Source organism: Bombus vancouverensis, unplaced genomic scaffold (genome assembly GCF_051014615.1).
Source record: "Bombus vancouverensis nearcticus unplaced genomic scaffold, iyBomVanc1_principal scaffold0066, whole genome shotgun sequence".
In the NCBI taxonomy this organism is placed as follows: domain Eukaryota; kingdom Metazoa; phylum Arthropoda; class Insecta; order Hymenoptera; family Apidae; genus Bombus; species Bombus vancouverensis.
In genome coordinates, this window is record NW_027468957.1 from 39,346 (window position 1) to 111,434 (window position 72,089).

The 72,089-nt window shown below is 38.4% G+C and overlaps 3 protein-coding genes across 3 annotated transcripts; 2 read left to right on the plus strand and 1 right to left on the minus strand.

Annotated features, from left to right (window-relative positions):
- Positions 1-2,737: 2,737 nt before the first annotated feature.
- On the minus strand, positions 2,738-6,266 carry LOC143304942 (uncharacterized). Its single transcript, XM_076627493.1, has 2 exons — positions 5,874-6,266; positions 2,738-5,227 (listed from the first exon to the last, which is right to left on the minus strand). Exons 1-2 carry the CDS (start codon positions 5,936-5,938, stop codon positions 4,378-4,380), a joined length of 915 nt encoding a protein of 304 aa, XP_076483608.1. The 5' UTR covers positions 5,939-6,266; the 3' UTR covers positions 2,738-4,377.
- Positions 6,267-40,648: 34,382 nt separating this feature from the next.
- On the plus strand, positions 40,649-48,664 carry LOC143304936 (uncharacterized). The gene is made up of 4 exons (XM_076627481.1): positions 40,649-41,319; positions 41,693-41,738; positions 41,814-41,902; positions 42,005-48,664. Exons 1-4 carry the CDS (start codon positions 41,211-41,213, stop codon positions 42,067-42,069), a joined length of 309 nt encoding a protein of 102 aa, XP_076483596.1. The 5' UTR covers positions 40,649-41,210; the 3' UTR covers positions 42,070-48,664.
- Positions 48,665-52,069: 3,405 nt separating this feature from the next.
- LOC143304943 (uncharacterized) lies at positions 52,070-54,495 on the plus strand. Its single transcript, XM_076627494.1, has 4 exons — positions 52,070-53,013; positions 53,114-53,159; positions 53,235-53,323; positions 53,426-54,495. Exons 1-4 carry the CDS (start codon positions 52,767-52,769, stop codon positions 53,488-53,490), a joined length of 447 nt encoding a protein of 148 aa, XP_076483609.1. The 5' UTR covers positions 52,070-52,766; the 3' UTR covers positions 53,491-54,495.
- Positions 54,496-72,089: the final 17,594 nt, after the last annotated feature.

The following is a 72,089-nucleotide window of genomic DNA, read 5'->3' on the forward strand; positions in this document are numbered from 1 at the left end:
TACAAGTACAGTCATGACAGGTTAAGGAAAATGCCGGATAGTTGCATTCCTGCGGAGTTGGATGTCTGTTGTGATGACGAGAACAGTGACCATGGCGATGTGAGTACCCCGATCCCAGAGGATCGTAGAATTATATGAGCCCAGGTGCGGCCATGGGACGGAGTTCAGTGCGGTCAGGCACTGGAAGTGACGATGTCACGAAGCTGGGAGCCGGTTTAGTACCGACAGCGACAATGTCTCGAGGTTGGAGCTGGTCTAGTACCGACAGCGACAATGTCACGGATTTGGAGCTGGTCTAGTACCGACAGCGACGATGTCACGAAGCTGGAGCTGGTCTAGTACCGACAGTGACAATGTCACGAGGCTGGAGGCGGTCTAGTGTTGACAGCGATCGTGTTACGAAGCTGGTTATGTAACGAACTTTGAGAGTATGTGCGATTCGAAGGATGAGACCCATTTGGGTGTGAAATCGAGAATGGTCCGTCATGTCATTACGACCCGACTGAAAGCACGCAGAATGCAACTGGCACTTTGAATGCTAATCACAATGACACTAATCTTGTTTCCTTTTTTTTTGTTGACGAAGGTACACCCGAGGACGTGTGATAGTCAGGATGGCCGTGTCGGAGATGAAAGGAAAGCCGAAGCCCTTCCTTGGAAATTTTGGGAACATCCTCTAGTACCTTAGCCTAGATTTTATTATAGTTGTAATTGCTTAAGATTTGTAATAAGCGAGATTGGGTTCGAGGTGACAATCGGTCGCTGAACGTAGCCACGGTCACGGGATGGATGTTTTATCTAACGGAGGTCTGGAGTGGTTGTATGTGTTTTCCGAGAAATGTGGTTGTGGCGGCATGCGGCCTCGAGAGCGGGCCGAACCACGTGTGATGTTGCCTCAGAGGTGCCGATGCAATGGGACATACATTGTATTTAGTAATCAAAACTCCAGGCGGAAACTGCCTAGCAACGGCGTTTGGAACTTTCTCGATGCTTCCAACGAGTGTGCCTAGCAACGGCGTTTGGAACCTTCTCGATGCTTCCAAACGGGTATAGAAAACAAAATGCAATCGTACAGGGAGAAAAATCTCCACGAGGCTGGCATTCTTGCGATTGCCTTGGAGAGTGATACATCGAGCATTTTCGACGATCGCATTTGCGTCTAAGTTAGTTTCGCTTAGTAAGGAGTTATCCCGGTGACCGTGGATTCGTTTGAACTCAAACATTGCTAATAGTATTATTTAATTTAATTATTCGTAGATCGTATTATTCATTAGGCTTAGTGTTCGTTAGACTTATTATTAGTTGTACTTATTATTTGTTAAGCTTAGTGATAGACCTGTATATACGTGTAAATAAAATCTCGGCTTTGTGAAACGATGGCTAGTCCACATGAAGAGTCGTCGCGCGCCCAAAATTCGAATCCTGATCCGACATATATATATATATATATATATATATATATATATATTTTGAATGTGATAGTGTTAGGTTATCTATTTTACGTTTGTTATTTTTTTCAATTTTATATTTCCCCCCTTTTAATTAATTATATATATATATTTTTTTTTACATTTGTAGTTGCGCATAGAATTTATTAAAGAAAAGTGTTAACAATGTGTTTTCATGATTTGTTTCTCGCGCCTGACTTCCATTAATCCCTAATATTCCTGTCGCCATGACGCGTGTAAATCCAACATGGCTGCTCATAAATGTCATCAGTAAAGTTTTTAGTGACGGGTCTTTAGTTTTGTTTGATATCGAAGTAATTTTTCGTCTGTCGCTCGTTTTTCCTTATTCTACCGCAATTAGAACATTTATTTATTAATATTGTTTTAAAGTGACAATAGTATAATATGTATATATATATATATATATATGTTTATGTTGTGTGTCACTTCAATATGGCTAATGTTTTGTAATTCTTCGATTGCGTTATTTGTTGTTTTGAGTAGTTTATTTTATAGAGTATTCGATAATATAAAACATATGCACTCACACATACATATATATATATATATATACGTATTTATATGTATATTTCTCTCGTTCATGTAGTGTTCGTACGAAATGAAATGTTAATTATTTATTTTATATTAATTTCTTTTAATAAGATAGAACACGCACACGCACACGTATATATGTATATATTTCTGGCAAAGTGATTTTCATTTAGATTCTTTTGTGATATAGTGTTGTGTATTTGAGGTTATGTGTCAATCATTTGATTTCATATATACATATATATTTTGTATTGTGACAACATAGTATTGAAGGTTTTATTTCTAGATTATTGTGCGTTTTATGTGTGTTTACATATTTGTGCTTGATGACAGAATTTCTGTAAGCAATTCCTCAAGTCGTTGCGGTGTTAATTATTTTGAGCGTTTGGCCTGTCGACAGGTTGTCGCTTGGTCCCAAGTGTTGCGTTGTGTGTTCTATTTCTTTTGTAGATTATTAATAGTGGTTTTAGTTTAGAAAATAGATTATTTATATGTTTATATAGAGACATGCATGTTTCATAATGTAGTTCTTATTTTATAATGCTTTACCGGCACGTAGGCTAGTTTTAAGTATGTATTTCAGATTGTAGAATGCACATAGATTAGTAGTAGTTTAGAATATAGATTTTTATATGTTTATATAGAGACATGCATGTTTCGTAGCGTAGTTCTTATTTTATAACTCTTTACCGGAACGTAGGCTAGTTTTAAGTATGTTTCTGTTTAATAGAATGCGCACACATATATATATGTTTCTGACAATGTAACTTTTATTTCTTTAATAATACAATATTGTATGTTTTATGTATTCGTTAGACTATTAGTTTTTAACTTCGTATATACTTATATTTCATAAATTGATAATATTGTATTTGTTGCATAGTATTATAAGCACTAACACTAATATTTACTAGTTTATTACATATCTAGCATATATGTTTATACTTATATGTAACTCTCCAAGTTGATTGATTAAAATATATTTATATATACATGTATTTCTGGCGCTTCAATTATTTCCCTTTTTGTAGTTATTCTTATTTCCTGGTTTATTTGTTTGGTTCGTAACTCGTTCAATCCGTTAGCTTGTTTTATTTATTTTATTTTATACTGGTTGGATTTATTAGTCGCCCTCGCTTTGTTAATCCTTCCTTTAGTTTCGTAGCGCCGTGTGTTCGTTTGTGCATTCAAATCTTTATTCGCGCGTTTTGTGTAGAATAGTTTTCTTGTTCTTGTTACGGCGCGTGCGGAGCGCGGGACGTGATACCCCCGCCCTTGGAGTTCAAATTTCCAAAGGAAATTTGACTGATGGTGTCTCTGAGTTCGCTCAAGGCGGACGTAGATGGCGTTGGTTGTTAAGTGACTACCGGTGTTATCGATATCCCTTGAGGTTGTGCTGTTTGATCATCGATATTTCGTTTTCTTTTGAGGTATAGTAGCAGGTGGGTAACTGAGCCGCATATTGCTCCTAATAGGGCGATTCCACATCCGTAAGTTTCACGTAACTGGTATCCGTGTATGGCTATATCTATTATCGTCTTGATTAGTTTAAATATTACAAGTATTCCAAATATTGCTGCACTGACAGTTCCAAATTCCATAAAACCAATCCATAAGCTTGATACGGTATTTTTTGCTATTGTCGTTAATGTGTTTTCGTCCATCATTCCCAGGATGTTTACTGTTCCAGGGACGATTGTTTTTCCTGTTGCTCCTCTGGCCAATGTGTTCAAAACTGCAGATTTTTCTGCCGGGAACATGACGTGGTCCCGTAGTGCATCGAGGTCTTTTTGGGTATATATTCCGCTCGTGGCCAACGACGATGGTGCTGAATATTGCCACGTTTGGCGTACGCCCGGGCGGAGTTCCTGTGGTGCAATTGTTTCCATGGGTTTTGGTACGAATTTGTGCCAGAGTCCGTCGATATTGTATAGCGTAGGTAGTACCGCGCTACATTCTCCGTGGTTTCCGTGTTGCGTTAGGATGTGTGTTTTTGGCGTTAAAAATGCGGTGCGATTCCCTTGCCAAACGGGTAGCTCCGAGTAGCATTTTGTTGTATGTCGTACTTTTACTTGTACCGGAATGCATTTGACTATGTGGACTGCTTCTCCTGCGATCAGGGCCATGTGTCCTGGGGTTTTGGATATGGTATATGCGAATTCATCGGGCAGTAAGATTGCTAAGCTTAAAGCATTTTCTATTAGTTTCTTCTGTGTGGTACATCTTTGTGTCAGTATATCATGGTACAATGTTGTCATTTGTCGTTTAATATGTTTCTCTACGTAAATGAATTTTGAGTTGACGTATGCGAATATGTCCAAGTTTTCGACTGCTGTCTTGCTTTTGGAGATAAACGTATTTCCTCTTGTTGTTTCAACTATTTGGGGTGTTCGGTGGATAGTAGGGTATATCCACACAGTGGCTGTTCTCCGGTTTTAGTCAGTGCAAATGTTACTTCTTGCGTTGTTAGTGCGTAAACTGGTTGTGCTGATTCTCTATTGGTTTTTATTTCCTGGATCTTTGTAGCAATTCCTTCATATAGCACATCGTACTGATCAAATTTGCATGGTGAGGGTGGTTGTGGTTGCCAATAAGTGTATCCGTCTTCAGCGTCTAGACAGTTTCCTTCGCTAAAGGTACATACTGTTCCTGATTTCAGTAGAATTTTGTTCGCCTCGATCCGTACTGGCACAACTGCTGATTTTAAACTTATCCTTACTGTTGCTTGTACGACGACCTTTTCCCAGCTCCCGTATGGGTCTACATACTGTGTTCCCTGGCAGCTGCCGTCGTCTGTTAGCTTGCCGGCTAGGACAAGCGACCTTGTTTCTGTTGCATTATCTTTTAGGCCAACTATAAGGTTTTGTGGTCCGAGTGAAAACGTGCCGTCTTGGTGCATCCTTGCACATTGTTGGTCGGTTGTTTCATGGAGGTATTCGGCGAATCCGTTATGCACTGCCGACGTGTGAGAGTGCATGCCACAGTAATATACAATTCGAGTTATTTGCACCTTGCATTGCCTTACGTTGGTAAATTCAAATTCTGAGAGTTGAAGTAGTTGTATATAAATATCTTGGGTTTCAGTCATTGTAGGCTGTATGCTGCAGTCCCCGATGGAGTTTAGAGAGATAGTGGTAACGTTGAGGTGGTTGCCATTGCAGTCATATCCTACCAGGCCGTATGCTATTTTGATGAGGGTAAGTACGATGACCAGGCGATTCATCTTCCTATTAACAATTTATTAAATTGTTTCTTACTCTCGAGTTTATTAGAAATAAGAATAATCTTTTATTATTATTAATATATATAAAAAAAAATTTATATTTATATGTTTTTTTTTTTGTTAAAACTTATTATCGGTGAAAATAAATACCATGAATGCTACCTGGGTTATAATTATATACGTATATGCATACGTATTGCTAAGTAATATAGATGAGATTTGTTTTATCGTTATAAATATATAAGTATATATTATCTATAGGAATAGATATTACAATTATAGCTTGTCTTTGAATATATATATATGTGCGTGTAATGGTAAATATGACGACTTATTTTACGAGTCACTCGGATTATCAATGGAAGTGAGTGTCATAGATATCGCCTACTTTACAACATGCGTGCATATATATATTGGTAAACATAAGTGAAAATTATATGCATAATTATAAATGTCGTTTGTTTACAGGTGGATAGCATCAGTATTTGGTCTTGTGCGTAGCATACAAGTACTTTATAGTTCTACGGCGCGGATTGCTATTCCTTGAACTAAAAAGTTTCTTTCAAGGTGAGTTAGATTAGTGTAAACGATCATGCATTGGAGGCATGATATAGCGGGTTGTAGGTCCGCTAGGTTTATATCACACATACGACAGTATGATATTCGTGTTCTTGCAGATACTCCGCATATGAAATGAGTGGGTGGGTCGTCTCATAGGTCCTGGTGGTCTGGATCTAAGTTATCGAAACAGTCTTGACAAAGATGACCGTTATCTAAATGGTAGACAGAACGTATCAACCGAACACGAGGCAAGACTGAACATCATCCATCGCCCGTCTGAGTCCTCTATGTTAGGGTTGATGAACTCGCCACCTGTTCTGGACATACATACGAAAACAGTTAATATATATATTTTATAATTTTTATAAGTTTTGTTCGGACCTATCCCTTTGTACAAATACTGTATCCCTGTATGTGGTATAATATATAATATGTTATGGTTATGTTAGTTGTTGTTTATTATATATATTTTCCTTATCTCTCTCTTTTTTTTCTTTTTTTTTTATTATTTTTTTTTTGTGTTCAGTACCTAGCATTGCTATTATAATGCTGTATTACATTGTATTAGCTATTATTTGTGTTGGGGTGCGTGCGACGAATTTTCAACATGGTCGCTTGCGTGTATCGTTTGTTTAATGTCAACAGTAGCGTGTTGTTGAAATAGTTAATTTGTTAATCATTATAGTTTATTTTGTAGTGTTTCTGTAATATTGTTTGTGTTTCATGATATTGTGTGTGTCAATACCGTGTGCTACCTTAATGCGATAGCATAGATTGTGTTGTTTTCGAATTTCGATAGTCATTGTTTTGATTATACGTGACTCGCATTTATATAAATCTTGTTTAATTTAGTTAATGTTTTTTTTCTTTTTTTTTTGTGTATTGTGTTACCAGATATTTTGTGTAACGTAACTTTATTCCTTTGCACCGAGTTCAGTCATGTTGTTAATATTTAGTTAGTCTATCTTGATTAATTTCTAACCTATTCCTGTGTTTATTAACCTTTCTTATTTTCCCTATTAATTTATTATTGCATGTACTTGCTATTTGCTATTATTTTGTGTATGATATGAGTTAGTTCCCTTATTAGTGATTAAAACCTACTTGTTAGATTAACATTGTCTGTAATTCTTCAGATTCTACTCTTCCGATGCTGCATCACTTACCTAGATCATTCCCACAACATCACCTGATTCTTCGATATGCCTTGGATACTTACTACGGTTGTCTTCAATCGTCTTATATCTGTGGCCATAAAGGTACTGTTTAGTTTATTTAGTTTAATATGTGTATAATGCATTGTGTGTGCGACCGCTATTGTGTATTACAAAATCCACTTCTACATGTTAGATATAATAATATAACAATACTACGTAGATTAATACATAATAAGATATCCTTTTACTTTCAATTAATCTATCTTACTTATTTTCTAACCACTTTCTACACTTATCAGCTATTTTATTTCTTCTTGTTAATCTGCGACATTCATGCATGTACACTTCCTTGTATGGTGATTAATTGTTCACGAGGTAAGTTGCACTTCCACTGTTTTAGTTATTCGTTGAACTAACACGTTTTACATTCAAACAGTAATCGGAGCATTTGTAATAAACTTCTTTTTCTTTTCAGGTTTCCGCCATCTGTGTTGTTCGACGAACAGTGCCATGCTTCCATAGTATTGTTATAACATTTAGTACTGTTGTATTTTGCATTAAGGCAGTTGAAGTTAATTTGTTCATTTATTTTTCAGCTGGCTGTTGTACATGGTGTTTCGCAAACCGAGATCCATAACCTATTTTGCACGTAAACCTTCTCGTATGATGATTACTTGTTCACAAGGTAACTTTCACTTTCACTCTTTTAATTTTTATTGAATCAACACGTTGTATATTCAAACAATAATTGGAGTACACCTGATAATTTTCCTTTTTTTTCTTTTAGGTTTTCGCTATCTGTATTATTCGACAAACAGTGTCACACTTCCTTTTGATTTATCCACAATATAGTTATAACACTTAGTAACCTTGTATTTTGTACTGAGACAATTGAGACTAATTTATTCACTTATTTTAGGTAGCTGTCATACATTATGTTCCGCGAACAACGATCCATAACCTATACTTACACATACACTTTCTTGTTTGTTGATCACTTGTTCGCAAGGTAACTTTCACTTTCACTCTTTTAATTATTTATTGAATCAACACGTTTTATATTCAAACAATAATTAGAGTACATATAATAATTTTTCCTTTTCTCTTTTAGGTGTTCGATATCTGTATTATTCGACGAACAGCACTACAACATACACTACTGCACTACGTTGCCCACTGAAATCACTTTATTCATTGCTTATTTCGGTTATGCGCTAGTTTTAGCTTGTTTAAGTGCACTGTTCGCGGAATCCCTTTTACTTCAATCTTGACGTTCTGGTTCTGCAAGATTTCTAGTACCTTGTATGGTCCAGTATATTGATCGGAGAATTTTCCTTTACTGGGTTCTTTTAGTAGATATATCGAATCTCCTGTTTTAAAATCTTGAGGGTTAATTCGTCGATCGTTAGTCTTAGTTTGGATTTTATCAAATTTTCTCTTGCCATTCGTTGTACAGTGTTAATTTTATTGAACAGATCTTCGAGATATTCTGCGCATGTTGGTTCCGTGTTCTCTTCGATTGTTACTTCACCAATAGGTTCTCTGGCTAGATGTCCGAAACTAATTTGTGCGGGGAGAATTTCGTTCCTTTCCTTCATTTTAGTTTTTAGTTTGCGCCAAGACACAGGTTTACTGACATTGATCCAATTATCCAATTGCTTGCTAATAGCATTTAAGATACAAATTTTTGAGAGTGCCGCAGCCATATTAACCCAAAAATATTTTGTATATAGTATAGTGTGATACCATCCATATTTTCCTGGGGGAATCATAAGATCAGCACTACTTACTATGTTACCTACGTCAAATATTAGATGTAGTAACCAATAAAGTATTTTTAATCCAATTATAATCCAATGGCTAGCATATTTATTCAAGTTTTTATATATATCTTCGACTGGTGATTCCCTGTTTTCTCCCTTTTGATTTCTTTGAGCTCGTTGAACTTGCGTTTCTTCAGCTTGAAAATGTTTAGAATCCTTTTCCTTAGTTACCCTTTTTTCTTCTTCATTTATTTTATTCGCAGCACCTTTATTTTTCTCTACCTTTTCAGGATGAATAGTTTTACTGGAAGTGCTTATTATAATTAAATTATTATTTATTTGTATGGAACGTTTAGGAATATTTTTGGTAGATTTGGAATTATTCTTTGAATTTTTATTACAAACCTTTTTGCTTATAGATTCTGTTTTGGATTTAGGGATAGCTATATTTTTATTTTCTATAGTGTGATCTTCCTTGCAATTTAATGATTTGGCTTTGAGTTCGATAAAGTTTCCTTCTGATGGTTTTATAGAAGTTTTTGAGTGAGATGCACTCGCTATCTCTTTTCCTATTATGGTTGAAACATTCACGAAATTCGTGGAGTCTTGCTTTTGTATCTTTGCCAAGTCGAACGTGGAGAGGCGATTTGCACTTCCCAGCGGGTCCAATATCTCTGTGATGTTAGGCAGTGGATAAGCATTGCCTGTCGTCTCGTCGTTCAATCTCCTAGTTTCTGCTTTGTCTGAAAGTTCTTTGGCACTAACATTATTTATCTTGTTTGGTAACTCAGAAAATTTCTCACTCATGATCCTGTCTATGGCACCGTGCGTCCTTTTATTATTTAACGTGACATTATCCCTTATCACAGCAACGGAATGGTGTTTGCATTGAAAAGTTGATTGGTTGAAATGATCAGCATCTCTCTTTTGATTTAGATCTCTATCGAGGTATTTATTTATGCGTTTTTCTTCCCAAGTTATTGCTCTTGTTTCTTTCCTGACATTTTCTTCTATTCCCGGGTTGTTTAGATGTTTCTGCGACGGCGGTACAAATCTCCAGTCCTGGCGGTTGTTTACAGTATAGATACTATTGTATGGTGGATGAGCGTTGTTTTGGTTATAATTATCCGAAGGTGTCGGACGTTGGTATCGAATTCTATTGTTCACTTGTTTTAATTCTCGTGTTGCTTTCACGGCTTAGCGGTACGCATCGTCCAAGGATTGGTATCCTGCTATCTTTACTCGTAAATACACCTCGTTTGGGAGCCCCTTAACGAAAGCTTCCCTCGTGTCTCGATCTATCCTATCTTGAAATACGGTGCCGTACTCGTACCTTTCCCCGTTCATTATCGCCAGCCTGAGATCTTTGACGCGTTCTATGTAGTCCAAAATATCTTCTCCCGGTCGTTGAAATATTGTAGCTAATTCCCCTTTATATTCGTTAACCGTTTTTCCCGGACCGAACATATCTTTTAATTTATTCCCGAAATCGTTTAAACTTATTATTTCTGTGTCTTCTATGGCGAGAAACGCGTGTCCGCGAAGCTTATTCGTTAATAATTTTACTAACTGAGATTCTTGATGCTTAGAAACCATGTTTCGTGCGCGCTCGCATGCTTTTAAAAATCGAAATACCGAGGGTCGATGTCCGTCGAACACTGGTACTGTCTCTATGGCATCTTTTAACTTAATTGATTGGGGATTAACTTCTATCGGTATTGTCGCTTGGGAAATTATCGGCGATGATACGGGTGTCTTGATTTCCTTTTTTATTTTCAGTGAACGGATAAAATGCTCGAGAAGCTCTATGAGTATTATTGGTTCGAGGGAATGGCGAAGTATGTTCGCAAATTTGTCGAGAACTGCCATGCTTGTAGAGTTTCGAAGGCTAGTTCAGGTAAAATACAGGCTGAACTGCATCCTATACCTAAGACCGGCATACCGTGGCATACGGTGCACATGGACATAACGGGCAAGCTGAGTGGCAAGAATGACTCGAAAGAGTATGTCGTCGTCTTGATCGATGCCTTTACGAAATTCGTGCACTTACATCACACACGCAAATTGGATTCGCTTAGCGTTATCAAGGCACTTAAGTCCGCCGTGTTTTTGTTCGGTAGTCCCTGTCGGATAATAGCAGATCAGGGTAGATGTTTCACGGGCCGGGAATTTCAAGAATTCTGTGCAAGCAAACAAATCAAAGTTCATTTGATCGCGACCGGTGCAAGTAGGGCCAATGGGCAAGTAGAACGTGTTATGAGCACGTTAAAAAATATGTTCACAATGGTAGAAACGACCGGGCGTTCATGGCAAGACGCGATCGGGGAGATGCAATTGGCTTTGAATTGCACCATCAACCGCGTAACCAAATCGAGTCCTTTAGAGTTATTGATTGGTAGAGCAGCAAGACCGTATGACTTATTACTACCTGATAACATCGAGGAAAAAGAAATAGATATCTCCAGTGTAAGACAACAGGCAATAAAAGAGATGGAAACTAGTGCTAGGTATGACAAAGAGAGATTCGATAAAACCAAAGCTAAAGTAGTTAGGTTTAATCCCGGTGATTTGGTACTACGCCAAAATGAAGAAAGGAACCAGACAAAATTGGATCCAAAATTCAGGGGTCCGTTTGTGATATCGGAGGTCCTGGAAGGAGACCGATATACCTTGAAAACACTGGATGGGAAAAGGTCATACAAGTACAGTCATGACAGGTTAAGGAAAATGCCGGATAGTTGCATTCCTGCGGAGTTGGATGTCTGTTGTGATGACGAGAACAGTGACCATGGCGATGTGAGTACCCCGATCCCAGAGGATCGTAGAATTATATGAGCCCAGGTGCGGCCATGGGACGGAGTTCAGTGCGGTCAGGCACTGGAAGTGACGATGTCACGAAGCTGGGAGCCGGTTTAGTACCGACAGCGACAATGTCTCGAGGTTGGAGCTGGTCTAGTACCGACAGCGACAATGTCACGGATTTGGAGCTGGTCTAGTACCGACAGCGACGATGTCACGAAGCTGGAGCTGGTCTAGTACCGACAGTGACAATGTCACGAGGCTGGAGGCGGTCTAGTGTTGACAGCGATCGTGTTACGAAGCTGGTTATGTAACGAACTTTGAGAGTATGTGCGATTCGAAGGATGAGACCCATTTGGGTGTGAAATCGAGAATGGTCCGTCATGTCATTACGACCCGACTGAAAGCACGCAGAATGCAACTGGCACTTTGAATGCTAATCACAATGACACTAATCTTGTTTCCTTTTGTTTTGTTGACGAAGGTACACCCGAGGACGTGTGATAGTCAGGATGGCCGTGTCGGAGATGAAAGGAAAGCCGAAGCCCTTCCTTGGAAATTTTGGGAACATCCTCTAGTACCTTAGCCTAGATTTTATTATAGTTGTAATTGCTTAAGATTTGTAATAAGCGAGATTGGGTTCGAGGTGACAATCGGTCGCTGAACGTAGCCACGGTCACGGGATGGATGTTTTATCTAACGGAGGTCTGGAGTGGTTGTATGTGTTTTCCGAGAAATGTGGTTGTGGCGGCATGCGGCCTCGAGAGCGGGCCGAACCACGTGTGATGTTGCCTCGGAGGTGCCGATGCAATGGGACATACATTGTATTTAGTAATCAAAACTCCAGGCGGAAACTGCCTAGCAACGGCGTTTGGAACTTTCTCGATGCTTCCAACGAGTGTGCCTAGCAACGGCGTTTGGAACCTTCTCGATGCTTCCAAACGGGTATAGAAAACAAAATGCAATCGTACAGGGAGAAAAATCTCCACGAGGCTGGCATTCTTGCGATTGCCTTGGAGAGTGATACATCGAGCATTTTCGACGATCGCATTTGCGTCTAAGTTAGTTTCGCTTAGTAAGGAGTTATCCCGGTGACCGTGGATTCATTTGAACTCAAACATTGCTAATAGTATTATTTAATTTAATTATTCGTAGATCGTATTATTCATTAGGCTTAGTGTTCGTTAGACTTATTATTAGTTGTACTTATTATTTGTTAAGCTTAGTGATAGACCTGTATATACGTGTAAATAAAATCTCGGCTTTGTGAAACGATGGCTAGTCCACATGAAGAGTCGTCGCGCGCCCAAAATTCGAATCCTGAGCCGACATATATATATATATATATATATATATATATATATATATATATATATATATATATATATTTTGAATGTGATAGTGTTAGGTTATCTATTTTACGTTTGTTATTTTTTTCAATTTTATATTTCCCCCCTTTTAATTAATTATATATATATATTTTTTTTTACATTTGTAGTTGCGCATAGAATTTATTAAAGAAAAGTGTTAACAATGTGTTTTCATGATTTGTTTCTCGCGCCTGACTTCCATTAATCCCTAATATTCCTGTCGCCATGACGCGTGTAAATCCAACATGGCTGCTCATAAATGTCATCAGTAAAGTTTTTAGTGACGGGTCTTTAGTTTTGTTTGATATCGAAGTAATTTTTCGTCTGTCGCTCGTTTTTCCTTATTCTACCGCAATTAGAACATTTATTTATTAATATTGTTTTAAAGTGACAATAGTATAATATGTATATATATATATATATATATGTTTATGTTGTGTGTCACTTCAATATGGCTAATGTTTTGTAATTCTTCGATTGCGTTATTTGTTGTTTTGAGTAGTTTATTTTATAGAGTATTCGATAATATAAAACATATGCACTCACACATACATATATATATATATATACGTATTTATATGTATATTTCTCTCGTTCATGTAGTGTTCGTACGAAATGAAATGTTAATTATTTATTTTATATTAATTTCTTTTAATAAGATAGAACACGCACACGCACACGTATATATGTATATATTTCTGGCAAAGTGATTTTCATTTAGATTCTTTTGTGATATAGTGTTGTGTATTTGAGGTTATGTGTCAATCATTTGATTTCATATATACATATATATTTTGTATTGTGACAACATAGTATTGAAGGTTTTATTTCTAGATTATTGTGCGTTTTATGTGTGTTTACATATTTGTGCTTGATGACAGAATTTCTGTAAGCAATTCCTCAAGTCGTTGCGGTGTTAATTATTTTGAGCGTTTGGCCTGTCGACAGGTTGTCGCTTGGTCCCAAGTGTTGCGTTGTGTGTTCTATTTCTTTTGTAGATTATTAATAGTGGTTTTAGTTTAGAAAATAGATTATTTATATGTTTATATAGAGACATGCATGTTTCATAATGTAGTTCTTATTTTATAATGCTTTACCGGCACGTAGGCTAGTTTTAAGTATGTATTTCAGATTGTAGAATGCACATAGATTAGTAGTAGTTTAGAATATAGATTTTTATATGTTTATATAGAGACATGCATGTTTCGTAGCGTAGTTCTTATTTTATAACTCTTTACCGGAACGTAGGCTAGTTTTAAGTATGTTTCTGTTTAATAGAATGCGCACACATATATATATGTTTCTGACAATGTAACTTTTATTTCTTTAATAATGCAATATTGTATGTTTTATGTATTCGTTAGACTATTAGTTTTTAACTTCGTATATACTTATATTTCATAAATTGATAATATTGTATTTGTTGCATAGTATTATAAGCACTAACACTAATATTTACTAGTTTATTACATATCTAGCATATATGTTTATACTTATATGTAACTCTCCAAGTTGATTGATTAAAATATATTTATATATACATGTATTTCTGGCGCTTCAATTATTTCCCTTTTTGTAGTTATTCTTATTTCCTGGTTTATTTGTTTGGTTCGTAACTCGTTCAATCCGTTAGCTTGTTTTATTTATTTTATTTTATACTGGTTGGATTTATTAGTCGCCCTCGCTTTGTTAATCCTTCCTTTAGTTTCGTAGCGCCGTGTGTTCGTTTGTGCATTCAAATCTTTATTCGCGCGTTTTGTGTAGAATAGTTTTCTTGTTCTTGTTACGGCGCGTGCGGAGCGCGGGACGTGATACCCCCGCCCTTGGAGTTCAAATTTCCAAAGGAAATTTGACTGATGGTGTCTCTGAGTTCGCTCAAGGCGGACGTAGATGGCGTTGGTTGTTAAGTGACTACCGGTGTTATCGATATCCCTTGAGGTTGTGCTGTTTGATCATCGATATTTCGTTTTCTTTTGAGGTATAGTAGCAGGTGGGTAACTGAGCCGCATATTGCTCCTAATAGGGCGATTCCACATCCGTAAGTTTCACGTAACTGGTATCCGTGTATGGCTATATCTATTATCGTCTTGATTAGTTTAAATATTACAAGTATTCCAAATATTGCTGCACTGACAGTTCCAAATTCCATAAAACCAATCCATAAGCTTGATACGGTATTTTTTGCTATTGTCGTTAATGTGTTTTCGTCCATCATTCCCAGGATGTTTACTGTTCCAGGGACGATTGTTTTTCCTGTTGCTCCTCTGGCCAATGTGTTCAAAACTGCAGATTTTTCTGCCGGGAACATGACGTGGTCCCGTAGTGCATCGAGGTCTTTTTGGGTATATATTCCGCTCGTGGCCAACGACGATGGTGCTGAATATTGCCACGTTTGGCGTACGCCCGGGCGGAGTTCCTGTGGTGCAATTGTTTCCATGGGTTTTGGTACGAATTTGTGCCAGAGTCCGTCGATATTGTATAGCGTAGGTAGTACCGCGCTACATTCTCCGTGGTTTCCGTGTTGCGTTAGGATGTGTGTTTTTGGCGTTAAAAATGCGGTGCGATTCCCTTGCCAAACGGGTAGCTCCGAGTAGCATTTTGTTGTATGTCGTACTTTTACTTGTACCGGAATGCATTTGACTATGTGGACTGCTTCTCCTGCGATCAGGGCCATGTGTCCTGGGGTTTTGGATATGGTATATGCGAATTCATCGGGCAGTAAGATTGCTAAGCTTAAAGCATTTTCTATTAGTTTCTTCTGTGTGGTACATCTTTGTGTCAGTATATCATGGTACAATGTTGTCATTTGTCGTTTAATATGTTTCTCTACGTAAATGAATTTTGAGTTGACGTATGCGAATATGTCCAAGTTTTCGACTGCTGTCTTGCTTTTGGAGATAAACGTATTTCCTCTTGTTGTTTCAACTATTTGGGGTGTTCGGTGGATAGTAGGGTATATCCACACAGTGGCTGTTCTCCGGTTTTAGTCAGTGCAAATGTTACTTCTTGCGTTGTTAGTGCGTAAACTGGTTGTGCTGATTCTCTATTGGTTTTTATTTCCTGGATCTTTGTAGCAATTCCTTCATATAGCACATCGTACTGATCAAATTTGCATGGTGAGGGTGGTTGTGGTTGCCAATAAGTGTATCCGTCTTCAGCGTCTAGACAGTTTCCTTCGCTAAAGGTACATACTGTTCCTAATTTCAGTAGAATTTTGTTCGCCTCGATCCGTACTGGCACAACTGCTGATTTTAAACTTATCCTTACTGTTGCTTGTACGACGACCTTTTCCCAGCTCCCGTATGGGTCTACATACTGTGTTCCCTGGCAGCTGCCGTCGTCTGTTAGCTTGCCGGCTAGGACAAGCGACCTTGTTTCTGTTGCATTATCTTTTAGGCCAACTATAAGGTTTTGTGGTCCGAGTGAAAACGTGCCGTCTTGGTGCATCCTTGCACATTGTTGGTCGGTTGTTTCATGGAGGTATTCGGCGAATCCGTTATGCACTGCCGACGTGTGAGAGTGCATGCCACAGTAATATACAATTCGAGTTATTTGCACCTTGCATTGCCTTACGTTGGTGAATTCAAATTCTGAGAGTTGAAGTAGTTGTATATAAATATCTTGGGTTTCAGTCATTGTAGGCTGTATGCTGCAGTCCCCGATGGAGTTTAGAGAGATAGTGGTAACGTTGAGGTGGTTGCCATAGCAGTCATATCCTACCAGGCCGTATGCTATTTTGATGAGGGTAAGTACGATGACCAGGCGATTCATCTTCCTATTAACAATTTATTAAATTGTTTCTTACTCTCGAGTTTATTAGAAATAAGAATAATCTTTTATTATTATTAATATATATAAAAAAAAATTTATATTTATATGTTTTTTTTTTTGTTAAAACTTATTATCGGTGAAAATAAATACCATGAATGCTACCTGGGTTATAATTATATACGTATATGCATACGTATTGCTAAGTAATATAGATGAGATTTGTTTTATCGTTATAAATATATAAGTATATATTATCTATAGGAATAGATATTACAATTATAGCTTGTCTTTGAATATATATATATGTGCGTGTAATGGTAAATATGACGACTTATTTTACGAGTCACTCGGATTATCAATGGAAGTGAGTGTCATAGATATCGCCTACTTTACAACATGCGTGCATATATATATTGGTAAACATAAGTGAAAATTATATGCATAATTATAAATGTCGTTTGTTTACAGGTGGATAGCATCAGTATTTGGTCTTGTGCGTAGCATACAAGTACTTTATAGTTCTACGGCGCGGATTGCTATTCCTTGAACTAAAAAGTTTCTTTCAAGGTGAGTTAGATTAGTGTAAACGATCATGCATTGGAGGCATGATATAGCGGGTTGTAGGTCCGCTAGGTTTATATCACACATACGACAGTATGATATTCGTGTTCTTGCAGATACTCCGCATATGAAATGAGTGGGTGGGTCGTCTCATAGGTCCTGGTGGTCTGGATCTAAGTTATCGAAACAGTCTTGACAAAGATGACCGTTATCTAAATGGTAGACAGAACGTATCAACCGAACACGAGGCAAGACTGAACATCATCCATCGCCCGTCTGAGTCCTCTATGTTAGGGTTGATGAACTCGCCACCTGTTCTGGACATACATACGAAAACAGTTAATATATATATTTTATAATTTTTATAAGTTTTGTTCGGACCTATCCCTTTGTACAAATACTGTATCCCTGTATGTGGTATAATATATAATATGTTATGGTTATGTTAGTTGTTGTTTATTATATATATTTTCCTTATCTCTCTCTTTTTTTTCTTTTTTTTTTATTATTTTTTTTTTGTGTTCAGTACCTAGCATTGCTATTATAATGCTGTATTACATTGTATTAGCTATTATTTGTGTTGGGGTGCGTGCGACGAATTTTCAACATGGTCGCTTGCGTGTATCGTTTGTTTAATGTCAACAGTAGCGTGTTGTTGAAATAGTTAATTTGTTAATCATTATAGTTTATTTTGTAGTGTTTCTGTAATATTGTTTGTGTTTCATGATATTGTGTGTGTCAATACCGTGTGCTACCTTAATGCGATAGCATAGATTGTGTTGTTTTCGAATTTCGATAGTCATTGTTTTGATTATACGTGACTCGCATTTATATAAATCTTGTTTAATTTAGTTAATGTTTTTTTTCTTTTTTTTTTGTGTATTGTGTTACCAGATATTTTGTGTAACGTAACTTTATTCCTTTGCACCGAGTTCAGTCATGTTGTTAATATTTAGTTAGTCTATCTTGATTAATTTCTAACCTATTCCTGTGTTTATTAACCTTTCTTATTTTCCCTATTAATTTATTATTGCATGTACTTGCTATTTGCTATTATTTTGTGTATGATATGAGTTAGTTCCCTTATTAGTGATTAAAACCTACTTGTTAGATTAACATTGTCTGTAATTCTTCAGATTCTACTCTTCCGATGCTGCATCACTTACCTAGATCATTCCCACAACATCACCTGATTCTTCGATATGCCTTGGATACTTACTACGGTTGTCTTCAATCGTCTTATATCTGTGGCCATAAAGGTACTGTTTAGTTTATTTAGTTTAATATGTGTATAATGCATTGTGTGTGCGACCGCTATTGTGTATTACAAAATCCACTTCTACATGTTAGATATAATAATATAACAATACTACGTAGATTAATACATAATAAGATATCCTTTTACTTTCAATTAATCTATCTTAATTATTTTCTAACCACTTTCTACACTTATCAGCTATTTTATTTCTTCTTGTTAATCTGCGACATTCATGCATGTACACTTCCTTGTATGGTGATTAATTGTTCACGAGGTAAGTTGCACTTCCACTGTTTTAGTTATTCGTTGAACTAACACGTTTTACATTCAAACAGTAATCGGAGCATTTGTAATAAACTTCTTTTTCTTTTCAGGTTTCCGCCATCTGTGTTGTTCGACGAACAGTGCCATGCTTCCATAGTATTGTTATAACATTTAGTACTGTTGTATTTTGCATTAAGGCAGTTGAAGTTAATTTGTTCATTTATTTTTCAGCTGGCTGTTGTACATGGTGTTTCGCAAACCGAGATCCATAACCTATTTTGCATGTAAACCTTCTCGTATGATGATTACTTGTTCACAAGGTAACTTTCACTTTCACTCTTTTAATTTTTATTGAATCAACACGTTGTATATTCAAACAATAATTGGAGTACACCTGATAATTTTCCTTTTTTTTCTTTTAGGTTTTCGCTATCTGTATTATTCGACAAACAGTGTCACACTTCCTTTTGATTTATCCACAATATAGTTATAACACTTAGTAACCTTGTATTTTGTACTGAGACAATTGAGACTAATTTATTCACTTATTTTAGGTAGCTGTCATACATTATGTTCCGCGAACAACGATCCATAACCTATACTTACACATACACTTTCTTGTTTGTTGATCACTTGTTCGCAAGGTAACTTTCACTTTCACTCTTTTAATTATTTATTGAATCAACACGTTTTATATTCAAACAATAATTAGAGTACATATAATAATTTTTCCTTTTCTCTTTTAGGTGTTCGATATCTGTATTATTCGACGAACAGCACTACAACATACACTACTGCACTACGTTGCCCACTGAAATCACTTTATTCATTGCTTATTTCGGTTATGCGCTAGTTTTAGCTTGTTTAAGTGCACTGTTCGCGGAATCCCTTTTACTTCAATCTTGACGTTCTGGTTCTGCAAGATTTCTAGTACCTTGTATGGTCCAGTATATTGATCGGAGAATTTTCCTTTACTGGGTTCTTTTAGTAGATATATCGAATCTCCTGTTTTAAAATCTTGAGGGTTAATTCGTCGATCGTTAGTCTTAGTTTGGATTTTATCAAATTTTCTCTTGCCATTCGTTGTACAGTGTTAATTTTATTGAACAGATCTTCGAGATATTCTGCGCATGTTGGTTCCGTGTTCTCTTCGATTGTTACTTCACCAATAGGTTCTCTGGCTAGATGTCCGAAACTAATTTGTGCGGGGAGAATTTCGTTCCTTTCCTTCATTTTAGTTTTTAGTTTGCGCCAAGACACAGGTTTACTGACATTGATCCAATTATCCAATTGCTTGCTAATAGCATTTAAGATACAAATTTTTGAGAGTGCCGCAGCCATATTAACCCAAAAATATTTTGTATATAGTATAGTGTGATACCATCCATATTTTCCTGGGGGAATCATAAGATCAGCACTACTTACTATGTTACCTACGTCAAATATTAGATGTAGTAACCAATAAAGTATTTTTAATCCAATTATAATCCAATGGCTAGCATATTTATTCAAGTTTTTATATATATCTTCGACTGGTGATTCCCTGTTTTCTCCCTTTTGATTTCTTTGAGCTCGTTGAACTTGCGTTTCTTCAGCTTGAAAATGTTTAGAATCCTTTTCCTTAGTTACCCTTTTTTCTTCTTCATTTATTTTATTCGCAGCACCTTTATTTTTCTCTACCTTTTCAGGATGAATAGTTTTACTGGAAGTGCTTATTATAATTAAATTATTATTTATTTGTATGGAACGTTTAGGAATATTTTTGGTAGATTTGGAATTATTCTTTGAATTTTTATTACAAACCTTTTTGCTTATAGATTCTGTTTTGGATTTAGGGATAGCTATATTTTTATTTTCTATAGTGTGATCTTCCTTGCAATTTAATGATTTGGCTTTGAGTTCGATAAAGTTTCCTTCTGATGGTTTTATAGAAGTTTTTGAGTGAGATGCACTCGCTATCTCTTTTCCTATTATGGTTGAAACATTCACGAAATTCGTGGAGTCTTGCTTTTGTATCTTTGCCAAGTCGAACGTGGAGAGGCGATTTGCACTTCCCAGCGGGTCCAATATCTCTGTGATGTTAGGCAGTGGATAAGCATTGCCTGTCGTCTCGTCGTTCAATCTCCTAGTTTCTGCTTTGTCTGAAAGTTCTTTGGCACTAACATTATTTATCTTGTTTGGTAACTCAGAAAATTTCTCACTCATGATCCTGTCTATGGCACCGTGCGTCCTTTTATTATTTAACGTGACATTATCCCTTATCACAGCAACGGAATGGTGTTTGCATTGAAAAGTTGATTGGTTGAAATGATCAGCATCTCTCTTTTGATTTAGATCTCTATCGAGGTATTTATTTATGCGTTTTTCTTCCCAAGTTATTGCTCTTGTTTCTTTCCTGACATTTTCTTCTATTCCCGGGTTGTTTAGATGTTTCTGCGACGGCGGTACAAATCTCCAGTCCTGGCGGTTGTTTACAGTATAGATACTATTGTATGGTGGATGAGCGTTGTTTTGGTTATAATTATCCGAAGGTGTCGGACGTTGGTATCGAATTCTATTGTTCACTTGTTTTAATTCTCGTGTTGCTTTCACGGCTTAGCGGTACGCATCGTCCAAGGATTGGTATCCTGCTATCTTTACTCGTAAATACACCTCGTTTGGGAGCCCCTTAACGAAAGCTTCCCTCGTGTCTCGATCTATCCTATCTTGAAATACGGTGCCGTACTCGTACCTTTCCCCGTTCATTATCGCCAGCCTGAGATCTTTGACGCGTTCTATGTAGTCCAAAATATCTTCTCCCGGTCGTTGAAATATTGTAGCTAATTCCCCTTTATATTCGTTAACCGTTTTTCCCGGACCGAACATATCTTTTAATTTATTCCCGAAATCGTTTAAACTTATTATTTCTGTGTCTTCTATGGCGAGAAACGCGTGTCCGCGAAGCTTATTCGTTAATAATTTTACTAACTGAGATTCTTGATGCTTAGAAACCATGTTTCGTGCGCGCTCGCATGCTTTTAAAAATCGAAATACCGAGGGTCGATGTCCGTCGAACACTGGTACTGTCTCTATGGCATCTTTTAACTTAATTGATTGGGGATTAACTTCTATCGGTATTGTCGCTTGGGAAATTATCGGCGATGATACGGGTGTCTTGATTTCCTTTTTTATTTTCAGTGAACGGATAAAATGCTCGAGAAGCTCTATGAGTATTATTGGTTCGAGGGAATGGCGAAGTATGTTCGCAAATTTGTCGAGAACTGCCATGCTTGTAGAGTTTCGAAGGCTAGTTCAGGTAAAATACAGGCTGAACTGCATCCTATACCTAAGACCGGCATACCGTGGCATACGGTGCACATGGACATAACGGGCAAGCTGAGTGGCAAGAATGACTCGAAAGAGTATGTCGTCGTCTTGATCGATGCCTTTACGAAATTCGTGCACTTACATCACACACGCAAATTGGATTCGCTTAGCGTTATCAAGGCACTTAAGTCCGCCGTGTTTTTGTTCGGTAGTCCCTGTCGGATAATAGCAGATCAGGGTAGATGTTTCACGGGCCGGGAATTTCAAGAATTCTGTGCAAGCAAACAAATCAAAGTTCATTTGATCGCGACCGGTGCAAGTAGGGCCAATGGGCAAGTAGAACGTGTTATGAGCACGTTAAAAAATATGTTCACAATGGTAGAAACGACCGGGCGTTCATGGCAAGACGCGATCGGGGAGATGCAATTGGCTTTGAATTGCACCATCAACCGCGTAACCAAATCGAGTCCTTTAGAGTTATTGATTGGTAGAGCAGCAAGACCGTATGACTTATTACTACCTGATAACATCGAGGAAAAAGAAATAGATATCTCCAGTGTAAGACAACAGGCAATAAAAGAGATGGAAACTAGTGCTAGGTATGACAAAGAGAGATTCGATAAAACCAAAGCTAAAGTAGTTAGGTTTAATCCCGGTGATTTGGTACTACGCCAAAATGAAGAAAGGAACCAGACAAAATTGGATCCAAAATTCAGGGGTCCGTTTGTGATATCGGAGGTCCTGGAAGGAGACCGATATACCTTGAAAACACTGGATGGGAAAAGGTCATACAAGTACAGTCATGACAGGTTAAGGAAAATGCCGGATAGTTGCATTCCTGCGGAGTTGGATGTCTGTTGTGATGACGAGAACAGTGACCATGGCGATGTGAGTACCCCGATCCCAGAGGATCGTAGAATTATATGAGCCCAGGTGCGGCCATGGGACGGAGTTCAGTGCGGTCAGGCACTGGAAGTGACGATGTCACGAAGCTGGGAGCCGGTTTAGTACCGACAGCGACAATGTCTCGAGGTTGGAGCTGGTCTAGTACCGACAGCGACAATGTCACGGATTTGGAGCTGGTCTAGTACCGACAGCGACGATGTCACGAAGCTGGAGCTGGTCTAGTACCGACAGTGACAATGTCACGAGGCTGGAGGCGGTCTAGTGTTGACAGCGATCGTGTTACGAAGCTGGTTATGTAACGAACTTTGAGAGTATGTGCGATTCGAAGGATGAGACCCATTTGGGTGTGAAATCGAGAATGGTCCGTCATGTCATTACGACCCGACTGAAAGCACGCAGAATGCAACTGGCACTTTGAATGCTAATCACAATGACACTAATCTTGTTTCCTTTTTTTTTGTTGACGAAGGTACACCCGAGGACGTGTGATAGTCAGGATGGCCGTGTCGGAGATGAAAGGAAAGCCGAAGCCCTTCCTTGGAAATTTTGGGAACATCCTCTAGTACCTTAGCCTAGATTTTATTATAGTTGTAATTGCTTAAGATTTGTAATAAGCGAGATTGGGTTCGAGGTGACAATCGGTCGCTGAACGTAGCCACGGTCACGGGATGGATGTTTTATCTAACGGAGGTCTGGAGTGGTTGTATGTGTTTTCCGAGAAATGTGGTTGTGGCGGCATGCGGCCTCGAGAGCGGGCCGAACCACGTGTGATGTTGCCTCAGAGGTGCCGATGCAATGGGACATACATTGTATTTAGTAATCAAAACTCCAGGCGGAAACTGCCTAGCAACGGCGTTTGGAACTTTCTCGATGCTTCCAACGAGTGTGCCTAGCAACGGCGTTTGGAACCTTCTCGATGCTTCCAAACGGGTATAGAAAACAAAATGCAATCGTACAGGGAGAAAAATCTCCACGAGGCTGGCATTCTTGCGATTGCCTTGGAGAGTGATACATCGAGCATTTTCGACGATCGCATTTGCGTCTAAGTTAGTTTCGCTTAGTAAGGAGTTATCCCGGTGACCGTGGATTCGTTTGAACTCAAACATTGCTAATAGTATTATTTAATTTAATTATTCGTAGATCGTATTATTCATTAGGCTTAGTGTTCGTTAGACTTATTATTAGTTGTACTTATTATTTGTTAAGCTTAGTGATAGACCTGTATATACGTGTAAATAAAATCTCGGCTTTGTGAAACGATGGCTAGTCCACATGAAGAGTCGTCGCGCGCCCAAAATTCGAATCCTGAGCCGACATATATATATATATATATATATATATATATATATATATATATATATATTTTGAATGTGATAGTGTTAGGTTATCTATTTTACGTTTGTTATTTTTTTCAATTTTATATTTCCCCCCTTTTAATTAATTATATATATATATTTTTTTTTACATTTGTAGTTGCGCATAGAATTTATTAAAGAAAAGTGTTAACAATGTGTTTTCATGATTTGTTTCTCGCGCCTGACTTCCATTAATCCCTAATATTCCTGTCGCCATGACGCGTGTAAATCCAACATGGCTGCTCATAAATGTCATCAGTAAAGTTTTTAGTGACGGGTCTTTAGTTTTGTTTGATATCGAAGTAATTTTTCGTCTGTCGCTCGTTTTTCCTTATTCTACCGCAATTAGAACATTTATTTATTAATATTGTTTTAAAGTGACAATAGTATAATATGTATATATATATATATATATATGTTTATGTTGTGTGTCACTTCAATATGGCTAATGTTTTGTAATTCTTCGATTGCGTTATTTGTTGTTTTGAGTAGTTTATTTTATAGAGTATTCGATAATATAAAACATATGCACTCACACATACATATATATATATATATATACGTATTTATATGTATATTTCTCTCGTTCATGTAGTGTTCGTACGAAATGAAATGTTAATTATTTATTTTATATTAATTTCTTTTAATAAGATAGAACACGCACACGCACACGTATATATGTATATATTTCTGGCAAAGTGATTTTCATTTAGATTCTTTTGTGATATAGTGTTGTGTATTTGAGGTTATGTGTCAATCATTTGATTTCATATATACATATATATTTTGTATTGTGACAACATAGTATTGAAGGTTTTATTTCTAGATTATTGTGCGTTTTATGTGTGTTTACATATTTGTGCTTGATGACAGAATTTCTGTAAGCAATTCCTCAAGTCGTTGCGGTGTTAATTATTTTGAGCGTTTGGCCTGTCGACAGGTTGTCGCTTGGTCCCAAGTGTTGCGTTGTGTGTTCTATTTCTTTTGTAGATTATTAATAGTGGTTTTAGTTTAGAAAATAGATTATTTATATGTTTATATAGAGACATGCATGTTTCATAATGTAGTTCTTATTTTATAATGCTTTACCGGCATGTAGGCTAGTTTTAAGTATGTATTTCAGATTGTAGAATGCACATAGATTAGTAGTAGTTTAGAATATAGATTTTTATATGTTTATATAGAGACGTGCATGTTTCGTAGCGTAGTTCTTATTTTATAACTCTTTACCGGAACGTAGGCTAGTTTTAAGTATGTTTCTGTTTAATAGAATGCGCACACATATATATATGTTTCTGACAATGTAACTTTTATTTCTTTAATAATACAATATTGTATGTTTTATGTATTCGTTAGACTATTAGTTTTTAACTTCGTATATACTTATATTTCATAAATTGATAATATTGTATTTGTTGCATAGTATTATAAGCACTAACACTAATATTTACTAGTTTATTACATATCTAGCATATATGTTTATACTTATATGTAACTCTCCAAGTTGATTGATTAAAATATATTTATATATACATGTATTTCTGGCGCTTCAATTATTTCCCTTTTTGTAGTTATTCTTATTTCCTGGTTTATTTGTTTGGTTCGTAACTCGTTCAATCCGTTAGCTTGTTTTATTTATTTTATTTTATACTGGTTGGATTTATTAGTCGCCCTCGCTTTGTTAATCCTTCCTTTAGTTTCGTAGCGCCGTGTGTTCGTTTGTGCATTCAAATCTTTATTCGCGCGTTTTGTGTAGAATAGTTTTCTTGTTCTTGTTACGGCGCGTGCGGAGCGCGGGACGTGACACCCCCGCCCTTGGAGTTCAAATTTCCAAAGGAAATTTGACTGATGGTGTCTCTGAGTTCGCTCAAGGCGGACGTAGATGGCGTTGGTTGTTAAGTGACTACCGGTGTTATCGATATCCCTTGAGGTTGTGCTGTTTGATCATCGATATTTCGTTTTCTTTTGAGGTATAGTAGCAGGTGGGTAACTGAGCCGCATATTGCTCCTAATAGGGCGATTCCACATCCGTAAGTTTCACGTAACTGGTATCCGTGTATGGCTATATCTATTATCGTCTTGATTAGTTTAAATATTACAAGTATTCCAAATATTGCTGCACTGACAGTTCCAAATTCCATAAAACCAATCCATAAGCTTGATACGGTATTTTTTGCTATTGTCGTTAATGTGTTTTCGTCCATCATTCCCAGGATGTTTACTGTTCCAGGGACGATTGTTTTTCCTGTTGCTCCTCTGGCCAATGTGTTCAAAACTGCAGATTTTTCTGCCGGGAACATGACGTGGTCCCGTAGTGCATCGAGGTCTTTTTGGGTATATATTCCGCTCGTGGCCAACGACGATGGTGCTGAATATTGCCACGTTTGGCGTACGCCCGGGCGGAGTTCCTGTGGTGCAATTGTTTCCATGGGTTTTGGTACGAATTTGTGCCAGAGTCCGTCGATATTGTATAGCGTAGGTAGTACCGCGCTACATTCTCCGTGGTTTCCGTGTTGCGTTAGGATGTGTGTTTTTGGCGTTAAAAATGCGGTGCGATTCCCTTGCCAAACGGGTAGCTCCGAGTAGCATTTTGTTGTATGTCGTACTTTTACTTGTACCGGAATGCATTTGACTATGTGGACTGCTTCTCCTGCGATCAGGGCCATGTGTCCTGGGGTTTTGGATATGGTATATGCGAATTCATCGGGCAGTAAGATTGCTAAGCTTAAAGCATTTTCTATTAGTTTCTTCTGTGTGGTACATCTTTGTGTCAGTATATCATGGTACAATGTTGTCATTTGTCGTTTAATATGTTTCTCTACGTAAATGAATTTTGAGTTGACGTATGCGAATATGTCCAAGTTTTCGACTGCTGTCTTGCTTTTGGAGATAAACGTATTTCCTCTTGTTGTTTCAACTATTTGGGGTGTTCGGTGGATAGTAGGGTATATCCACACAGTGGCTGTTCTCCGGTTTTAGTCAGTGCAAATGTTACTTCTTGCGTTGTTAGTGCGTAAACTGGTTGTGCTGATTCTCTATTGGTTTTTATTTCCTGGATCTTTGTAGCAATTCCTTCATATAGCACATCGTACTGATCAAATTTGCATGGTGAGGGTGGTTGTGGTTGCCAATAAGTGTATCCGTCTTCAGCGTCTAGACAGTTTCCTTCGCTAAAGGTACATACTGTTCCTGATTTCAGTAGAATTTTGTTCGCCTCGATCCGTACTGGCACAACTGCTGATTTTAAACTTATCCTTACTGTTGCTTGTACGACGACCTTTTCCCAGCTCCCGTATGGGTCTACATACTGTGTTCCCTGGCAGCTGCCGTCGTCTGTTAGCTTGCCGGCTAGGACAAGCGACCTTGTTTCTGTTGCATTATCTTTTAGGCCAACTATAAGGTTTTGTGGTCCGAGTGAAAACGTGCCGTCTTGGTGCATCCTTGCACATTGTTGGTCGGTTGTTTCATGGAGGTATTCGGCGAATCCGTTATGCACTGCCGACGTGTGAGAGTGCATGCCACAGTAATATACAATTCGAGTTATTTGCACCTTGCATTGCCTTACGTTGGTGAATTCAAATTCTGAGAGTTGAAGTAGTTGTATATAAATATCTTGGGTTTCAGTCATTGTAGGCTGTATGCTGCAGTCCCCGATGGAGTTTAGAGAGATAGTGGTAACGTTGAGGTGGTTGCCATAGCAGTCATATCCTACCAGGCCGTATGCTATTTTGATGAGGGTAAGTACGATGACCAGGCGATTCATCTTCCTATTAACAATTTATTAAATTGTTTCTTACTCTCGAGTTTATTAGAAATAAGAATAATCTTTTATTATTATTAATATATATAAAAAAAAATTTATATTTATATGTTTTTTTTTTTGTTAAAACTTATTATCGGTGAAAATAAATACCATGAATGCTACCTGGGTTATAATTATATACGTATATGCATACGTATTGCTAAGTAATATAGATGAGATTTGTTTTATCGTTATAAATATATAAGTATATATTATCTATAGGAATAGATATTACAATTATAGCTTGTCTTTGAATATATATATATGTGCGTGTAATGGTAAATATGACGACTTATTTTACGAGTCACTCGGATTATCAATGGAAGTGAGTGTCATAGATATCGCCTACTTTACAACATGCGTGCATATATATATTGGTAAACATAAGTGAAAATTATATGCATAATTATAAATGTCGTTTGTTTACAGGTGGATAGCATCAGTATTTGGTCTTGTGCGTAGCATACAAGTACTTTATAGTTCTACGGCGCGGATTGCTATTCCTTGAACTAAAAAGTTTCTTTCAAGGTGAGTTAGATTAGTGTAAACGATCATGCATTGGAGGCATGATATAGCGGGTTGTAGGTCCGCTAGGTTTATATCACACATACGACAGTATGATATTCGTGTTCTTGCAGATACTCCGCATATGAAATGAGTGGGTGGGTCGTCTCATAGGTCCTGGTGGTCTGGATCTAAGTTATCGAAACAGTCTTGACAAAGATGACCGTTATCTAAATGGTAGACAGAACGTATCAACCGAACACGAGGCAAGACTGAACATCATCCATCGCCCGTCTGAGTCCTCTATGTTAGGGTTGATGAACTCGCCACCTGTTCTGGACATACATACGAAAACAGTTAATATATATATTTTATAATTTTTATAAGTTTTGTTCGGACCTATCCCTTTGTACAAATACTGTATCCCTGTATGTGGTATAATATATAATATGTTATGGTTATGTTAGTTGTTGTTTATTATATATATTTTCCTTATCTCTCTCTTTTTTTTCTTTTTTTTTTATTATTTTTTTTTTGTGTTCAGTACCTAGCATTGCTATTATAATGCTGTATTACATTGTATTAGCTATTATTTGTGTTGGGGTGCGTGCGACGAATTTTCAACATGGTCGCTTGCGTGTATCGTTTGTTTAATGTCAACAGTAGCGTGTTGTTGAAATAGTTAATTTGTTAATCATTATAGTTTATTTTGTAGTGTTTCTGTAATATTGTTTGTGTTTCATGATATTGTGTGTGTCAATACCGTGTGCTACCTTAATGCGATAGCATAGATTGTGTTGTTTTCGAATTTCGATAGTCATTGTTTTGATTATACGTGACTCGCATTTATATAAATCTTGTTTAATTTAGTTAATGTTTTTTTTCTTTTTTTTTTGTGTATTGTGTTACCAGATATTTTGTGTAACGTAACTTTATTCCTTTGCACCGAGTTCAGTCATGTTGTTAATATTTAGTTAGTCTATCTTGATTAATTTCTAACCTATTCCTGTGTTTATTAACCTTTCTTATTTTCCCTATTAATTTATTATTGCATGTACTTGCTATTTGCTATTATTTTGTGTATGATATGAGTTAGTTCCCTTATTAGTGATTAAAACCTACTTGTTAGATTAACATTGTCTGTAATTCTTCAGATTCTACTCTTCCGATGCTGCATCACTTACCTAGATCATTCCCACAACATCACCTGATTCTTCGATATGCCTTGGATACTTACTACGGTTGTCTTCAATCGTCTTATATCTGTGGCCATAAAGGTACTGTTTAGTTTATTTAGTTTAATATGTGTATAATGCATTGTGTGTGCGACCGCTATTGTGTATTACAAAATCCACTTCTACATGTTAGATATAATAATATAACAATACTACGTAGATTAATACATAATAAGATATCCTTTTACTTTCAATTAATCTATCTTAATTATTTTCTAACCACTTTCTACACTTATCAGCTATTTTATTTCTTCTTGTTAATCTGCGACATTCATGCATGTACACTTCCTTGTATGGTGATTAATTGTTCACGAGGTAAGTTGCACTTCCACTGTTTTAGTTATTCGTTGAACTAACACGTTTTACATTCAAACAGTAATCGGAGCATTTGTAATAAACTTCTTTTTCTTTTCAGGTTTCCGCCATCTGTGTTGTTCGACGAACAGTGCCATGCTTCCATAGTATTGTTATAACATTTAGTACTGTTGTATTTTGCATTAAGGCAGTTGAAGTTAATTTGTTCATTTATTTTTCAGCTGGCTGTTGTACATGGTGTTTCGCAAACCGAGATCCATAACCTATTTTGCACGTAAACCTTCTCGTATGATGATTACTTGTTCACAAGGTAACTTTCACTTTCACTCTTTTAATTTTTATTGAATCAACACGTTGTATATTCAAACAATAATTGGAGTACACCTGATAATTTTCCTTTTTTTTCTTTTAGGTTTTCGCTATCTGTATTATTCGACAAACAGTGTCACACTTCCTTTTGATTTATCCACAATATAGTTATAACACTTAGTAACCTTGTATTTTGTACTGAGACAATTGAGACTAATTTATTCACTTATTTTAGGTAGCTGTCATACATTATGTTCCGCGAACAACGATCCATAACCTATACTTACACATACACTTTCTTGTTTGTTGATCACTTGTTCGCAAGGTAACTTTCACTTTCACTCTTTTAATTATTTATTGAATCAACACGTTTTATATTCAAACAATAATTAGAGTACATATAATAATTTTTCCTTTTCTCTTTTAGGTGTTCGATATCTGTATTATTCGACGAACAGCACTACAACATACACTACTGCACTACGTTGCCCACTGAAATCACTTTATTCATTGCTTATTTCGGTTATGCGCTAGTTTTAGCTTGTTTAAGTGCACTGTTCGCGGAATCCCTTTTACTTCAATCTTGACGTTCTGGTTCTGCAAGATTTCTAGTACCTTGTATGGTCCAGTATATTGATCGGAGAATTTTCCTTTACTGGGTTCTTTTAGTAGATATATCGAATCTCCTGTTTTAAAATCTTGAGGGTTAATTCGTCGATCGTTAGTCTTAGTTTGGATTTTATCAAATTTTCTCTTGCCATTCGTTGTACAGTGTTAATTTTATTGAACAGATCTTCGAGATATTCTGCGCATGTTGGTTCCGTGTTCTCTTCGATTGTTACTTCACCAATAGGTTCTCTGGCTAGATGTCCGAAACTAATTTGTGCGGGGAGAATTTCGTTCCTTTCCTTCATTTTAGTTTTTAGTTTGCGCCAAGACACAGGTTTACTGACATTGATCCAATTATCCAATTGCTTGCTAATAGCATTTAAGATACAAATTTTTGAGAGTGCCGCAGCCATATTAACCCAAAAATATTTTGTATATAGTATAGTGTGATACCATCCATATTTTCCTGGGGGAATCATAAGATCAGCACTACTTACTATGTTACCTACGTCAAATATTAGATGTAGTAACCAATAAAGTATTTTTAATCCAATTATAATCCAATGGCTAGCATATTTATTCAAGTTTTTATATATATCTTCGACTGGTGATTCCCTGTTTTCTCCCTTTTGATTTCTTTGAGCTCGTTGAACTTGCGTTTCTTCAGCTTGAAAATGTTTAGAATCCTTTTCCTTAGTTACCCTTTTTTCTTCTTCATTTATTTTATTCGCAGCACCTTTATTTTTCTCTACCTTTTCAGGATGAATAGTTTTACTGGAAGTGCTTATTATAATTAAATTATTATTTATTTGTATGGAACGTTTAGGAATATTTTTGGTAGATTTGGAATTATTCTTTGAATTTTTATTACAAACCTTTTTGCTTATAGATTCTGTTTTGGATTTAGGGATAGCTATATTTTTATTTTCTATAGTGTGATCTTCCTTGCAATTTAATGATTTGGCTTTGAGTTCGATAAAGTTTCCTTCTGATGGTTTTATAGAAGTTTTTGAGTGAGATGCACTCGCTATCTCTTTTCCTATTATGGTTGAAACATTCACGAAATTCGTGGAGTCTTGCTTTTGTATCTTTGCCAAGTCGAACGTGGAGAGGCGATTTGCACTTCCCAGCGGGTCCAATATCTCTGTGATGTTAGGCAGTGGATAAGCATTGCCTGTCGTCTCGTCGTTCAATCTCCTAGTTTCTGCTTTGTCTGAAAGTTCTTTGGCACTAACATTATTTATCTTGTTTGGTAACTCAGAAAATTTCTCACTCATGATCCTGTCTATGGCACCGTGCGTCCTTTTATTATTTAACGTGACATTATCCCTTATCACAGCAACGGAATGGTGTTTGCATTGAAAAGTTGATTGGTTGAAATGATCAGCATCTCTCTTTTGATTTAGATCTCTATCGAGGTATTTATTTATGCGTTTTTCTTCCCAAGTTATTGCTCTTGTTTCTTTCCTGACATTTTCTTCTATTCCCGGGTTGTTTAGATGTTTCTGCGACGGCGGTACAAATCTCCAGTCCTGGCGGTTGTTTACAGTATAGATACTATTGTATGGTGGATGAGCGTTGTTTTGGTTATAATTATCCGAAGGTGTCGGACGTTGGTATCGAATTCTATTGTTCACTTGTTTTAATTCTCGTGTTGCTTTCACGGCTTAGCGGTACGCATCGTCCAAGGATTGGTATCCTGCTATCTTTACTCGTAAATACACCTCGTTTGGGAGCCCCTTAACGAAAGCTTCCCTCGTGTCTCGATCTATCCTATCTTGAAATACGGTGCCGTACTCGTACCTTTCCCCGTTCATTATCGCCAGCCTGAGATCTTTGACGCGTTCTATGTAGTCCAAAATATCTTCTCCCGGTCGTTGAAATATTGTAGCTAATTCCCCTTTATATTCGTTAACCGTTTTTCCCGGACCGAACATATCTTTTAATTTATTCCCGAAATCGTTTAAACTTATTATTTCTGTGTCTTCTATGGCGAGAAACGCGTGTCCGCGAAGCTTATTCGTTAATAATTTTACTAACTGAGATTCTTGATGCTTAGAAACCATGTTTCGTGCGCGCTCGCATGCTTTTAAAAATCGAAATACCGAGGGTCGATGTCCGTCGAACACTGGTACTGTCTCTATGGCATCTTTTAACTTAATTGATTGGGGATTAACTTCTATCGGTATTGTCGCTTGGGAAATTATCGGCGATGATACGGGTGTCTTGATTTCCTTTTTTATTTTCAGTGAACGGATAAAATGCTCGAGAAGCTCTATGAGTATTATTGGTTCGAGGGAATGGCGAAGTATGTTCGCAAATTTGTCGAGAACTGCCATGCTTGTAGAGTTTCGAAGGCTAGTTCAGGTAAAATACAGGCTGAACTGCATCCTATACCTAAGACCGGCATACCGTGGCATACGGTGCACATGGACATAACGGGCAAGCTGAGTGGCAAGAATGACTCGAAAGAGTATGTCGTCGTCTTGATCGATGCCTTTACGAAATTCGTGCACTTACATCACACACGCAAATTGGATTCGCTTAGCGTTATCAAGGCACTTAAGTCCGCCGTGTTTTTGTTCGGTAGTCCCTGTCGGATAATAGCAGATCAGGGTAGATGTTTCACGGGCCGGGAATTTCAAGAATTCTGTGCAAGCAAACAAATCAAAGTTCATTTGATCGCGACCGGTGCAAGTAGGGCCAATGGGCAAGTAGAACGTGTTATGAGCACGTTAAAAAATATGTTCACAATGGTAGAAACGACCGGGCGTTCATGGCAAGACGCGATCGGGGAGATGCAATTGGCTTTGAATTGCACCATCAACCGCGTAACCAAATCGAGTCCTTTAGAGTTATTGATTGGTAGAGCAGCAAGACCGTATGACTTATTACTACCTGATAACATCGAGGAAAAAGAAATAGATATCTCCAGTGTAAGACAACAGGCAATAAAAGAGATGGAAACTAGTGCTAGGTATGACAAAGAGAGATTCGATAAAACCAAAGCTAAAGTAGTTAGGTTTAATCCCGGTGATTTGGTACTACGCCAAAATGAAGAAAGGAACCAGACAAAATTGGATCCAAAATTCAGGGGTCCGTTTGTGATATCGGAGGTCCTGGAAGGAGACCGATATACCTTGAAAACACTGGATGGGAAAAGGTCATACAAGTACAGTCATGACAGGTTAAGGAAAATGCCGGATAGTTGCATTCCTGCGGAGTTGGATGTCTGTTGTGATGACGAGAACAGTGACCATGGCGATGTGAGTACCCCGATCCCAGAGGATCGTAGAATTATATGAGCCCAGGTGCGGCCATGGGACGGAGTTCAGTGCGGTCAGGCACTGGAAGTGACGATGTCACGAAGCTGGGAGCCGGTTTAGTACCGACAGCGACAATGTCTCGAGGTTGGAGCTGGTCTAGTACCGACAGCGACAATGTCACGGATTTGGAGCTGGTCTAGTACCGACAGCGACGATGTCACGAAGCTGGAGCTGGTCTAGTACCGACAGTGACAATGTCACGAGGCTGGAGGCGGTCTAGTGTTGACAGCGATCGTGTTACGAAGCTGGTTATGTAACGAACTTTGAGAGTATGTGCGATTCGAAGGATGAGACCCATTTGGGTGTGAAATCGAGAATGGTCCGTCATGTCATTACGACCCGACTGAAAGCACGCAGAATGCAACTGGCACTTTGAATGCTAATCACAATGACACTAATCTTGTTTCCTTTTTTTTTGTTGACGAAGGTACACCCGAGGACGTGTGATAGTCAGGATGGCCGTGTCGGAGATGAAAGGAAAGCCGAAGCCCTTCCTTGGAAATTTTGGGAACATCCTCTAGTACCTTAGCCTAGATTTTATTATAGTTGTAATTGCTTAAGATTTGTAATAAGCGAGATTGGGTTCGAGGTGACAATCGGTCGCTGAACGTAGCCACGGTCACGGGATGGATGTTTTATCTAACGGAGGTCTGGAGTGGTTGTATGTGTTTTCCGAGAAATGTGGTTGTGGCGGCATGCGGCCTCGAGAGCGGGCCGAACCACGTGTGATGTTGCCTCAGAGGTGCCGATGCAATGGGACATACATTGTATTTAGTAATCAAAACTCCAGGCGGAAACTGCCTAGCAACGGCGTTTGGAACTTTCTCGATGCTTCCAACGAGTGTGCCTAGCAACGGCGTTTGGAACCTTCTCGATGCTTCCAAACGGGTATAGAAAACAAAATGCAATCGTACAGGGAGAAAAATCTCCACGAGGCTGGCATTCTTGCGATTGCCTTGGAGAGTGATACATCGAGCATTTTCGACGATCGCATTTGCGTCTAAGTTAGTTTCGCTTAGTAAGGAGTTATCCCGGTGACCGTGGATTCGTTTGAACTCAAACATTGCTAATAGTATTATTTAATTTAATTATTCGTAGATCGTATTATTCATTAGGCTTAGTGTTCGTTAGACTTATTATTAGTTGTACTTATTATTTGTTAAGCTTAGTGATAGACCTGTATATACGTGTAAATAAAATCTCGGCTTTGTGAAACGATGGCTAGTCCACATGAAGAGTCGTCGCGCGCCCAAAATTCGAATCCTGAGCCGACATATATATATATATATATATATATATATATATATATATATATATATTTTGAATGTGATAGTGTTAGGTTATCTATTTTACGTTTGTTATTTTTTTCAATTTTATATTTCCCCCCTTTTAATTAATTATATATATATATTTTTTTTTACATTTGTAGTTGCGCATAGAATTTATTAAAGAAAAGTGTTAACAATGTGTTTTCATGATTTGTTTCTCGCGCCTGACTTTCATTAATCCCTAATATTCCTGTCGCCATGACGCGTGTAAATCCAACATGGCTGCTCATAAATGTCATCAGTAAAGTTTTTAGTGACGGGTCTTTAGTTTTGTTTGATATCGAAGTAATTTTTCGTCTGTCGCTCGTTTTTCCTTATTCTACCGCAATTAGAACATTTATTTATTAATATTGTTTTAAAGTGACAATAGTATAATATGTATATATATATATATATATATATATATGTTTATGTTGTGTGTCACTTCAATATGGCTAATGTTTTGTAATTCTTCGATTGCGTTATTTGTTGTTTTGAGTAGTTTATTTTATAGAGTATTCGATAATATAAAACATATGCACTCACACATACATATATATATATATATACGTATTTATATGTATATTTCTCTCGTTCATGTAGTGTTCGTACGAAATGAAATGTTAATTATTTATTTTATATTAATTTCTTTTAATAAGATAGAACACGCACACGCACACGTATATATGTATATATTTCTGGCAAAGTGATTTTCATTTAGATTCTTTTGTGATATAGTGTTGTGTATTTGAGGTTATGTGTCAATCATTTGATTTCATATATACATATATATTTTGTATTGTGACAACATAGTATTGAAGGTTTTATTTCTAGATTATTGTGCGTTTTATGTGTGTTTACATATTTGTGCTTGATGACAGAATTTCTGTAAGCAATTCCTCAAGTCGTTGCGGTGTTAATTATTTTGAGCGTTTGGCCTGTCGACAGGTTGTCGCTTGGTCCCAAGTGTTGCGTTGTGTGTTCTATTTCTTTTGTAGATTATTAATAGTGGTTTTAGTTTAGAAAATAGATTATTTATATGTTTATATAGAGACATGCATGTTTCATAATGTAGTTCTTATTTTATAATGCTTTACCGGCACGTAGGCTAGTTTTAAGTATGTATTTCAGATTGTAGAATGCACATAGATTAGTAGTAGTTTAGAATATAGATTTTTATATGTTTATATAGAGACATGCATGTTTCGTAGCGTAGTTCTTATTTTATAACTCTTTACCGGAACGTAGGCTAGTTTTAAGTATGTTTCTGTTTAATAGAATGCGCACACATATATATATGTTTCTGACAATGTAACTTTTATTTCTTTAATAATGCAATATTGTATGTTTTATGTATTCGTTAGACTATTAGTTTTTAACTTCGTATATACTTATATTTCATAAATTGATAATATTGTATTTGTTGCATAGTATTATAAGCACTAACACTAATATTTACTAGTTTATTACATATCTAGCATATATGTTTATACTTATATGTAACTCTCCAAGTTGATTGATTAAAATATATTTATATATACATGTATTTCTGGCGCTTCAATTATTTCCCTTTTTGTAGTTATTCTTATTTCCTGGTTTATTTGTTTGGTTCGTAACTCGTTCAATCCGTTAGCTTGTTTTATTTATTTTATTTTATACTGGTTGGATTTATTAGTCGCCCTCGCTTTGTTAATCCTTCCTTTAGTTTCGTAGCGCCGTGTGTTCGTTTGTGCATTCAAATCTTTATTCGCGCGTTTTGTGTAGAATAGTTTTCTTGTTCTTGTTACGGCGCGTGCGGAGCGCGGGACGTGATACCCCCGCCCTTGGAGTTCAAATTTCCAAAGGAAATTTGACTGATGGTGTCTCTGAGTTCGCTCAAGGCGGACGTAGATGGCGTTGGTTGTTAAGTGACTACCGGTGTTATCGATATCCCTTGAGGTTGTGCTGTTTGATCATCGATATTTCGTTTTCTTTTGAGGTATAGTAGCAGGTGGGTAACTGAGCCGCATATTGCTCCTAATAGGGCGATTCCACATCCGTAAGTTTCACGTAACTGGTATCCGTGTATGGCTATATCTATTATCGTCTTGATTAGTTTAAATATTACAAGTATTCCAAATATTGCTGCACTGACAGTTCCAAATTCCATAAAACCAATCCATAAGCTTGATACGGTATTTTTTGCTATTGTCGTTAATGTGTTTTCGTCCATCATTCCCAGGATGTTTACTGTTCCAGGGACGATTGTTTTTCCTGTTGCTCCTCTGGCCAATGTGTTCAAAACTGCAGATTTTTCTGCCGGGAACATGACGTGGTCCCGTAGTGCATCGAGGTCTTTTTGGGTATATATTCCGCTCGTGGCCAACGACGATGGTGCTGAATATTGCCACGTTTGGCGTACGCCCGGGCGGAGTTCCTGTGGTGCAATTGTTTCCATGGGTTTTGGTACGAATTTGTGCCAGAGTCCGTCGATATTGTATAGCGTAGGTAGTACCGCGCTACATTCTCCGTGGTTTCCGTGTTGCGTTAGGATGTGTGTTTTTGGCGTTAAAAATGCGGTGCGATTCCCTTGCCAAACGGGTAGCTCCGAGTAGCATTTTGTTGTATGTCGTACTTTTACTTGTACCGGAATGCATTTGACTATGTGGACTGCTTCTCCTGCGATCAGGGCCATGTGTCCTGGGGTTTTGGATATGGTATATGCGAATTCATCGGGCAGTAAGATTGCTAAGCTTAAAGCATTTTCTATTAGTTTCTTCTGTGTGGTACATCTTTGTGTCAGTATATCATGGTACAATGTTGTCATTTGTCGTTTAATATGTTTCTCTACGTAAATGAATTTTGAGTTGACGTATGCGAATATGTCCAAGTTTTCGACTGCTGTCTTGCTTTTGGAGATAAACGTATTTCCTCTTGTTGTTTCAACTATTTGGGGTGTTCGGTGGATAGTAGGGTATATCCACACAGTGGCTGTTCTCCGGTTTTAGTCAGTGCAAATGTTACTTCTTGCGTTGTTAGTGCGTAAACTGGTTGTGCTGATTCTCTATTGGTTTTTATTTCCTGGATCTTTGTAGCAATTCCTTCATATAGCACATCGTACTGATCAAATTTGCATGGTGAGGGTGGTTGTGGTTGCCAATAAGTGTATCCGTCTTCAGCGTCTAGACAGTTTCCTTCGCTAAAGGTACATACTGTTCCTGATTTCAGTAGAATTTTGTTCGCCTCGATCCGTACTGGCACAACTGCTGATTTTAAACTTATCCTTACTGTTGCTTGTACGACGACCTTTTCCCAGCTCCCGTATGGGTCTACATACTGTGTTCCCTGGCAGCTGCCGTCGTCTGTTAGCTTGCCGGCTAGGACAAGCGACCTTGTTTCTGTTGCATTATCTTTTAGGCCAACTATAAGGTTTTGTGGTCCGAGTGAAAACGTGCCGTCTTGGTGCATCCTTGCACATTGTTGGTCGGTTGTTTCATGGAGGTATTCGGCGAATCCGTTATGCACTGCCGACGTGTGAGAGTGCATGCCACAGTAATATACAATTCGAGTTATTTGCACCTTGCATTGCCTTACGTTGGTGAATTCAAATTCTGAGAGTTGAAGTAGTTGTATATAAATATCTTGGGTTTCAGTCATTGTAGGCTGTATGCTGCAGTCCCCGATGGAGTTTAGAGAGATAGTGGTAACGTTGAGGTGGTTGCCATTGCAGTCATATCCTACCAGGCCGTATGCTATTTTGATGAGGGTAAGTACGATGACCAGGCGATTCATCTTCCTATTAACAATTTATTAAATTGTTTCTTACTCTCGAGTTTATTAGAAATAAGAATAATCTTTTATTATTATTAATATATATAAAAAAAAATTTATATTTATATGTTTTTTTTTTTGTTAAAACTTATTATCGGTGAAAATAAATACCATGAATGCTACCTGGGTTATAATTATATACGTATATGCATACGTATTGCTAAGTAATATAGATGAGATTTGTTTTATCGTTATAAATATATAAGTATATATTATCTATAGGAATAGATATTACAATTATAGCTTGTCTTTGAATATATATATATGTGCGTGTAATGGTAAATATGACGACTTATTTTACGAGTCACTCGGATTATCAATGGAAGTGAGTGTCATAGATATCGCCTACTTTACAACATGCGTGCATATATATATTGGTAAACATAAGTGAAAATTATATGCATAATTATAAATGTCGTTTGTTTACAGGTGGATAGCATCAGTATTTGGTCTTGTGCGTAGCATACAAGTACTTTATAGTTCTACGGCGCGGATTGCTATTCCTTGAACTAAAAAGTTTCTTTCAAGGTGAGTTAGATTAGTGTAAACGATCATGCATTGGAGGCATGATATAGCGGGTTGTAGGTCCGCTAGGTTTATATCACACATACGACAGTATGATATTCGTGTTCTTGCGGATACTCCGCATATGAAATGAGTGGGTGGGTCGTCACATAGGTCCTGGTGGTCTGGATCTAAGTTATCGAAACAGTCTTGACAAAGATGACCGTTATCTAAATGGTAGACAGAACGTATCAACCGAACACAGAGGCAAGACTGAACATCCTCCGTCGCTTCCAGATCGAATGCGGGTACGGGCCCGTCTGAGTCCTCTATGTTAGGGTCGATGAACTCGCCACCTGTTCTGGACATACATACGAAAACAGTTAATATATATATTTTATAATTTTTTATAAGTTTTGTTCGGACCTATCCCTTTGTACAAATACTGTATCCCTGTATGTGGTATAATATATAATATGTTATGGTTATGTTAGTTGTTGTTTATTATATATATTTTCCTTATCTCTCTCTTTTTTTTCTTTTTTTTTTATTATTTTTTTTTTGTGTTCAGTACCTAGCATTGCTATTATAATGCTGTATTACATTGTATTAGCTATTATTTGTGTTGGGGTGCGTGCGACGAATTTTCAACATGGTCGCTTGCGTGTATCGTTTGTTTAATGTCAACAGTAGCGTGTTGTTGAAATAGTTAATTTGTTAATCATTATAGTTTATTTTGTAGTGTTTCTGTAATATTGTTTGTGTTTCATGATATTGTGTGTGTCAATACCGTGTGCTACCTTAATGCGATAGCATAGATTGTGTTGTTTTCGAATTTCGATAGTCATTGTTTTGATTATACGTGACTCGCATTTATATAAATCTTGTTTAATTTAGTTAATGTTTTTTTTCTTTTTTTTTTGTGTATTGTGTTACCAGATATTTTGTGTAACGTAACTTTATTCCTTTGCACCGAGTTCAGTCATGTTGTTAATATTTAGTTAGTCTATCTTGATTAATTTCTAACCTATTCCTGTGTTTATTAACCTTTCTTATTTTCCCTATTAATTTATTATTGCATGTACTTGCTATTTGCTATTATTTTGTGTATGATATGAGTTAGTTCCCTTATTAGTGATTAAAACCTACTTGTTAGATTAACATTGTCTGTAATTCTTCAGATTCTACTCTTCCGATGCTGCATCACTTACCTAGATCATTCCCACAACATCACCTGATTCTTCGATATGCCTTGGATACTTACTACGGTTGTCTTCAATCGTCTTATATCTGTGGCCATAAAGGTACTGTTTAGTTTATTTAGTTTAATATGTGTATAATGCATTGTGTGTGCGACCGCTATTGTGTATTACAAAATCCACTTCTACATGTTAGATATAATAATATAACAATACTACGTAGATTAATACATAATAAGATATCCTTTTACTTTCAATTAATCTATCTTACTTATTTTCTAACCACTTTCTACACTTATCAGCTATTTTATTTCTTCTTGTTAATCTGCGACATTCATGCATGTACACTTCCTTGTATGGTGATTAATTGTTCACGAGGTAAGTTGCACTTCCACTGTTTTAGTTATTCGTTGAACTAACACGTTTTACATTCAAACAGTAATCGGAGCATTTGTAATAAACTTCTTTTTCTTTTCAGGTTTCCGCCATCTGTGGTGTTCGACAAACAGTGCCATGCTTCCATAGTATTGTTATAACATTTAGTACTGTTGTATTTTGCATTAAGGCAGTTGAAGTTAATTTGTTCATTTATTTTTCAGCTGGCTGTTGTACATGGTGTTTCGCAAACCGAGATCCATAACCTATTTTGCACGTAAACCTTCTCGTATGATGATTACTTGTTCACAAGGTAACTTTCACTTTCACTCTTTTAATTTTTATTGAATCAACACGTTGTATATTCAAACAATAATTGGAGTACACCTGATAATTTTCCTTTTTTTTCTTTTAGGTTTTCGCTATCTGTATTATTCGACAAACAGTGTCACACTTCCTTTTGATTTATCCACAATATAGTTATAACACTTAGTAACCTTGTATTTTGTACTGAGACAATTGAGACTAATTTATTCACTTATTTTAGGTAGCTGTCATACATTATGTTCCGCGAACAACGATCCATAACCTATACTTACACATACACTTTCTTGTTTGTTGATCACTTGTTCGCAAGGTAACTTTCACTTTCACTCTTTTAATTATTTATTGAATCAACACGTTTTATATTCAAACAATAATTAGAGTACATATAATAATTTTTCCTTTTCTCTTTTAGGTGTTCGATATCTGTATTATTCGACGAACAGCACTACAACATACACTACTGCACTACGTTGCCCACTGAAATCACTTTATTCATTGCTTATTTCGGTTATGCGCTAGTTTTAGCTTGTTTAAGTGCACTGTTCGCGGAATCCCTTTTACTTCAATCTTGACGTTCTGGTTCTGCAAGATTTCTAGTACCTTGTATGGTCCAGTATATTGATCGGAGAATTTTCCTTTACTGGGTTCTTTTAGTAGATATATCGAATCTCCTGTTTTAAAATCTTGAGGGTTAATTCGTCGATCGTTAGTCTTAGTTTGGATTTTATCAAATTTTCTCTTGCCATTCGTTGTACAGTGTTAATTTTATTGAACAGATCTTCGAGATATTCTGCGCATGTTGGTTCCGTGTTCTCTTCGATTGTTACTTCACCAATAGGTTCTCTGGCTAGATGTCCGAAACTAATTTGTGCGGGGAGAATTTCGTTCCTTTCCTTCATTTTAGTTTTTAGTTTGCGCCAAGACACAGGTTTACTGACATTGATCCAATTATCCAATTGCTTGCTAATAGCATTTAAGATACAAATTTTTGAGAGTGCCGCAGCCATATTAACCCAAAAATATTTTGTATATAGTATAGTGTGATACCATCCATATTTTCCTGGGGGAATCATAAGATCAGCACTACTTACTATGTTACCTACGTCAAATATTAGATGTAGTAACCAATAAAGTATTTTTAATCCAATTATAATCCAATGGCTAGCATATTTATTCAAGTTTTTATATATATCTTCGACTGGTGATTCCCTGTTTTCTCCCTTTTGATTTCTTTGAGCTCGTTGAACTTGCGTTTCTTCAGCTTGAAAATGTTTAGAATCCTTTTCCTTAGTTACCCTTTTTTCTTCTTCATTTATTTTATTCGCAGCACCTTTATTTTTCTCTACCTTTTCAGGATGAATAGTTTTACTGGAAGTGCTTATTATAATTAAATTATTATTTATTTGTATGGAACGTTTAGGAATATTTTTGGTAGATTTGGAATTATTCTTTGAATTTTTATTACAAACCTTTTTGCTTATAGATTCTGTTTTGGATTTAGGGATAGCTATATTTTTATTTTCTATAGTGTGATCTTCCTTGCAATTTAATGATTTGGCTTTGAGTTCGATAAAGTTTCCTTCTGATGGTTTTATAGAAGTTTTTGAGTGAGATGCACTCGCTATCTCTTTTCCTATTATGGTTGAAACATTCACGAAATTCGTGGAGTCTTGCTTTTGTATCTTTGCCAAGTCGAACGTGGAGAGGCGATTTGCACTTCCCAGCGGGTCCAATATCTCTGTGATGTTAGGCAGTGGATAAGCATTGCCTGTCGTCTCGTCGTTCAATCTCCTAGTTTCTGCTTTGTCTGAAAGTTCTTTGGCACTAACATTATTTATCTTGTTTGGTAACTCAGAAAATTTCTCACTCATGATCCTGTCTATGGCACCGTGCGTCCTTTTATTATTTAACGTGACATTATCCCTTATCACAGCAACGGAATGGTGTTTGCATTGAAAAGTTGATTGGTTGAAATGATCAGCATCTCTCTTTTGATTTAGATCTCTATCGAGGTATTTATTTATGCGTTTTTCTTCCCAAGTTATTGCTCTTGTTTCTTTCCTGACATTTTCTTCTATTCCCGGGTTGTTTAGATGTTTCTGCGACGGCGGTACAAATCTCCAGTCCTGGCGGTTGTTTACAGTATAGATACTATTGTATGGTGGATGAGCGTTGTTTTGGTTATAATTATCCGAAGGTGTCGGACGTTGGTATCGAATTCTATTGTTCACTTGTTTTAATTCTCGTGTTGCTTTCACGGCTTAGCGGTACGCATCGTCCAAGGATTGGTATCCTGCTATCTTTACTCGTAAATACACCTCGTTTGGGAGCCCCTTAACGAAAGCTTCCCTCGTGTCTCGATCTATCCTATCTTGAAATACGGTGCCGTACTCGTACCTTTCCCCGTTCATTATCGCCAGCCTGAGATCTTTGACGCGTTCTATGTAGTCCAAAATATCTTCTCCCGGTCGTTGAAATATTGTAGCTAATTCCCCTTTATATTCGTTAACCGTTTTTCCCGGACCGAACATATCTTTTAATTTATTCCCGAAATCGTTTAAACTTATTATTTCTGTGTCTTCTATGGCGAGAAACGCGTGTCCGCGAAGCTTATTCGTTAATAATTTTACTAACTGAGATTCTTGATGCTTAGAAACCATGTTTCGTGCGCGCTCGCATGCTTTTAAAAATCGAAATACCGAGGGTCGATGTCCGTCGAACACTGGTACTGTCTCTATGGCATCTTTTAACTTAATTGATTGGGGATTAACTTCTATCGGTATTGTCGCTTGGGAAATTATCGGCGATGATACGGGTGTCTTGATTTCCTTTTTTATTTTCAGTGAACGGATAAAATGCTCGAGAAGCTCTATGAGTATTATTGGTTCGAGGGAATGGCGAAGTATGTTCGCAAATTTGTCGAGAACTGCCATGCTTGTAGAGTTTCGAAGGCTAGTTCAGGTAAAATACAGGCTGAACTGCATCCTATACCTAAGACCGGCATACCGTGGCATACGGTGCACATGGACATAACGGGCAAGCTGAGTGGCAAGAATGACTCGAAAGAGTATGTCGTCGTCTTGATCGATGCCTTTACGAAATTCGTGCACTTACATCACACACGCAAATTGGATTCGCTTAGCGTTATCAAGGCACTTAAGTCCGCCGTGTTTTTGTTCGGTAGTCCCTGTCGGATAATAGCAGATCAGGGTAGATGTTTCACGGGCCGGGAATTTCAAGAATTCTGTGCAAGCAAACAAATCAAAGTTCATTTGATCGCGACCGGTGCAAGTAGGGCCAATGGGCAAGTAGAACGTGTTATGAGCACGTTAAAAAATATGTTCACAATGGTAGAAACGACCGGGCGTTCATGGCAAGACGCGATCGGGGAGATGCAATTGGCTTTGAATTGCACCATCAACCGCGTAACCAAATCGAGTCCTTTAGAGTTATTGATTGGTAGAGCAGCAAGACCGTATGACTTATTACTACCTGATAACATCGAGGAAAAAGAAATAGATATCTCCAGTGTAAGACAACAGGCAATAAAAGAGATGGAAACTAGTGCTAGGTATGACAAAGAGAGATTCGATAAAACCAAAGCTAAAGTAGTTAGGTTTAATCCCGGTGATTTGGTACTACGCCGAAATGAAGAAAGGAACCAGACAAAATTGGATCCAAAATTCAGGGGTCCGTTTGTGATATCGGAGGTCCTGGAAGGAGACCGATATACCTTGAAAACACTGGATGGGAAAAGGTCATACAAGTACAGTCATGACAGGTTAAGGAAAATGCCGGATAGTTGCATTCCTGCGGAGTTGGATGTCTGTTGTGATGACGAGAACAGTGACCATGGCGATGTGAGTACCCCGATCCCAGAGGATCGTAGAATTATATGAGTCCAGGTGCGGCCATGGGACGGAGTTCAGTGCGGTCAGGCACTGGAAGTGACGATGTCACGAAGCTGGGAGCCGGTTTAGTACCGACAGCGACAATGTCTCGAGGTTGGAGCTGGTCTAGTACCGACAGCGACAATGTCACGGATTTGGAGCTGGTCTAGTACCGACAGCGACGATGTCACGAAGCTGGAGCTGGTCTAGTACCGACAGTGACAATGTCACGAGGCTGGAGGCGGTCTAGTGTTGACAGCGATCGTGTTACGAAGCTGGTTATGTAACGAACTTTGAGAGTATGTGCGATTCGAAGGATGAGACCCATTTGGGTGTGAAATCGAGAATGGTCCGTCATGTCATTACGACCCGACTGAAAGCACGCAGAATGCAACTGGCACTTTGAATGCTAATCACAATGACACTAATCTTGTTTCCTTTTGTTTTGTTGACGAAGGTACACCCGAGGACGTGTGATAGTCAGGATGGCCGTGTCGGAGATGAAAGGAAAGCCGAAGCCCTTCCTTGGAAATTTTGGGAACATCCTCTAGTACCTTAGCCTAGATTTTATTATAGTTGTAATTGCTTAAGATTTGTAATAAGCGAGATTGGGTTCGAGGTGACAATCGGTCGCTGAACGTAGCCACGGTCACGGGATGGATGTTTTATCTAACGGAGGTCTGGAGTGGTTGTATGTGTTTTCCGAGAAATGTGGTTGTGGTGGCATGCGGCCTCGAGAGCGGGCCGAACCACGTGTGATGTTGCCTCAGAGGTGCCGATGCAATGGGACATACATTGTATTTAGTAATCAAAACTCCAGGCGGAAACTGCCTAGCAACGGCGTTTGGAACTTTCTCGATGCTTCCAACGAGTGTGCCTAGCAACGGCGTTTGGAACCTTCTCGATGCTTCCAAACGGGTATAGAAAACAAAATGCAATCGTACAGGGAGAAAAATCTCCACGAGGCTGGCATTCTTGCGATTGCCTTGGAGAGTGATACATCGAGCATTTTCGACGATCGCATTTGCGTCTAAGTTAGTTTCGCTTAGTAAGGAGTTATCCCGGTGACCGTGGATTCGTTTGAACTCAAACATTGCTAATAGTATTATTTAATTTAATTATTCGTAGATCGTATTATTCATTAGGCTTAGTGTTCGTTAGACTTATTATTAGTTGTACTTATTATTTGTTAAGCTTAGTGATAGACCTGTATATACGTGTAAATAAAATCTCGGCTTTGTGAAACGATGGCTAGTCCACATGAAGAGTCGTCGCGCGCCCAAAATTCGAATCCTGATCCGACATATATATATATATATATATTTTGAATGTGATAGTGTTAGGTTATCTATTTTACGTTTGTTATTTTTTTCAATTTTATATTTCCCCCCTTTTAATTAATTATATATATATTTTTTTTTTACATTTGTAGTTGCGCATAGAATTTATTAAAGAAAAGTGTTAACAATGTGTTTTCATGATTTGTTTCTCGCGCCTGACTTCCATTAATCCCTAATATTCCTGTCGCCATGACGCGTGTAAATCCAACATGGCTGCTCATAAATGTCATCAGTAAAGTTTTTAGTGACGGGTCTTTAGTTTTGTTTGATATCGAAGTAATTTTTCGTCTGTCGCTCGTTTTTCCTTATTCTACCGCAATTAGAACATTTATTTATTAATATTGTTTTAAAGTGACAATAGTATAATATGTATATATATATATATATATATATATATATGTTTATGTTGTGTGTCACTTCAATATGGCTAATGTTTTGTAATTCTTCGATTGCGTTATTTGTTGTTTTGAGTAGTTTATTTTATAGAGTATTCGATAATATAAAACATATGCACTCACACATACATATATATATATATATACGTATTTATATGTATATTTCTCTCGTTCATGTAGTGTTCGTACGAAATGAAATGTTAATTATTTATTTTATATTAATTTCTTTTAATAAGATAGAACACGCACACGCACACGTATATATGTATATATTTCTGGCAAAGTGATTTTCATTTAGATTCTTTTGTGATATAGTGTTGTGTATTTGAGGTTATGTGTCAATCATTTGATTTCATATATACATATATATTTTGTATTGTGACAACATAGTATTGAAGGTTTTATTTCTAGATTATTGTGCGTTTTATGTGTGTTTACATATTTGTGCTTGATGACAGAATTTCTGTAAGCAATTCCTCAAGTCGTTGCGGTGTTAATTATTTTGAGCGTTTGGCCTGTCGACAGGTTGTCGCTTGGTCCCAAGTGTTGCGTTGTGTGTTCTATTTCTTTTGTAGATTATTAATAGTGGTTTTAGTTTAGAAAATAGATTATTTATATGTTTATATAGAGACATGCATGTTTCATAATGTAGTTCTTATTTTATAATGCTTTACCGGCACGTAGGCTAGTTTTAAGTATGTATTTCAGATTGTAGAATGCACATAGATTAGTAGTAGTTTAGAATATAGATTTTTATATGTTTATATAGAGACATGCATGTTTCGTAGCGTAGTTCTTATTTTATAACTCTTTACCGGAACGTAGGCTAGTTTTAAGTATGTTTCTGTTTAATAGAATGCGCACACATATATATATGTTTCTGACAATGTAACTTTTATTTCTTTAATAATGCAATATTGTATGTTTTATGTATTCGTTAGACTATTAGTTTTTAACTTCGTATATACTTATATTTCATAAATTGATAATATTGTATTTGTTGCATAGTATTATAAGCACTAACACTAATATTTACTAGTTTATTACATATCTAGCATATATGTTTATACTTATATGTAACTCTCCAAGTTGATTGATTAAAATATATTTATATATACATGTATTTCTGGCGCTTCAATTATTTCCCTTTTTGTAGTTATTCTTATTTCCTGGTTTATTTGTTTGGTTCGTAACTCGTTCAATCCGTTAGCTTGTTTTATTTATTTTATTTTATACTGGTTGGATTTATTAGTCGCCCTCGCTTTGTTAATCCTTCCTTTAGTTTCGTAGCGCCGTGTGTTCGTTTGTGCATTCAAATCTTTATTCGCGCGTTTTGTGTAGAATAGTTTTCTTGTTCTTGTTACGGCGCGTGCGGAGCGCGGGACGTGATACCCCCGCCCTTGGAGTTCAAATTTCCAAAGGAAATTTGACTGATGGTGTCTCTGAGTTCGCTCAAGGCGGACGTAGATGGCGTTGGTTGTTAAGTGACTACCGGTGTTATCGATATCCCTTGAGGTTGTGCTGTTTGATCATCGATATTTCGTTTTCTTTTGAGGTATAGTAGCAGGTGGGTAACTGAGCCGCATATTGCTCCTAATAGGGCGATTCCACATCCGTAAGTTTCACGTAACTGGTATCCGTGTATGGCTATATCTATTATCGTCTTGATTAGTTTAAATATTACAAGTATTCCAAATATTGCTGCACTGACAGTTCCAAATTCCATAAAACCAATCCATAAGCTTGATACGGTATTTTTTGCTATTGTCGTTAATGTGTTTTCGTCCATCATTCCCAGGATGTTTACTGTTCCAGGGACGATTGTTTTTCCTGTTGCTCCTCTGGCCAATGTGTTCAAAACTGCAGATTTTTCTGCCGGGAACATGACGTGGTCCCGTAGTGCATCGAGGTCTTTTTGGGTATATATTCCGCTCGTGGCCAACGACGATGGTGCTGAATATTGCCACGTTTGGCGTACGCCCGGGCGGAGTTCCTGTGGTGCAATTGTTTCCATGGGTTTTGGTACGAATTTGTGCCAGAGTCCGTCGATATTGTATAGCGTAGGTAGTACCGCGCTACATTCTCCGTGGTTTCCGTGTTGCGTTAGGATGTGTGTTTTTGGCGTTAAAAATGCGGTGCGATTCCCTTGCCAAACGGGTAGCTCCGAGTAGCATTTTGTTGTATGTCGTACTTTTACTTGTACCGGAATGCATTTGACTATGTGGACTGCTTCTCCTGCGATCAGGGCCATGTGTCCTGGGGTTTTGGATATGGTATATGCGAATTCATCGGGCAGTAAGATTGCTAAGCTTAAAGCATTTTCTATTAGTTTCTTCTGTGTGGTACATCTTTGTGTCAGTATATCATGGTACAATGTTGTCATTTGTCGTTTAATATGTTTCTCTACGTAAATGAATTTTGAGTTGACGTATGCGAATATGTCCAAGTTTTCGACTGCTGTCTTGCTTTTGGAGATAAACGTATTTCCTCTTGTTGTTTCAACTATTTGGGGTGTTCGGTGGATAGTAGGGTATATCCACACAGTGGCTGTTCTCCGGTTTTAGTCAGTGCAAATGTTACTTCTTGCGTTGTTAGTGCGTAAACTGGTTGTGCTGATTCTCTATTGGTTTTTATTTCCTGGATCTTTGTAGCAATTCCTTCATATAGCACATCGTACTGATCAAATTTGCATGGTGAGGGTGGTTGTGGTTGCCAATAAGTGTATCCGTCTTCAGCGTCTAGACAGTTTCCTTCGCTAAAGGTACATACTGTTCCTGATTTCAGTAGAATTTTGTTCGCCTCGATCCGTACTGGCACAACTGCTGATTTTAAACTTATCCTTACTGTTGCTTGTACGACGACCTTTTCCCAGCTCCCGTATGGGTCTACATACTGTGTTCCCTGGCAGCTGCCGTCGTCTGTTAGCTTGCCGGCTAGGACAAGCGACCTTGTTTCTGTTGCATTATCTTTTAGGCCAACTATAAGGTTTTGTGGTCCGAGTGAAAACGTGCCGTCTTGGTGCATCCTTGCACATTGTTGGTCGGTTGTTTCATGGAGGTATTCGGCGAATCCGTTATGCACTGCCGACGTGTGAGAGTGCATGCCACAGTAATATACAATTCGAGTTATTTGCACCTTGCATTGCCTTACGTTGGTGAATTCAAATTCTGAGAGTTGAAGTAGTTGTATATAAATATCTTGGGTTTCAGTCATTGTAGGCTGTATGCTGCAGTCCCCGATGGAGTTTAGAGAGATAGTGGTAACGTTGAGGTGGTTGCCATTGCAGTCATATCCTACCAGGCCGTATGCTATTTTGATGAGGGTAAGTACGATGACCAGGCGATTCATCTTCCTATTAACAATTTATTAAATTGTTTCTTACTCTCGAGTTTATTAGAAATAAGAATAATCTTTTATTATTATTAATATATATAAAAAAAAATTTATATTTATATGTTTTTTTTTTTTTTTGTTAAAACTTATTATCGGTGAAAATAAATACCATGAATGCTACCTGGGTTATAATTATATACGTATATGCATACGTATTGCTAAGTAATATAGATGAGATTTGTTTTATCGTTATAAATATATAAGTATATATTATCTATAGGAATAGATATTACAATTATAGCTTGTCTTTGAATATATATATATGTGCGTGTAATGGTAAATATGACGACTTATTTTACGAGTCACTCGGATTATCAATGGAAGTGAGTGTCATAGATATCGCCTACTTTACAACATGCGTGCATATATATATTGGTAAACATAAGTGAAAATTATATGCATAATTATAAATGTCGTTTGTTTACAGGTGGATAGCATCAGTATTTGGTCTTGTGCGTAGCATACAAGTACTTTATAGTTCTACGGCGCGGATTGCTATTCCTTGAACTAAAAAGTTTCTTTCAAGGTGAGTTAGATTAGTGTAAACGATCATGCATTGGAGGCATGATATAGCGGGTTGTAGGTCCGCTAGGTTTATATCACACATACGACAGTATGATATTCGTGTTCTTGCGGATACTCCGCATATGAAATGAGTGGGTGGGTCGTCACATAGGTCCTGGTGGTCTGGATCTAAGTTATCGAAACAGTCTTGACAAAGATGACCGTTATCTAAATGGTAGACAGAACGTATCAACCGAACACAGAGGCAAGACTGAACATCCTCCGTCGCTTCCAGATCGAATGCGGGTACGGGCCCGTCTGAGTCCTCTATGTTAGGGTCGATGAACTCGCCACCTGTTCTGGACATACATACGAAAACAGTTAATATATATATTTTATAATTTTTTATAAGTTTTGTTCGGACCTATCCCTTTGTACAAATACTGTATCCCTGTATGTGGTATAATATATAATATGTTATGGTTATGTTAGTTGTTGTTTATTATATATATTTTCCTTATCTCTCTCTTTTTTTTCTTTTTTTTTTATTATTTTTTTTTTGTGTTCAGTACCTAGCATTGCTATTATAATGCTGTATTACATTGTATTAGCTATTATTTGTGTTGGGGTGCGTGCGACGAATTTTCAACATGGTCGCTTGCGTGTATCGTTTGTTTAATGTCAACAGTAGCGTGTTGTTGAAATAGTTAATTTGTTAATCATTATAGTTTATTTTGTAGTGTTTCTGTAATATTGTTTGTGTTTCATGATATTGTGTGTGTCAATACCGTGTGCTACCTTAATGCGATAGCATAGATTGTGTTGTTTTCGAATTTCGATAGTCATTGTTTTGATTATACGTGACTCGCATTTATATAAATCTTGTTTAATTTAGTTAATGTTTTTTTTCTTTTTTTTTTGTGTATTGTGTTACCAGATATTTTGTGTAACGTAACTTTATTCCTTTGCACCGAGTTCAGTCATGTTGTTAATATTTAGTTAGTCTATCTTGATTAATTTCTAACCTATTCCTGTGTTTATTAACCTTTCTTATTTTCCCTATTAATTTATTATTGCATGTACTTGCTATTTGCTATTATTTTGTGTATGATATGAGTTAGTTCCCTTATTAGTGATTAAAACCTACTTGTTAGATTAACATTGTCTGTAATTCTTCAGATTCTACTCTTCCGATGCTGCATCACTTACCTAGATCATTCCCACAACATCACCTGATTCTTCGATATGCCTTGGATACTTACTACGGTTGTCTTCAATCGTCTTATATCTGTGGCCATAAAGGTACTGTTTAGTTTATTTAGTTTAATATGTGTATAATGCATTGTGTGTGCGACCGCTATTGTGTATTACAAAATCCACTTCTACATGTTAGATATAATAATATAACAATACTACGTAGATTAATACATAATAAGATATCCTTTTACTTTCAATTAATCTATCTTACTTATTTTCTAACCACTTTCTACACTTATCAGCTATTTTATTTCTTCTTGTTAATCTGCGACATTCATGCATGTACACTTCCTTGTATGGTGATTAATTGTTCACGAGGTAAGTTGCACTTCCACTGTTTTAGTTATTCGTTGAACTAACACGTTTTACATTCAAACAGTAATCGGAGCATTTGTAATAAACTTCTTTTTCTTTTCAGGTTTCCGCCATCTGTGTTGTTCGACGAACAGTGCCATGCTTCCATAGTATTGTTATAACATTTAGTACTGTTGTATTTTGCATTAAGGCAGTTGAAGTTAATTTGTTCATTTATTTTTCAGCTGGCTGTTGTACATGGTGTTTCGCAAACCGAGATCCATAACCTATTTTGCACGTAAACCTTCTCGTATGATGATTACTTGTTCACAAGGTAACTTTCACTTTCACTCTTTTAATTTTTATTGAATCAACACGTTGTATATTCAAACAATAATTGGAGTACACCTGATAATTTTCCTTTTTTTTCTTTTAGGTTTTCGCTATCTGTATTATTCGACAAACAGTGTCACACTTCCTTTTGATTTATCCACAATATAGTTATAACACTTAGTAACCTTGTATTTTGTACTGAGACAATTGAGACTAATTTATTCACTTATTTTAGGTAGCTGTCATACATTATGTTCCGCGAACAACGATCCATAACCTATACTTACACATACACTTTCTTGTTTGTTGATCACTTGTTCGCAAGGTAACTTTCACTTTCACTCTTTTAATTATTTATTGAATCAACACGTTTTATATTCAAACAATAATTAGAGTACATATAATAATTTTTCCTTTTCTCTTTTAGGTGTTCGATATCTGTATTATTCGACGAACAGCACTACAACATACACTACTGCACTACGTTGCCCACTGAAATCACTTTATTCATTGCTTATTTCGGTTATGCGCTAGTTTTAGCTTGTTTAAGTGCACTGTTCGCGGAATCCCTTTTACTTCAATCTTGACGTTCTGGTTCTGCAAGATTTCTAGTACCTTGTATGGTCCAGTATATTGATCGGAGAATTTTCCTTTACTGGGTTCTTTTAGTAGATATATCGAATCTCCTGTTTTAAAATCTTGAGGGTTAATTCGTCGATCGTTAGTCTTAGTTTGGATTTTATCAAATTTTCTCTTGCCATTCGTTGTACAGTGTTAATTTTATTGAACAGATCTTCGAGATATTCTGCGCATGTTGGTTCCGTGTTCTCTTCGATTGTTACTTCACCAATAGGTTCTCTGGCTAGATGTCCGAAACTAATTTGTGCGGGGAGAATTTCGTTCCTTTCCTTCATTTTAGTTTTTAGTTTGCGCCAAGACACAGGTTTACTGACATTGATCCAATTATCCAATTGCTTGCTAATAGCATTTAAGATACAAATTTTTGAGAGTGCCGCAGCCATATTAACCCAAAAATATTTTGTATATAGTATAGTGTGATACCATCCATATTTTCCTGGGGGAATCATAAGATCAGCACTACTTACTATGTTACCTACGTCAAATATTAGATGTAGTAACCAATAAAGTATTTTTAATCCAATTATAATCCAATGGCTAGCATATTTATTCAAGTTTTTATATATATCTTCGACTGGTGATTCCCTGTTTTCTCCCTTTTGATTTCTTTGAGCTCGTTGAACTTGCGTTTCTTCAGCTTGAAAATGTTTAGAATCCTTTTCCTTAGTTACCCTTTTTTCTTCTTCATTTATTTTATTCGCAGCACCTTTATTTTTCTCTACCTTTTCAGGATGAATAGTTTTACTGGAAGTGCTTATTATAATTAAATTATTATTTATTTGTATGGAACGTTTAGGAATATTTTTGGTAGATTTGGAATTATTCTTTGAATTTTTATTACAAACCTTTTTGCTTATAGATTCTGTTTTGGATTTAGGGATAGCTATATTTTTATTTTCTATAGTGTGATCTTCCTTGCAATTTAATGATTTGGCTTTGAGTTCGATAAAGTTTCCTTCTGATGGTTTTATAGAAGTTTTTGAGTGAGATGCACTCGCTATCTCTTTTCCTATTATGGTTGAAACATTCACGAAATTCGTGGAGTCTTGCTTTTGTATCTTTGCCAAGTCGAACGTGGAGAGGCGATTTGCACTTCCCAGCGGGTCCAATATCTCTGTGATGTTAGGCAGTGGATAAGCATTGCCTGTCGTCTCGTCGTTCAATCTCCTAGTTTCTGCTTTGTCTGAAAGTTCTTTGGCACTAACATTATTTATCTTGTTTGGTAACTCAGAAAATTTCTCACTCATGATCCTGTCTATGGCACCGTGCGTCCTTTTATTATTTAACGTGACATTATCCCTTATCACAGCAACGGAATGGTGTTTGCATTGAAAAGTTGATTGGTTGAAATGATCAGCATCTCTCTTTTGATTTAGATCTCTATCGAGGTATTTATTTATGCGTTTTTCTTCCCAAGTTATTGCTCTTGTTTCTTTCCTGACATTTTCTTCTATTCCCGGGTTGTTTAGATGTTTCTGCGACGGCGGTACAAATCTCCAGTCCTGGCGGTTGTTTACAGTATAGATACTATTGTATGGTGGATGAGCGTTGTTTTGGTTATAATTATCCGAAGGTGTCGGACGTTGGTATCGAATTCTATTGTTCACTTGTTTTAATTCTCGTGTTGCTTTCACGGCTTAGCGGTACGCATCGTCCAAGGATTGGTATCCTGCTATCTTTACTCGTAAATACACCTCGTTTGGGAGCCCCTTAACGAAAGCTTCCCTCGTGTCTCGATCTATCCTATCTTGAAATACGGTGCCGTACTCGTACCTTTCCCCGTTCATTATCGCCAGCCTGAGATCTTTGACGCGTTCTATGTAGTCCAAAATATCTTCTCCCGGTCGTTGAAATATTGTAGCTAATTCCCCTTTATATTCGTTAACCGTTTTTCCCGGACCGAACATATCTTTTAATTTATTCCCGAAATCGTTTAAACTTATTACTTCTGTGTCTTCTACGGCGAGAAACGCGTGCCCGCGAAGCTTATTCGTTAATAATTTTACTAACTGAGATTCTTGATGCCTAGGAACCATGTTTCGTGCACGCTCTCATGCTCTTAAAAATCGAAATACCGAGGGTCGATGTCCGTCGAACACTGGTACTGTCTCTATTGCATCTTTTAACTTAATTGATTGGGGATTAACTTCTATCGGTATTGTCGCTTGGGAAATTATCGGCGATGATACGGGTGTCTTGATTTCCTTTTTTATTTTCAGTGAACGCACATCGTCTTGTAATTTATTCATTGTTGTACTCATGTCGCGAAAATTCGCATCCCATGCTTTAAGTTTTTCCGATAACATCAAGATCATGCCTTTGTCCAACGATTCTAATTTAGTCGACATTATTTCTTAGGTATATATTTTATCGATAATCGTGACAACTTTAATCCCTTGTGGAGCGAATCGAACCGTTTAAACCAACTTTAATCCTCCGTGGAGCGTATCCCACCGCTGCCACCAAAAATTTATTACTTCACTCTGTTACGTATCTATTTGTTTAAATCGATCAAATTTAAAGTTAAATTTTACTGAAAAATTTTTTTTTTATAGTTTGAGTTTTGAATTTAATCGGAAGGGAAATAAATTGAAATGATATTATTGTGTATTTAATACTGATTTAGATTTCTAATTAATACGGTAGTTGCTGCCACCAGAAATAGTCTAAGGACTATTTCAAAATATTTTATTTTTATTATTTTCTTTTACGCTTAATGGGTAGCGTTAACTGACGCTTAATGCAACTGGTAAACGAATTCCACTTTTCGGCTAACCTGCTATGCGCAGGGATACTAGTACGGGAGAGGATTAAAGCTGGGTACAATAAATATTTTTCCTCGTTGAACGGATTTTTATTTGAATGTAAAATGGCTTAGGGTATTATATATATATTTTATTAGCTAGATAATATATATTTTAGCGTTGCTGGATTGGATAGGAATGTGAGATTTTTCGTTGTTTTATATAAATTTATTTTTACGTTTGACTTCTTCTTCTCTTTTAATTTCGCTGTAGTAGTTTGCCGTTAGGACCGAAACTCAATTCATTTACTACGATGGATTCTGTCACCACGATTTTCTTGCCTTTTGAATTTAATAATCGGGGATGATTCTAACGATCCTCTCTGTGTGGGACTCGTGTGATTTCGCAAGCCTTGCCCAAAGACGGGTAATATTTTACCAACAGTGGGAGGAGGAATGCGAAGATCGATGGGTGTTTTCGATAAGCGAAAACACCGTTTGCACAAGCCAACACAGCGAACGATCCTTTGGTTAAATTCTCGAAGGGAAATTGTTCTGTTATATCTCTCTTACAATCGCATGCAATGATGGCAAGAATATCAGTTAATAGCAACGCCGGTATTGTTCTTAATTTTCGATTAACCCCGACGATGTATTTAATAGTCCTTCCTGTGCGGGACTTATGTGATTTCGCAAGCCTTGCCCAAAGACGGGTAATATTTTACCAACAATGGGAGGAGGAATGCGAAGATCAGTGGATGTTTCAGTAGTTGAAAACACCGTTCGCACAAGCCGACACAGCGGACAACTCTTTTGTTAAAAGTTTAAACAATGATTCTATCTTCAAAACCGTTCACGAAAATAAAACGAAATCGATGATAGGAAGTTCTAATTCAATTCTCGAGGGCAACGAGATTACCAGAGAAGAAGGAAATTTTCAAAATTAATTTTCTTACCTTGAGGAGTAGGTGCTGTCTGGTGCCATTGCCTCAGCCGCTCCGGTGGTCGTCGAAGTTTTGTTGAGTTTATTATTTGAACTCGAATATAGTTTACTATCAACTCTTACTTTATTTATCTATTTTAATACAGACTGAGCAATTCACTTAGCTGGATTAATACCGCAATTACAATGCGCGTTTGTGTTTAAACGATGAAATGAGGACTTCAAAGATAAAATTTTCTTTTTACTTAGTCGCGACTCTCTTTTCTTGACCGAAAAAATTAAGACCCCGAAACGCAAAATACTATACAAAATTTCTAAACGCAGTGATGAGCGCAATAACGAACGTAGTAATAAATTAATAATGGGCCGTAATAACAAACGATCACAAGAATTATGAACAAACTAATGAGCGAAGAATAATGAGCCGTAAGGAATGAACACTATAAAAAATGAACGAACGCAAATTATAAGAAGAATGGACACTATAATAATGAACAAAGAATAATGAACCGTAATAAGAATGTTCACCAGAATAATAATGAGCGCTGCGCTATGTTGCTACGCTTATTTATAATGCCATCCCCCACGGGGTGGTGGTCCACTGGGGGTACGCTTCCGTGGGAATCGGGATGTTGCAGTTTGGGCTTCTTGGAATCGTACGTGACAAAATGCAAATTCCATATTTCGACTTAGTTTTTATCAGTCCTGTGTTCCGCTGAGCTAGCGTCTAGGAGATTTGAAGCATTCCACGCTGATCTAATCCTTTCCACGAGAAACTTCCACGTGCTGTACCGTGGGAATTACCGGTGTTCTTCGACGCGTGGAAGGGCTGATGGCTGCAGCATCATTATCATTTCAATGTTTACTGGGTAAACACGCGCAGCTCCGCTGCTCTCCCATAACAAGGACCTCCTCCTTCGAGTTGTTTTGCGTAAGTTTGGATGTTTGCATATTAAGGTTGTTTTTGTGATTTTGATTGTTTTTTCCTTTTTTGCTATTTCCCTAGGCTTCGGTGATCGACGTTCGAACAATGTTTGCGGAGTCGTTTCCATCAGAGGTTCCTTTCCAGACTTCCCTGGTACGTATTTAGTCTTGTTTTTAGTCCGCTTGATTCGTCCTGTTTCGTTTTATTTAAAATATACCGTGTTGTTCTCAGCCCAAGCGAAAGAGGGATTCCGAAGAACCCATGGGCGACTCGGGAGGACCAATCAAACGCATGCGGCCCTGTGATAAACCACGAGTATCAGAGTGATTGGAGGAACTATTCAACATTGGTGCCGAGGCCGTGTCGAAATTGGGCTTTGACGATTTGGTTACTTTCGACGAGAATTTCTTCGATGCAGAGACCGTCGTATTGGAGAGGGAACCCCCTCTGGTTGAAATCGTTGATACCGATCGTTGCGTGAAAGTTCGTTTTGCGAATGAAATTCCCGAAGAGGTTTTGGAGGCACATCTTCGTCACCATGCTTCTGGGAGAAAGGGAATTTCCCCTGTTGTGCGCTATTGGTGTATGCGTGAGTTCAGCGAACTTTATCCCGGAGCTCCTTGCTTCGATTTTGATTTAGTGTAGCTGCTTCAATTTCGTTGGTTCGCTGTTTGATGTTCCTTATTATTATTAATTTTTTGATGTATTTTGTTTTGTGTTCAATATATATATATATATATATATATATATATATATATATATATATATATATATATATATATTTTGAATGTGATAGTGTTAGGTTATCTATTTTACGTTTCTTATTTTTTTCAATTTTATATTTCCCCCCTTTTAATTAATTATATATATATATTTTTTTTTTACATTTGTAGTTGCGCATAGAATTTATTAAAGAAAAGTGTTAACAATGTGTTTTCATGATTTGTTTCTCGCGCCTGACTTTCATTAATCCCTAACATTCCTGTCGCCATGACGCGTGTAAATCCAACATGGCTGCTCATAAATGTCATCAGGAAAGTTTTTAGTGACGGGTCTTTAGTTTTGTTTGATATCGAAGTAATTTTTCGTCTGTCGCTCGTTTTTCCTTATTCTACCGCAATTAGAACATTTATTTATTAATATTGTTTTAAAGTGACAATAGTATAATATGTATATATATGTCGGAGATGAAATGAAAACCGGAGCCTTCCCTATGCAATTTTGAGAAAGCCTTTTAATGCTTTAGCCCAGATTTTATCATAACTGTAATTAAGTAATTGTCATCTGTAATTGTTTGACATTTGTGAAAAGCGAAAGTGGGTTCGAGGTGACAACTGGTCGCTGAACGTAGCCACGGTCACGGGATAAACGTTTTGCCTGACGAAGGTGTGGATCGGTTGTATTGTTCTCCCTAGAAATCACATAGAATTGTACTTTAGAGATGTCGATATAATGGGACACACGTTGTATGAGGAATCAATCTCCAGACAGAAACTGCCTAGCAACGGCGTTTGGATCTTTCTCGATGTTTCCAAGGAGTATATAACAAACTTTTGACAGATATTGCCTAGCAACAACGATTGGAACCTTCTCGATGTGTCCAGCGAGAATATAACAAACAAATGCAGTCGTATTACGAAAAAGATTTTAATCAGAGAGGTATTCGTGTGGTCGCCTTGGAAAGTGATACATCGAGTAATTTTTTCCGAGTGATTCAGCAAACGTATTTTTAAGTTATAAAATTGTTTAAAGTTTTCCCGTTGACCGTGTATTCGTTTGAACCCCGGATCATTGTTTATAGCGTAAATTAAATTCAATATTTGTAAATTTATCAATCGTTAATTTTCATTATTCGTTAAATTAGTAAATCGTAAGATATATTATTCGTTTCTTTATTGTTCGATAAAACTTATTATTCTTTAATCTAATTAATAATTTAATTTATCATTTGTCAATCAATCATATCATTTACAAAATTCATTATTCATAATATTTGTAAAACCTTGTTTATTCGTGTAAATATATTCTCTGTTTTGTAGAACAATGGCTAATTCAAATGAAGAAACATTACGTGATTCAAATCTTCATATTAACCCGACATATATATATATATGTTTATGTTGTGTGTCACTTCAATATGGCTAATGTTTTGTAATTCTTCGATTGCGTTATTTATTGTTTTGAGTAGTTTATTTTATAGAGTATTCGATAATATATATATGTAGTATCGTGGACGAAAGGCCTGGGAAATATCGGACGAACTATGAACAGTGTCGCGAGAGCCGAGGCGCCGTCGGGCCCATCAATGTGTCATCGGTCTTTTCAAGTGCATAGTTTCGTGGAAAAGACCTACGTGACCCTGGCCACGAGCGTCTGCGGAACACGTGTGCGGTGGGCCTAGGAAAAGGACAACAGAATGCGACAACGGCCAGAAAGGGTCAGTCGAGAAACAGAGTGTGAGTCGAGAAACAGGGTGCGAGTCGAGAAGCCGAGTGCGAGTCGAGCGGAGACGGAGGTTGCGAGTGGCGTTGCCGAGAGAGTGTGGATTGCGCTGTGTTCTGTACGTTTGGTATGAATAGTTCAAGTTAAGCCACAATCGTCTCTTCTGTCTGATTAACATCTCTATTGTCCACTTTTTGTAAACATATTACATCACGATATTACATATATATATATGTCGGAGATGAAAAGAACACCGGAGCCTTTGGAATATTGGATAACCCCGCAACATTGTAACCTAGAGTCTACTATAGCTGTAATCAAACAATTGTAGTTATTCAACCCGATTGTAATTATTCGAGAATTGTGATAATGAGCTTGGGCTCGAGGCGACAGTCAGTCGCCGAACGTAGCCGCGGTCACGGGATGAACGTTTTGCCTAACAAGGTATGGAGTAATTCTATAGCTCTCCTTAAAAGAAATATTCGTGGCGACACGCGACAGTAAACATTCCAACGGTTTCTGTCCCGTGGCTCGCCACACGCAGACCCTATTCTTCGAGTAAGATGATTGCCAGATGTCGATGCGTCTCCGCAGTACATGTTCAGCTAGCCCGAGGGCCCGTAATAAATCTTAAGGTTTAGTTAACTAAAGTCCTTCAAACAGACAAACAGTCTTTGTCCCAGCTACGGGAAGATAGGGGAGACATATTTTTTAACGAACGGCGTCTCCCACTAGCAACTTTCCCTCGAGGGCGGCTAACATCCTTTTCTAACCACCGATATAGAGATTGACCAATTAGCAGCAACGCCAATTTCCCTTACTTTCTGAACGAAGGCTTTTCTCGACGAATCCGATGATCTCGTGTCCTTAGACACACCCCATTATAGTTTTCCTCTGTGGCATCATCGGGACAGGAAAGGCATTCTCGCTCGCGATCTCATCGATCAAGGAGTAACGCCTTCGCGATCAGTGATTATTTTCAGACTTAGATTTTGTGTGAACGTTCTGTCGTCATCCCGTTGGCCGCGGATTCGTTATTGAGCCCGAGAACATCGTCACTAGCGTCGCGAGTGCCGAACCGCTGTGATCAACTGTTAAGACTGTAATAATTCTATCATTGCAATAAACTACGCCTGTGTGTACTGTATCAATGGCTAATCCTCGAGAAGATTCATTTGACGCCCACAACCCCATTCCCAGTGAAGATCCGACATCAGAAGTGGGATTCGAACGGTTGCGAACGCTGGAAGGGCAGGTCGCTACCATGAGCAACCTGATGCATACGCTAATGCAACGACCAAATACGGGAATCACCAAATTCCCACATTTTAACCCAGAAGTCGCAGGCGCCGACCCAGCCGCGTGGTGCGCGGCTGTTAGTATGGCCATGGAGGACAACCCCCTGCGAGGTGGCGCGCTATACTCTGCCTTAAGTGACTCTCTACAGGGTTCTGCAGCACATTGGCTGGCGCGAACAACGGGAAACGGAGAAATTACTTGGCCTAAAGTTAAGGAACGATTCCTTACACAGTTCGGTGGCCGAGAGACGACGTCCTCATCGTTAATCAAGGTATCCAGGGAACCGCGGGGAGCGGGCGAATCCACGGGGGCGTTTGCCGGCCGTGTCCGCTCCCTCCTGCAGATGCGGTGGCAACATTCTACGCTAGACGAAATACTTAACGCTGTCACTCTCTACATATTAATTCCACACGACCAACGTCTTAAACGACTGGCCCTCACGAGCGATATCAGAACGGAGGACTAATTCCTGAGCGAAATGCGACCCTTTTGTTACGAAGAAGAGTCGACATCTTCGCCGAGATATGCACCGGCGGAACCCGAAGCTAAGCGACGCAAGTTATCGGGCCACCAGACGAGGTGTCATTACTGTGGTACTCTCGGATACAGAATCAAGGACTGCCGCAAGAGGATGCAGGGCGAACAACAGAGGGATGCACGACGCCAGGAAGGAAACCGACCGGCCGCACCGTCCAAGGTGGTCTGCTACAGGTGTCATGCGGAAGGCCATATCGCACCTAACTGCCCGGCACGACGGGACGGTAGACCAGGCCTCAAGGATGAGCGTAAAGTCAACTCCTGCGTGGTGGAGTCCCCAGCCGGTAGTCTAAGTCATCTGGGTGAGTCGTTCCCATTTTACTTCGATTCCGGAGCCGAGTGCTCATTAATTAGAGAATCTGTCGCTCCGAAATTCTCCGGAAGGAGAACGACAGATATAGTAGTTATGCGAGGAATAGGAAACACCTGCGTTAAGAGTACCTCCCAGATCTTATCTACGGTGCGCATTAACTGTTTTACATTGGAGATAACCTTCCACGTTCTGGCCGATAGTCACTTACATTATGATATCATGATTGGCCGCGAGATCTTAAGCCAGGGTTTTGATGTAACTATTACACGGAATAGCGTCGATATTTGTAAAACGAAGACTATTAATGCCTGTAGTAAAACCTCCGAGGACGAGATCAATATCAATGCGGTTGACACTGACGTAGTTGGCAACGATAAAAGTCGGTTAATTTCTGTCCTCGAGAAATTCAAAGATTCATTCATTACGGGCTTCCCACGTACTCGCGTAAGCACGGGCCAGTTAGAAATACGGTTAATCGATCCTAATGTTACCGTGCAAAGAAGCCCCTACCGACTTAGCGAAGAAGAGCGTAGGATAGTGCGTGAGAGAATAGACGAGTTAATTAGAGCAAAAATCGTGAGGCCGAGCAGCTCGCCGTTCGCGAGCCCTGTCTTACTTGTAAAGAAGAAAGACGGCTCAGATAGACTGTGCGTAGATTTTCGGGCACTAAATAAAAATACGGTCGCGGACCGGTATCCCCTACCCCTCATCGCGGATCAAATCGCGAGATTGCAGAAGGCGAGATACTTCATTAGCCTGGACATGGCCAGCGGATTCCATCAAATTCCCATTCATCCTAATTCGACGGAATATACGGCGTTCGTTACACCCGACGGGCAATACGAATACGTGACGATGCCGTTCGGTTTGAAAAACGCACCATCCGTTTTCCAAAGGGCCATTCTCAACGCCTTAGGCGACCTCGCGTATTCGTTCGTTGTTGTTTACTTGGACGACGTCCTAATTATCGCCGACTCAATAGATCAAGCTCTAGAAAGGTTGAGCACCGTATTAGATACCCTCGTGAAAGCCGGATTCTCCTTTAACTTTTCGAAATGCTCCTTTTTAAAGACATCGGTACTCTACTTGGGATACGTAATCCGTAACGGAGAAGTCCGTCCAAACCCGGGTAAAATACAAGCCTTGAGTTCTTTACCTGCACCGTCGACCGTCACACAACTTAGACAATTCATAGGTTTGGCCTCTTATTTCCGAAGCTTCGTTCCCAAATTTTCACAAGTAATGAAACTCCTGTACGCACTTACCTCCAGTAACAAGAATATACCTTGGACGGATAGGCACGAACAGATAAGACAAAAGGTAATTTCCGTCCTGACTGACGCGCCGGTTCTGATGATATTTGACCCCAATTGCCCCATAGAACTACATACGGACGCTAGCTCGGAAGGATATGGAGCCATTCTAATGCACAGGGTCGAAGGCAAAAATCGAGTAGTGGAGTATTATAGCAAAAGGACTAGCCCTGCGGAATCTAGGTATCATTCCTACGAATTGGAAACGTTAGCAGTTGTAAACGCCGTCAAACACTTCCGTCATTACTTACACGGACGAGAATTTCTCGTCGTCACCGATTGCAACTCCCTGAAAGCATCCTGTAGTAAGGTACACTTGAACGACAGGGTTTACAGATGGTGGGCTTACCTGCAAACTTTTACCTTCGACATTATGTACCGGGAAGGTAAACGAATGGCCCACGTAGATTTCTTTTCGCGAAATCCCGTAGACTTGGATCGCAGTACGTTTAGCAAAATCGTAGAGAAAGAAATTAACCTAACCGAAATCTCCGACGATTGGCTACTAGCGGAACAACGTCGCGACCCACAAATTGCCGAGATTGTCGATAAATTACAGAACGAAGAGCTCGCGGAAGATGTCGCGAATACGTATGAGTTACGGTCCGGCACCCTTCACCGTAAAATACAGAGAAAAGGTAGAACTCTCTGCCTGCCCATCGTTCCGAGAGGGTTTAGGTGGTCTGTTATTAACCATGTGCACCAGTCCATTATGCACTTAGGTTGGGATAAAACGCTTGAGAAACTGTACGAGTATTACTGGTTCGAAGGAATGGCGAAGTATGTTCGCAAATTCGTAGAGAACTGTCATGCTTGTCGAGTTTCAAAGGCGAGTTCGGGTAGAGTACAAGCCGAACTACACCCCATACCTAAGACCAGTATACCTTGGCATACGGTTCATATGGACATAACGGGCAAACTAAGCGGTAAAAACGATTCGAAGGAATACGTCGTTGTGTTGGTCGACGCCTTCACCAAGTTCGTATATTTGCACCATACCCGTAAGTTAGACTCCGTTAACACCATTAAAGCGCTTAAGTCCGCTATATTTTTGTTCGGCAGTCCCTGCCGGATAATAGCGGATCAGGGAAGATGTTTTACGGGCAAAGAATTTCGCGACTTTTGTCAAAGTAAACACATAAAACTCCATTTAATTGCGACCGGAGCTAGTAGGGCCAACGGGCAGGTAGAGCGTATTATGAGTACGCTAAAAAACATGTTCACAACAATAGAAACCACCGGGCGGTCCTGGCAAGACGCGATCGGGGAAATACAACTAGCCTTGAATTGTACCACCAACCGCGTGACTAAGTCAAGCCCGTTGGAACTACTAATCGGTAAAACAGCGAGACCCTACGGCTTATCCCTACCCGACAGTATCGAAGAAAGGGAGGTAAATATCTCCCATGTAAGACAGCAGGCGATAAAGAATATAGAAGCAAGCGCCAAATACGATAAGGATAGGTTCGACGAAAACAAAGCTAAAATAGTTAGGTTCAACCTTGGCGATTTCGTATTACGCAAGAACGAGGAACGGAACCAGACGAAGTTAGATCCGAAATTCAGGGGTCCGTTCGTAATAGCAGAGATTTTGGAAGGAGATAGATATACCCTAAAAACCTTAGACGGCAAACGATCATATAAGGACAGACACGACAGACTGAGAAAGATGCCAGAAGGTTGCGTCCCTGCTGAGTTAGACGTCTGCGGTGATGACGACGGCGGTGATAATAACGATGCAAGTACACTGACCTCAGAGGATCATTAACACTGCGTTGTGGTCATAGTAATACACCGAGTGGTTTTATGTGCTTTTGTTGTAACCCGGTGAGTGGGTTGATGTGCTTTTGTTGTAACCCGTTGAGTGGGTTGATGTGTTTCTGTTGTAGCCCGTTGAGTGGGTTGATGTGCTTTTGTTGTAACCCGTTGAGTGGGTTGATATGCTTTTTGTTGTAACCCGTTGAGTGGGGTTACGTGCTTTTGTTGTAACCCGTTGAGTGGGGTTACGTGCTTTTGTTGTAACCCGTTGAGTGGGCTTACGTACTTTCTGGGTGTAATGCACCCAACGTGGCAATATGATCCAACAAACTGAGGTTCACCAGTGTACGAAATCGAAAATGATCTGTTGTGTCATTACGGTCTGACTGGCGACTCACAGAACGCACCTGACACTTTGAGTACAAATTATAACATTACAAATTCCTATTCTCTTTTATTTTTCTGTTGTCAAACCTCCGAACGAAACTTTGTTATTGCACTGGACCCTTGACTTACTTAGACATTTAGTTAAATCGTAAACAATGTCGGTTGTAGCGAATCTAATGTAAGAAATACGATATTTTAGTTACACACGAGGACGTGTGATAGTCAGGATGGCCGTGTCGGAGATGAAAAGAACACCGGAGCCTTTGGAATTTTGGATAACCCCGCAACATTGTAACCTAGAGTCTACTATAGCTGTAATTGAACAATTGTAGTTATTCAACCCGATTGTAATTATTCGAGAATTGTGATAATGAGCTTGGGCTCGAGGCGACAGTCAGTCGCCGAACGTAGCCGCGGTCACGGGTTGAACGTTTTGCCTAACAAGGTATGGAGTAATTCTATAGCTCTCCTTAAAAGAAATATTCGTGGCGACACGCGACAGTAAACATTCCAACGGTTTCTGTCCCGTGGCTCGCCACACGCAGACCCTATTCTTCGAGTAAGATGATTGCCAGATGTCGATGCGTCTCCGCAGTACATGTTCAGCTAGCCCGAGGGCCCGTAATAAATCTTAAGGTTTAGTTAACTAAAGTCCTTCAAACAGACAAACAGTCTTTGTCCCAGCTACGGGAAGATAGGGGAGACATATTTTTTAACGAACGGCGTCTCCCACTAGCAACTTTCCCTCGAGGGCGGCTAACATCCTTTTCTAACCACCGATATAGAGATTGACCAATTAGCAGCAACGCCAATTTTCCTTACTTTCTGAACGAAGGCTTTTCTCGACGAATCCGATGATCTCGTGTCCTTAGACACACCCCATTATAGTTTTCCTCTGTGGCATCATCGGGACAGGAAAGGCATTCTCGCTCGCGATCTCATCGATCAAGGAGTAACGCCTTCGCGATCAGTGATTATTTTCAGACTTAGATTTTGTGTGAACGTTCTGTCGTCATCCCGTTGGCCGCGGATTCGTTATTGAGCCCGAGAACATCGTCACTAGCGTCGCGAGTGCCGAACCGCTGTGATCAACTGTTAAGACTGTAATAATTCTATCATTGCAATAAACTACGCCTGTGTGTACTGTATCAATGGCTAATCCTCGAGAAGATTCATTTGACGCCCACAACCCCATTCCCAGTGAAGATCCGACATATATATATATACGTATTCATATGCATATTTCTCTTGGCAGTGTAGTACTCATACGAAATGAAGTGTCAATTATTTATTTATCCTTTACCGGAATGTAGGCTAGTTTTAAGTATGTATCTTAGATTATCGGTTTGATAGAATTCGCACACATATATATATTTCTGACAATGTAACCTTCATTTCTTTAATAATACAATATTGTATGTTTTATGTATTCGTTAAACAATTAGCTTTGACTTCATGTATACTTATATTTCATAAATTGATAATATTGTATTTATTGCATAGTATTGGAAGCACTGTCTCTAATATTTACTAGGTTATTACATGTTCGGCATATATGTTTATACTTATATGTAACTCTCCAAATTGATTGATTGAAATATATTTATATATATATATATATATATTCCTGGCGTTTCAATTATTTTCCCCTTTTGTAGTTATTCTTATTTCCTGGTTTATTTAGAATTGTGTGTATATGTATTTTGTTTATCCTGTTGCTCCTCTGGCCAATGCGTTCAAGACTGCAGATTTTCTGCCGGGAACATGACGTGGTCCCGTAGTGCATCGAGGTCTTTTGGGTATATATTCCGCTCGTGGCCAACGACGATGGTGCTGAATATCGCCACGTTTGGCGCACGTCCGGGCGGAGTTCCTGTGGTGCGATTCCTTTGCCAAAAGGGTAGTTCCGAGTAGCATTTTGTTGTATGTCGTACCTTTACTTGTACCGGAATGCATTTAACTATATGGACCGCTTCTCCTGCGATCAATGTTGAGAAATGTTAAGTTGGTATGATCGCTGCTTACTACAAGCTAAGTTGGTACGACTTCTAACGACGCTCTTTTGTCTTAGAAGTCGACCACATTGTTCTATTGACTTGGAGCTTCCTGTGTGGTAAGACGTGTTATAAGACTGAAATATATTGGAGAAAACGAATCTAAGTGAATCGTTATTTTATAAACCCAAAACCTTATTAAATAACAGGTTATGGGCCCAGAGCAGTAAACTGCGGGGAAAAACGGTATTATTTTTTTGAGTTTTTTGTGTTTTCTAAGACAATCCGAGAAGACACCACGCCATGGCCGATCACGACAAAGTAAGTGATGTGGACAGCGATATGAAGCCGGTCCTAAGAAAGGGGAATTACGAGTATTGGAAGACAATGACGGAAGCCTCGCCAATTTTCCTGGGTTGCTGGGAGGCAATAGAACCAGGATTTACGGAAGCGCAAAGGCTGGACCCAGAATGCATGAGGAAGGATAACATGGCACGTGCATATCATTTCCGACATATTCGCCCCGAATATATCGGAGAAATTAAATCCTTGAAGACAGCGAGGGATTGTTGGAAGGCGCTAGAGGACGTGCATGGAAGGTCCACGTCGATGGACACTGTCCTATGCATACGGGAACTGGGTACCATAGAAAAAACCCCGATATGGACGTCGCAAAATACTGCGGAAAGATATACGATCTGTGCGAAAAAATTTCCAACGCAGGTTTAAGAATCGAAGACCACATGATGGCGTGTTTCATCTTAGCCGGCCTCGTGGCGGACCCAAACTACACGACATATCTTAGGACGGTAAGACTCGATAAGAATCTAACCTCGAGGGTCGTGAAATCCGATCTCCTACTTGAGGAAAGGAGAATGGAAGCGGCCATGTGTCCCTCCGAGAAGAACAGTGCAATGGCGGCTTGCAAACAATCGAAGACCAAGCCCCAACAAAATCAAGATGGCGCTAAGAAAAAGCACAAAAACCCAAAGGATAAAAAATGCTATAAATGTGGAAAATGAGGCCACATATCGTACAACTGCCATGAGGGAAAAGAAGACAAGGAAGAGAAAGACCCAGGAAACAAAGCGGAGAAAGGATCGGAAGATAAACCGAGATCCAAGGGACTTATCTCCACACTGGCTTTATCATCTATCAACCACGTGGAAAGGGACAGGATCAGCTATCTTGACTCGGGAGCCTCAAACCGTATGACCCCGGATAGGTATCGGTTCGTGGACTTCGTGCCTGCGACTGGACAGATCCGGATTGGTAAGGGGTACCTGGAAGTCAAGGGAAAAGGCACGATCGTCGTGAAGATGACCAAAGCCTGTGGCGGGTGGAGTCTATCCTTGTCGAACGCCCTGTGGGTGCCTGAATTAGATGTAAATCTAATCTCGATCAGGCAATTGGCAGTGAAAGGCGTCACCACAGTGTGTACGAAGGATGAGGCCGTCGGCACACATGATGATGGGGATGTGGTATTTAACTCAAAGGTAGGAGACAACGTGTACTACCTAGAGACAATACCACCTGAGAGGCATGTAGCAAACGTTTCCATGGAGAACGATCAAGAAGAACCTGGAAATGATGACGACCACGCCGAGGTTATTGAAGCTAAGGCGTACAAAGGTATCGTGTCATGGCATGAGAGGTTAGGTCATCTACATGGGGACGCGATGAGAAAGATCCCTGTGAGGAACGTGAAGGAGGGCTCTAGGATACATGAGGAACCATGCGGGGTCTGCGTGAAAGGGAAAATGACAAAAGTACCATTTCCGAAGACAGCCCACCACATGTGTCAACGTCCTTTAGAAATAGTTCACAGCGATATTAGTGGCAGAACGCAATGCAAGTCGCTGGTCGGAGGTAATTATTTCGTAACGTTCATAGATGATTTTTCTCGTTTCATGCACGTCAGAATCATCAGTAGGAAGAATGAAGTACTCAAGTGCTTCAAGGAGTACCAGGCGGAGGTGGAGGCTTTACACCAATCCAAGATAAGTGCCCTTCAAACAGATAACGGGGGTGAGTACACAGGAGAAAACTTCGAGAACTACCTGAAGGAGAAAGGCATCTTACACAGGAAAACTGTTCCTAGAAACCCTGAACAAAATGGGGTCTCCGAACGAGCGAACAGAACCCTGGTCGAGATGTCCAGATGTTTACTCATCCAATCTGGACTCCCTGACTATCTGTGGGGGGAGGCTGTGAACACGGCATGCCACATAAGAAACCTATGCCCATCCGCTGCCATCGGAGACAAGATCCCACTGGAATTATGGAAGGGTAAGGGATGTGACCTCCAAGGGGAGATAAACAGACTGAGAGTGTTTGGATGCAGAGTCTGGTATCTAAAGAGCCCAAGCGGAGGAAAATTCGAGAGCAGAGCGGATGAGGGGATATTTGTGGGATATGACAGACAGGTCAAAGGTTATAGAATTTACCTACCGAAGATCCAAAAGCTGATAATATCCTGTCATGTCAGGTTCGAGGAGAACACGTTTCCCTACAAGAGCGCTAAGGCGGAAACGAACCATATAAAGGATAAGTCCTCGGAATGGATATGGGATGTAGAAACCTTTGAACATAGGGGAGAAGCCGGTCAAACTGACGTCGAGACACAGAGTGACGGAGAAAACGACGAAGGGGAAACCGACTACTTTATGGATAGTTTAACGTGTGAGGACAATCCAATGAATACTGTGAGTGTACCGTTTGTGCCGAGGAGGTCGGCAAGACTACACAAACCAAGAATATGTGATTGTTGTGCTCACACTGCGACTGTTTGTAAAGCTCAAAACGTGTGTGTACCTGTGAATGTGTATGAAGCCCTGAGGGGGCCAGACGCTCAAAAATGGACTGATGCAATAAGGAAGGAACTAGACAATCTAAAAAGTAAAGATGTGTGGGACATTGTGCAAAGACCCTTAAATAAAAACGTTATAGACTGTAAGTGGGTGCTTGTGATAAAGAGAGACCCTGATAGGTATAAGGCTAGGCTAGTAGCTCGGGGATTCTGGCAGAGGCCTGGAGTAGATTATTCAGAAACCTTTAGTCCAATAGTAAAACGCAGAACTCTAAGAATTCTGCTTGCTCTATGTGCGGAAAATGAGTGGGTTTACGAGCACATCGATGTGGAATGTGCGTATCTCAACAGCCCTCTGGATGAGGATATATACATGGAGCAACCAGAACTCTTTAGAGTTCCAGGTAAAGACAGAACTAAATTTGTGTGTAAGCTCAAAAAGAGCCTGTATGGACTGAAGCAAGCTGGAAGGATGTGGTTTAGACACATCAATAGCATTTTAAGAGGTATGAGTCTGAACCCATGCGTGAGTGGTCCATGTGTGTATGTGGATGCGTCTAAAAAATTTATTGTAGCTGTGTATGTGGACGACATCCTTGTGTTTGGGACGAATGAGTGGATTGAGATATTCAAAACTAGGGTTAAGGACAAATTAGATGTTAGAA

Bases quoted from the DNA above. Each gene is read 5' to 3' on its own strand.
- LOC143304942 (XM_076627493.1), bottom strand. From the start codon at position 5,938: ATGAGACGACCCACCCACTCATTTCATATGCGGAGTATCTGCAAGAAC. The intron at 5,228-5,873 runs GTATGTGTGATA...AATTGTTAATAG, and splicing joins AACACGAATATCATACTGTC to GAAGATGAATCGCCTGGTCA.
- LOC143304936 (XM_076627481.1), top strand. From the start codon at position 41,211: ATGCTGCATCACTTACCTAGATCATTCCCACAACATCACCTGATTCTT. The intron at 41,320-41,692 runs GTACTGTTTAGT...TTTTCTTTTCAG, and splicing joins TTATATCTGTGGCCATAAAG to GTTTCCGCCATCTGTGGTGT. The intron at 41,903-42,004 runs GTAACTTTCACT...TTTTTCTTTTAG, and splicing joins GATGATTACTTGTTCACAAG to GTTTTCGCTATCTGTATTAT.
- LOC143304943 (XM_076627494.1), top strand. From the start codon at position 52,767: ATGTGTATAATGCATTGTGTGTGCGACCGCTATTGTGTATTACAAAAT. The intron at 53,014-53,113 runs GTAAGTTGCACT...TTTTCTTTTCAG, and splicing joins GGTGATTAATTGTTCACGAG to GTTTCCGCCATCTGTGTTGT. The intron at 53,160-53,234 runs GTATTGTTATAA...TTTATTTTTCAG, and splicing joins AACAGTGCCATGCTTCCATA to CTGGCTGTTGTACATGGTGT.